Below are 71,885 nucleotides of genomic sequence, written 5' to 3'. Positions count from 1 at the left end.
AAGTTGAATTGAGGTGAATAAACTAACAACTTACCAGTCTTATGTAGTGGTTGCATGAGCTGCCTCTCCCATCGATCCCTGCTAATTCAAATGAATCTTATGTTAACCAGTCTGTACACTACCTCTACCTGCACCTTCATCGTGCCAATGCTCACAAGTGTGGTAAGGTGGGCTTCTTCTGTGATTCCACCATTCTCAACATGGTGATGACGGGTCTAAGATCTTTACGACCTTCTTGAGGTCATCCCAAAACTTTTCACTTGTAATGGTGGCCTGGGCTGCCCAACCTCCACAAGAACTAGACCCCTCCCAGTCAAACCAATCCTTTGAAGCAAACATGGACCTAAGTCCAAACTTCTTTGTCTCGAAGCTGTTCAGAGTAATCCAATTTGTTGCAAATTGTATCAGCCCTGGCCTCACCAAGTCACCACCACACTTGCTCCTCAGACAATTGCAAGGCAAATCCGTGATTGTAGACAAAGTTGGTCACTTGTCTTGCCCTCTCTACCACCTCTTTCACAATCTTTAAATTCCCCATGTCCTTCAACATGAGATTAATGCAGTGGGCTGCACATGGAGTCCAGAAGAGTCGGTACATTAATCAATTTTCCCCTGCCTTCTTAAAATTACTCCCATTATCAGCTTGTAAATGTACTGTGCATCCTTCTTTTCCTTGGATGCATCAACTGACTTGAGGAACATGGTCCTCTCATCACCGATGCCATGAAGTTGATGATGGATTGTCTAGTGGGTCCAGTCCAACCATCACACATCACGGTCACTCCATAATGCTCCCACATCGGCTTTACCCCGTTAATATACTCCACCTCTGTCCTGTGGTGGGGCAAGTAAACGTTATACATCTGATATGCCGTGGTCCCCTTCACTCTTGGATCAGCCCTACCTATCTCATCTAACATGTTTTGATAGTATGACTTTGTAGTGGCATTGGCTGGAATGTTGTGGTAGAAAGCCCACTTGGAGAAAGCAATCCCCATTTTTTCCTTCACACTAGTCCACATCTGTTTCAATTTCTTTTGTTTCCGGTCCTGTCTTGGAAAGAGGGTAATATCCGACTAAAGGACCTCAACAACTTGGTCACGGGATAGGGGTGGGGGTGGGGGCTGTGGTTGGGGCCCTCACACTCTAGCTCCTCCTGAATGGAATCTCTTGGTCTCTATGTCTCAACCTCCTCCTCCTCCTCCTCCAATGTATTTGTGCCTTCTGTGGCTCTAGCTCTTCTCTAGCTTGTCTAGATGAACCAACTCCCCTGGCCATCTGTATCAATCTCTCCCGGTTCATCCTAAAGGTCTCTCTGCTCTCTAACCTTGCCCCCCCTCAGTTGTGCAGCCTCTGCCAGTGTTTCTACATCAGCCCAATCTGGCTCCTCACTATCATAATCCTCCTCCCATAACTCAGGGATTTCTCTAGACTGCCCTCTTCCCCCTACTAGCTTCTACCCCGTCCCTTAGATGCGTTGCCATAGCCTTCTTTATCTCACTTGGTACACTAGGTCAGCCTGTGACATTCCTGCCACCATCAGCAAGATGCCACTTCAGTCTTGTGGCTCCACCTCCCCCAATTCTCTATTTACAATAATTGCACTCAGATTTCTTCCTGTCAGCTGAAAGGGGTCTCCCATGCAGCCGTGCAATGTCCCCTCCGTCTTGGCTAGCCATTATGGAGCACTAGTTGGTACACTGTTGCAGTGTTGCAACAAGAACACAAAGAATATTAGCATGTACACTTCAAATATGGTTCCTAAACAACAACAAAGCATATTCTAAATTGTCCCCTTAGTGTGATTTTTTTGCCTTTTTTAAAATATATTTTTAAATTATTTTAATAATTACTAATTCTTTAATCACCATCAATTAATTAAAGAGCATGACATCACTAATCAACTTTGCCTGAAAACATACTTCCTATACTGTCATTAATTTTCTTCATTTTTAAAACTAAAATAGAATATTCTTATTTATTTTTAAAATTTTTTTTGCAGTTTCTTCAATTATTTTTGAAAAATCTGAAAAAAAATAATAACATTAAAATAATTCCGACACCGTCACATATTTCCATCCATCATATATAATCCTTATTTTTTTTCAAAAATTTGTTGTGGGAAAATGCATTTTTTAAAATAGAAAATAAGAAAAATAATTCAATAACCCAAAAAATAATCCAACTCTATGGAGTCGTAGATCGGGCCATTCTATCCAACAGATAAGAACTTGAAACAGTTCTACCATGTTTACTAGTATATTAAAAAAGAAAATTTGAGTTTAGGGAAAAATTGGTATTCTTCAAGCTTCAAGCACCAAATCCACTGTCTAGTATGGTTGATTATGAAGTAGAATGCAAGAAAGCGGTGTTAGATGAATTATTGTGGCAAAAAACTACAAATTTTTGGCAGAACAAACTCCTTGAAGCATAGTTGTCAAGGCGGTGGAAGGGTGTTGAAGCACTTAGGTGACAAGGCGCCCGCCTAGGCGACCAAGGCTCGCAAGTGTTATTTTTTAGTTCTCCTTTTTTCTAACATTATTTAGTATGCTATAATATGTACCTTATATCATAAAAAAAAAAATCAACATTAAGCCACATAAAGTCATAAAAAATCAACATTATGTCACATCAAGTCATCAAAAATCAATATTAAGCTACATCAAGTCATCAAAAAACAACATAGAAATAGAAGACAACAGAATTGAAGAAGCAAGCTATTGGAAGTTTGAAACAATTAAAACATACATTTGGTTTATATCTTCTTGGTATTGGTCATTTTCAGGCATACCTAGTCTCACATTTGGTTTATACTGTTCTTAGAAGATATGATCTTATCAATAAGTAATTATCCTGCTCTTGATTTAGAGAAATGTTTTTGTTCTCTAACAAATTTGATTTGATCAAATGATTTTATTTTTACATGAGACTTTTTGTATTAGGTCGAGCACAAAACCAGCTTTCTTACAAATCCAAGATTGCTTAAATCTGAGTTATATTGAAGGAGTTATGTTCCGGTCAAACCTTATTTGGTCTGTGCGAATGTTGGGTCAAAATCGCTTTGAATGAAAATATTTTTTAAAATATCAAAACAAATGAATATTCTACCGCACTTTTGATTTTTAGCAATGTTTTACCATATTAAGATTTATGAAGTTTTTAGATTTGAGAAAAATCCCGGCATTAGAAAGTTGAAAATTTCACCTACCGCCAAAAATCGAGTTTTTTTTTCTTAAACTGGGGGATTGACTTTTTATCCTTTTGAAATTTGATTTTTTAAATATTTTTATTGGATTCAAATCGGGGGCATTTGCTTATTTATGAATAATTTCTTAAGTAGCATTTACTTAAATGATATTTGGCAATAAGGCAACAGCCGCCTAGGCACCTAGAAATCCGCTTGGACGCCTAGGCGGCACCTTGACAACTATTGCTTGAAGTCGAAACCTACGAAAGCAATGGCCTCTCTATCGAAACTTGTTGAAATATGTAAGTTATAATCGAGTTAGTTGAATATAAAGGTGTAGTCCAAGTGTCCAACCAGGTTTCGGTTGAAACCTGGTTGAAACATGTTGAAACCGATCGAAACCATGTACATTTTGGTATCGACCCATGGTTTCGTATCGGAAAGCTGCAAAACTGAGTATATCTCGGTCGAAACTTCTAGTTTGAGATTTATAACCATGGTTGAGGAGAGCCAATCAGCAAAAACTTCCTGGAAAATTCCAATTAGCTGAAACATGCAAGGAGAGTTGAAAGAGTTTGATAGGAAAAGGTTCTAGAATGCAACTGAAGACCAGACCAACAGATCCATGCGAGGGCTGGGGGTGGGGGGGACAGAGGATGATCGTCTGAACTCAAGACAAAGGCATCATAAATTGAGGGATCTATAATGGATCTGCCAGATCGGTCAAATTAACTCAGGAGTCTAGTAGCATCTATGGCCCAAACCATGGCCCACACAAGAGATAAGCACTAATCCTTATACCAGAACCTGGTACAAAGCAGAACCGAGACCCGGGTCGAAAATCAGTTATCCTGGTTCTTTCTCTTCCTACGGTAGCCTTGTATCACATCAAAGTATCCTAAGGGTGCTTCAGGGTAAGGATTTATTTAGAAATGCCATGGTTATACAGATATTTGCAGTTACTCTGACACCGATTGGGCTGGTGTTGATGGTGGTTGGAGGTCGACTACTTGGTATTGTACGCTTGTTGGAGGTAATCTTGTTACATGAAGGAGTAAGAAACAAATTACAGTGGCTCAGTCTAGTGTTGAAGCTATGTATAGGGCCATGACTCACACTGCAGCTGAGTTAATGTGGTTGAAATCTCTTCTTCGAGAACTTGGTTTTCCTGTTGACAAGTCTATGGATATGTATTGTGAAAATCAAACTGCTGTCTACATTGATAGTAATCCAGTCTTTCATGATAGCTACACCATTGGTTAGATCTACTATTCTACTTAGTGATATGTTTATCAAGGCTTTGTTTCAGTTGGTTTTTTTTCAAGGGTGTTCCAAACTGGGGATGGGTGTGTGCTCCAGCTTGAGGGGGGGGTGTTAATAAGGTCTACCGCAAGCTAAGGGGTGTTTTATTCCCCTATTTATTGATTATGGGCTTGTGTGTAATTATACCTACTTAAGTCTGTCCTTGATTGTGATTGCATGCTTAATAACTTATAAATTATAAATAAGACTTGGAAGCCCCGGTATTGTTATTCTGATTCCTACCACGAACTCCTTTGTGCTCTCCCTTCTTTTGTTTCCTTCTCATCTTTTTCTCCTTCTTCTTCATGCTTGCACAGGTACTTAATACTTGTTCTTGATATTGTTATACAAAAGGATGGATCGGTTCATGTACTTGGAACTGATTTTATTGTGTTTGTAGTAGATGAATTAGTTTAAAAAAAAGGGTGCGTCTGTTTGTCACCAAGCAGGTTACAAACAGATTTTGTAACCGTACTTTTTTGCCCTTAATATAAGGATGTAGCAATACAATAAAAGAGCCAATGATGCTATTTCGGCCATCCTCAATCCCTTGTCATCTCTTCCATATTCTCCCCTCTCCTCTGCAACGGTTCTGCGATCCCTCCTCCCTTGCAACTCGTGGCTCTGCTTGCCATCTACTAAAGAATTGCTAAATCATGGCGGCAACGTTGGTTGCAGAGCAAGCCTAGATCAAGTTCATAACGATCAATTTCATAGAGGAAAACTTTAAAGCCCCAAGAAGAAATCCAAGCCTCTGTTTACCAATAAGAAAATCCATGGTCACTCCTTATTCGACCGAAATCTGTCATGATTCGGATAAAATCGCCAATTCTTCTCGTCACTCCTTTGGTAGAGCAGATTCACTCTCCAATGATGATGGCAGGACTCTAACGCATTGTTAGAACAGTTTCATCATTCGGGTTGGGGAAACTTGAGCTGCAGGGAGTTGACAGAATAAGTTGCAGTGGCATGGGCGGCTCGGAGGTTTCAAAGGGACGATCACAGGGGTGTACAGTAATTGCTTCTTCAAACGATCCCTGATTTGCCCAGGCGGGGTGTGGAACCAAAGAGAAAGAGAAGGAGAAGAAATGTTGGAATTTATAAGAACTTGTATTTTCCTCTTCGAGACGAGATGGCCTTGGAAACAAAGCTGCTCTCAAGCAATAAAAGCCTAGACATTGATCTCAGAGAATCCAACCCAGGTTTGGGAAATGTTCGTTCCCAAACCCAGGTTTCATTGATTTTAAGAGAAATACAACTAGGGTGAAGGAAGAAGAGGTAGTTGTGACATGGGATATCCTGGTGGCATTGGATATCCATGACTTGAAGCTACCGATGGAGGTGGTGATGGAGGTGAAGGTGGAAGACAGTGGCGGTGGTGGTGTCGATGTGGTAGCAGTGTAGAGTGAATTCTGAAAATAAGCTGACAAAGAGAAGGGGTGGAGGAGGACATTGAAATTACTAAAATATCCTCATTTATAAAGGGATAAATGATGTGGCAAGGGACTAAAAAGAGAGATTACAAAACTCTGTTGTAACCGACTTGGTTACAAACACCTTTACCCTAATAGACTCATTAACTAGTTGTATGAGAAGTGCATAGTATCATGACTATCCCATTGAGATTGACCTCTATTTTACAGTCGAACCGGAGAGTCCAAACAGATCTAGTAATCTAGCTCTCTCATCCTGACATAGTCTGGCGGCCAACTTCATCAGGACAAGCAACCACTTTACGCTCATTTTTACTCATCAATCTTATGATAGGTTACATTTCTTTATCCTAATTGGCATTGGTTTTTTTATGCAATTTCTCATTGATTCCATCTTAACTGCAGTAACAAACTCTTCAGTTTTCAAAGTGAAGGAATCCATGATTGTGTTCTCCGTGAAGCCTCTTTTCAGCATTCTCCTGGTCACTCTATCCCTATTGATTGCAGTGATTGTTTTGTTTCCTTCAACTCCATTTTCTGAAAGATCACTTGCACGGAATCCTCTACTGTATGTTTACTGTTTTCTGTTTTCTTTTCTTTTCGAGAAAATTAAATTTTCGTGTTAACAATTTGATGTGTAATTGATGTCTTATTAAAACAGGTCTAATTCCAACAGTGAAAAGCAGGATATATGGAGTGTTCAAAGGTTACTAGACTGGAGACCCTGCAAATGGTGGATGGAAGGGGGTTCGACTGGTTAGTCCCATAGTTTCATGATTTCAAGCAGAATGGTTCATTTTTCGTTTTTTTTAACCTGAATTCTTCTTAACTGATTTCATTTCAGACAATTGCGTTGGTTTTTGTTGAAATGCTGCAGCGCTGCCGGCGGAGAGTAATGGATATATCAGAGTGGATTGTTATGGAGGCCTCAATCAAATGAGACGTGATGTGAGTTTTTTTGAGCTTTCCTTAGTTGAGATTTCTGGGCATATGTTGGTTATATTCCCCAGCTTATGTTTGTTATGTATTTTGTGTTATACATGTTTTATTGTGAATGGTATTCTGGTGACTGCAGTTCTGTGATGGTGTCGGTATTGCTCATTTGTTGAATGCTACTCTGATTTTGCCAAAATTTGAAGTGGCTGCATATTGGAATGAGTCAAGGTATTTAGTATTTTGTTTTTTAAAATAGCGCATTGGGCCGAATATTTTCAATTTGTACATTTATCTATGCTTATATCGCATAATTCAAAGAAGAGTATCAACTGTCAAACAAATTATGGTCAAATCTTTTAAATATTTGGTCTCAGTGAGGACCAAAATATTCTAAATCAGGGCAAAAATTGGAAACTAATTCCTGGCCACAGCTGCGGAACTCTATTTAGTGTTCAGGAAAATTCATAATCTCCCCTCAAGTATGCATGCAATTAATTACTCATACCTCTCTTTGAAACACTTCTGCACAACTGTACCCAAAAACGTAAATTTACACCAATTTCTCTTCTGCTTTTTCTTAAATTCTCACTTCCTGTCCTAATATGAAACTTCCAATCCGCCTGTCATGAACAAAGTTGTTAATAGAATTGGATATAAAGTCAACATTTGATAAGCTGACTCCTAGTCACATCATCCCATTCCAACAATTTTGACATTGCATAAGCCCCACTCAGTTCAATAGGCACATAGTTATGGCCATTAGAATTGTTTCCATATCCATTGCCTGAACCCATTTTTATTGTGAACCCTCCCTTCAAACCGACAATGAGAGGAAATGTTGAAAATTAAAGAAGAGTGGGGATAAATTATTGTGTTACTTCAGAGATTTGGGTACTACAACTGTGGAGAATTATTTTGTAGGGGAGTATCAGTAATTATAAGAATACTTTGGTGGACATATCAAAATTTTCCCTTGGTGTTATTATCCTAACCATGTATCTCAGATCCTTTTCATGCCTTTTGAAGGCGTTAGCAAGCAAGAGTAGTAAACCATCTTTAGCAGATGATCCTTTACCCTTGGATTGCGTAACCTGAGATTTTTCTGACCTAACCAGACCTATTGTTTGGATGTGGTTAGTGTGATCAGGCTTTAGGTTGTGCATGAGTTGAGAAAATGCAAGCCCCCTGAGGATCTATCCCAACGTGACTCAAACATGAAAATTACTTGGGATTTGGCAGTTAAGTGTGTGTTCAAATTCAAGTACAGTTTGGTTGAACTTGGTTTTGCTATAATTTGTGGGTTAGAGCTCTAATTCAGGTCTATATGTGTACTCCTCTGATTTTTTTAACTACTGTCGTTAAGATTTTTATAGAGCTATAAACTATTTGTGCCAACCTAGTGGTTTTGCAGATGTATTTGATGTCGACTACTTCATTCAGCAGATGAATGGTTTTGTAAAAGTTGTTAAAGAGTTGCCCGCAGAGATAGCATTGAGAGAACCATTTCGAGTGGACTGCAGCAAACGCAAAAGTCATTTTGATTATATTGAAAGTGTTCTTCCTTCACTCATGGAGCACCATTATATTTCAATCACACCTGCAATGAACCAAAGAAGTGACAGGTACAATATGTTTTTTTTTTTTGTTTTTGTTTAAAGCTCATTACATTTGAACCAGTTTATACTCTCCTGCTCAGGCAATAATGGTTTCATCACCAACACTATCATCAGGGCCTTAATCCAACTGTTCGTGATCTGCTATCTATGAACCTTCTCTCCTGAATTCCCTTTTCCCTTTATATCAGAACTGCTGAGGTTCTTTAAAATGTCCAAATAGTTAGTAGTTCATGAAGAAAAAGATGGAGGGGGGGAGGTTACCGTTCTTCCTGTCTCCTCCTTCCCCTTTTCCTTTCTGAAGGAAAAGGGAAAAAAAGAACTTGTAATTCACTAATTCTATTTGGGTTTGTAGCTGACTTTTAGTCCCTCTGTGTCATTTATATCTCAGTTTTTTCTTTTTACTACCAGTTGTGCTCTTTAATTTTTTCCTGCATATACTTTGTTGTCTGAAGAGCTCAAAGGCAAAGGCACATTTTCTTCGACATGCTCTTAGTAGTTTTTTCATTTTTTTTTTTTGGGGGGGGGGGGGGGTGTTGCGTCCAAACTTCCAGAGTGCTTTTGATGAAGGCTTCCTAATTTTGACATGCTCTTAGTAACTTATTTTTCACTTTTTTTTTTTTTTTTTTTGGGGTGAGGTGCTTGCAAACTTTCAAAGTGATTTTTGATGAGCGCTTTCCTACTCCTGTCTATTGTAGAAGTTGAACCTTCTGGTTGATACAAATCTTGTGTGATCACTGAATAACTTTTGTTGACTGTCCAATAGAAGCACCTAATTTTGTACGATCCAGATGCTATAAATGTTGTAGCTGTGGCCCATAAAAAAATGCCATCTTTGATCTTTCCATACCTGGTTTGAGTTTGTAGGAAGGCTAGTATGTTTCTATACATCCATTCAATTCACTGTTCTCGGTTGCATGGAATGTTGAGTTTTCTAAACTAGATGCAGTTATTGCTTTTCTTTCTTTTTTCCCACCCTTTTCTTTTAAGGTAACTGTCTTTAGATACTTCTTACTTTTTTTCTATCCTTTGAAAGCAATTGTTCACCATGGAAGAAGGGGAAACAAAAATAAAGGAAAGAATAAGATATGTTTGCACTTTGTGCAACTGCTAATGTTGCTCAGTCATTTCTGCTTCTTTTTTATAGGTATCCATTGTATGCAAAGGCTGGGCGCTGCCAAGCTTGTTACAAGGCTTTACGCCTTTCCAGAACCCTGGAGAAGAAAAGCTCTGAGCTTTTGGATACCATACCCAAGCCCTTTCTTTCCCTTCACTTGCGGTTCGAACCGGACATGGTTGCTTACAGCCAGTGTGAGTATGCAGGTCTTTCCCATGCCTCAGTAGAGGCCATTGAGGCTGCACGGGGTGATCGAAAACCATGGACAGGGGATGCGGCTCGTGTTTGGAGAAACCGAGGGAAGTGCCCACTTACCCCAAATGAGACAGCTCTTATTCTCCAAGCATTATCCATTCCAACAAACACAACTATTTATCTGGCTGCTGGGGATGGTCTGATGGAAATTGAAGGTTTAACAAATGTTTATACCAATGTGTACACGAAATCCACCCTCCTCAGAGGTGAGGATTTCACAAGCATGCATGGAAATACAAAAGCTGCATTGGATTATTACGTGTCAATCAACAGTGATTCGTACATGGCAACATATTTCGGTAACATGGATAAGATGGTTGCTGCTATGAGAGCATCTCAGGGATTGTTCAAAACTCTGTTCTTGAGCAGGAGGGCTTTTGCGGAGTTCACTTCAAAGGGGCTGAAAGGAGAAGAGTTATCACAAGCCCTTTGGAGAGTTCACAGAGATGACTTTATGGTGGGGAGAGGTTCTGCCTTGCCTGATTGTTTTTGCGAGTTCAAATTGTAACTGGCACCATAACGTTTCATTTGAAACTTTACCTGCCATCTAAAGTAAGATTTTTAGTTTAATTCACTTCTCTTCTTTTTTCTTTACTTGCAAGTTGAAGCTTGAAAGAGCTTTACAGTCCCAGGTTCTCTAACAAGAGTGGCCAAGCATACTGTAACTACAACAATTGGTATGCTGGAGAGTAGGTAATAGGAGTAATATTTCCATATCGCATAATCCCTGGATTCCCTTTACACAGAATCGAAGATTCCTTCTTCCTAGTTGGCTAATCTATTATATACACATTTGAATGACCTTATCTTCAATGGTGTTTGTACAATCTTTATTTCTAGGCGATGTTGTTACTGGCATTCTTTGTATCACTCTTTCCTCTTATAATCTAAATGATTAGTGCTGGCCATTTAGTAAGACATGGAGTTTCAACAACAACTACTCAATCTTATCCCAACTAAATGGGGTCGGTTACATGGATCTTTGTCCTACAATCAGTTTTACTCGAGATCATAGTTGCCTAAGCTATACATGTCTTTTCTCACAAATTCTCCTAAGGTCATTTTATGTATGCCTCTGATAAATCTCTTAACTGCCCAATATTTCGCACCATATATCATAATTGGTCATAAGATTGTCTTATAAAATTTTATTTTAAGTTTTAAAGGAATATGTTGATCACACAACACTCTGGACACACTTCTCCATTTCATCCATCCTATTGAATCAAGATGCCTAAAACAATCACTTTGTTGAATCGCTCTCTCATCTATTTTCATCACCTCATTATCCGTGTTAGTGCAACTAAAGTTACATACCATATACTCCATCTTCGTTTTATTTATCTGAAAATCTTTTGATTCCAATGTCGATCTTCATTAATTAATGCTTTTATCTCATACACCAAGTAACTTCATCTTGAATGTCTTTGATTAAATCATCCATGATAAGCACATATAATAAGAGCTTAAATTGATCTTCTTACACTTGACGTATACCCATATATGTATATATATATATATATAGAATTTACTACCTTGGCCCTGCACTCTTCTTACACTTTTGTCACCATCCCTCCCCTCCCTCTCCCTCTCCCTCTCCCTCTCCGGCCACCCTTTCTGCATCTCTCATCCCTTCCCCCTCCCTCTCCTCCGCCCCTCATCTCCAAAAGCCAATACTAAAGAACTGGTCCCGCATCTCCTTCTCCAACTTTAAAATCTCCATTTAGTGGAGATTTCCTTGTCCGATTTATCCAACATTCTCCGCCTCTGCGGCAAAAACCTATTCTACTTAAACCTCTTTCCTCTTCTTCAACGGTATTTGCTGTTTCTTCTCGTGTCTTTTTTCCTGCAAAATAATTTGGTTCTTAGACTTGTATTCAGTACGTTAATCTCTTGTTCCTTCTGGGTTGTTTTTCAATTTTAATCTCCTTGACCTTCGATTAAATTTTTTTTTTTTTTTGGGTGAATACCTTCGATTAATGTTATTTCAATCACAATACCTAATACTTCAGTCGAACACCTACCCTCCAATCTTTTGGCTTTACAAATAGCCCATGATTAAATGCCAAAAAATGACATTTTTGGATGATCCAAAACATTTCTGGGCTCCTGTATTCTGCTTCAAAACCATTTCCTCGATTTTGATTTCTTTGCAGCCCATCATGATATTGCAGAGGGTAACTTGCAACTCAGTGGGGATGCAAAGGTGGGACTTGAGGGTTTGGAGTTCGTATTTGGCAGAGTCTTGAGAATCTGGAGGGAGAACAGATGGAAGTGGTAGTGGCGGGGGAGGTTGTGGAAGTGAAAGCAGAATCGGTCGGCGACCATTCTGACCCGTTCTGTATACTTAACCTTGAGTGAAAGAGAGAGAGGTGGAGAGAAAATAGGAATTTACAAATTTACATATTTGACCCTTTTAAATAATTGACACATTGTTTTTTTTTGGTAAACAATTGATACATATATAATTATATGTTAACATATTCACTTGAAATACTTCTCTTCTCTAGTTCTTGATAAATTAACTCTCTAAGGACTGTATCATATGTTTTTTTCTAAGTCAATAAACATCATATGGATATCCTTCTAACAATTCCTAAATCTTTCCATAAGTCTCCTAATAAGCTAAATAGCTTCTGTCGTATATCTTCCTGGCATAGAACCAAATTGGTTTTTCGTTAGTAGTTTCTTGTCTCAAGTGAGATTCAATAACCCTCTCCCATAATTTTAGAGTATGACATTTTTTTTTTTTTTTGATGAAAAAGAAAATTTCGTTAAACTAAAGGTTGAAATTTGTATAGTCCATGAACAATGGGGTAGAGGAGGCCATAGCAACCCAAGATTTAAACCAAGAGACAACAGAGGGGTTAGCCAATTCTTTAAAAACAGCACCACACGTTCGATCCAAGATCTTCAAAAAATAGGGCAAGACTTCATAAGGCCAAGGAGAAAGGGATGGAGTTGGAAGAAGCCCAGGTAGCATTCTATTAGAGTTCCAAACTTCTTTCAGCTTCAAACCTCTCACAGCAGCAGAATCAAGACCATTAAGAATGGCAATCAACTTAGGTTCCAAAAAATGACAGTTTTTACAACGTCCAGCAGTGAGAAAACGAATTTTTCCTTGTATCAAAAAACCAAAAGCCCATCCAGGATTACCTAGATCTTTGGACTCGAACCCTGCGCATAACAAAACAAGGAAATCTAAAGTAGGTAAATCCAAACAAGGATCAGCAGAAAGACAGTATCAACTGAATCAGGAGAAGTAGAATTCATATTATAAAGGGGGGGGGATAACTGTTCATGTCCAGAGCCATTGGTTGATCTTTTGCAGAGTCAACCGAGGATTGGGACCACCAGATCGAAATACAGAACAGTTCCGAGCCTGCCAAATAAAATAACACGTAACAATAAAAACAGAAAAGAACCAATGGAGAGAGGCCTTATCAAGTTGCCTGCCAAGCAACAAAGAAGTACAGAAATGCTTAAGAGAGGGGGCGGTAATGAGTTCAGTCCTCAAACCCAAAGGACCAGCTACCCAGATGTGCTTAACCCAGTCACAAGAGAGGAGGATATGCCAGAGGGTCTCATGACAAGTGCCACAGAGAGCACAAGTGGGATCGATCTGAATCCAATTCGAAATATAATCCTTAACCGGAATCCCTGTATGTAATACATGCCAGTAAAAAAATTTAAACTTAGGATGAAGTTTAAGTCTCCAAAAAAATTTCCACCATGTGATAGAAGCAAAATCAGTTATAGAGTTACACAAAAAAGAAGCAGTAGCCTTAGTCTTAAATCGGCCATCTTGAGTTAAAGTGCACCACCAAGAATCAGCCGAGTCAGAGCAATTGATATGCAAGATATGACGGAAGAGTGAAGGAACAGTATTAACCAGAAGGGGCTCCTTCCATCTGAGGTTAGAGAGAAATAGTTCACATTTCTCAGGGTACATCCTCTGAGAAAACCCAGGCTTAATGGTAAAGGAAGGGATAGAAGGAATCCAAGGGTCAGTCCAAAAGTAGGTATCCTTACCATTCCCTATCCTTCTAAAACTAAAAGATTAGAGAGGCTTAATAATCTTAGCAATACTATTCCAGCACCAATATCCCCTCTTTCGCAGGGTAGAGGGATCAAAGAAAGACGTCTTGGGATAGTACTTAGCCTTCAAAACTTTAGCCCAGATTGACTGGGGTTCAGAAAGGAGTCTCCAACCCAATTTAAGCAGCAGAGACTGGTTGTGCATTCTAGCCGACTGGAAACCCAAACCCCCCATATGACACGGAGTGCACATATTTTTCTAGGAAATCATACTAGTTTTCCTGCAAGAGTCATTACCACCACACCAAAAGTTATAACTAACAGAGTCAATTTGCTTACAAACAGAAGAAGGAAAATAAAAGCAGCTCATAAGATAAGCAGGAAGGGAACCTAAAAAAGATTTAATTAACACAGATCGTCTTGCGAAAGACAAGAGACTAGATTTCCAAGAGCACAATCTAAGTTTAATGCATTGTACTAAAGGTCCCAGATGTTTGACCTTAGACCTCTGGGAAAAAAGTTTGGTTCCCAGATAAGAAGAACCCTGCTTCATTTCAGAGATCCCAAGGATCCTGCACAAACGGGTTCTATCAGCCATAGGGACATTAGCACTGAAATGCATACCACTCTTGGCTAAATTAATTTCTTAGCCAGAAAGATTAGAAAAAAGGTCAAGGATAGGCTTAATAGTAAGCAAGTCATCAGAAGTAGCTCTGCAAAATAGAAAGATGTCACCAGCAAACAATAAAGGAGTGATTTCAGGGGCTCCTCTAGCAACAGTTATTCCCTTAAAGAGATTAAGCTCCCGATAGGCAGCAATGAGCCGGGACAAAGCCCTCCATTCCAATAATAAACAAATAAGGACTTAAAGGGCACCCTTGTCGCATCCCCCTAGAACCTTTGAAAAGACCAAAAGGGTTACCCTCTAGTTTGATAGAAAAAGTCGGGGAAGAGAGCAGATGCCCAACAAAAAAGCACCAGTGTTGATCAAAACCCAAAAGTTAAATAGAGAAGGGGCTTTTGACATATCAATCTTAATCGCCACCCACCCCAGCTTACCTTTCTTGTGATTTAAATAGTGAAAAATCTCATGAGAGATAACAATATTATCAGAAATCTGGCGACCAGCAACAAAAGCACCTTGAAAAGGTGAAATAATAAAGGGAAGGTGGGGTTTCAGATGGTTAGCAATAAGCTTAGCAATAACCTTATACAGAATAGTACAAAGACTGATAGGCCTGAAATCAGTAACAGAAGAGGCAGAAGAGGACTTGGGTATAAGACATAAGAGGGTATGATTGATGGAAGCTGGGATAGAGAGAGATGAGAAGCAGTTTTGGACAAAGGAGAAAAGAGGTGCATGATGATCCCAAAATTTTTGATAAAAACAAGCCTGGAAACCATCAACTCCAGGCGCTTTGAGAGGACCAAGAGAGAAGACCACATTTTGTAACTCATTCAAAGTAGGGGAGCACAGAGAGAACCATCCGTCGGAATATCAACACAAGGGGAAAAAAGGCATTGAATGAAGCTAGAATCTAAGGGCGAGGAAGTAGTAAACACAGATTGGAAGTGGCCCACAAAAGCAAAGGCAATATCTTTTGGGTTAGAAAGTTTATCGCCATTATCCAAAATAAGGTAATCCACTTTCTATCTACGTAAGTTGGTCTTGGCCTTGCAATGAAAGAATTTGGTATTTCTGTCGCCAGAACAAATGTAATCATGTCTCGATTTCTGAAGCCAAAAACCCTCCTCAGCCTCCAAGACCCATTTTAACTTATTAGAGCTCAACATAAGATCCTCCTTACAAAATGGGAATTGGTCCTCCAAAAAACCACACTTAGAGACAAGTTTCTATTTAAGAAGGTCGATGTGCCCAAAAACATCGTGATTCCATCGTCTCAAGAGGTTGGAGAAAGTAGTCAAACAGCAATGGAATGGGTCAGGGGAGTGTGCCTTCCAAAACTCAGCCAAAAAGTGTTGAAACTCAGGGTGAAAGGTCCAAGCTAATTGAAAATGGAAAACTTTCTTAAAGGAAGAAAGAGTAGGGGAGGTATTGAAGGTGATGGGATTATGGTCAGAGCATAAGGAAGGACCCTTCCTCAAAGAAGATAAAGGAAAACAATGGAACCAAGATGGGGAGCAAAAGGCTTTATCCAAATATTCTTTGACTAGTTTGGGGGGTCTACAGCGATTGGACCAGGTAAAGGGTGAGCCACAGATTTTAATCTCTTCAAGATTATGTGAGCGAATCAAAGCAGCCAATAAGCGAGACGAAGGGGAAGGGTTAAAAGCATTCCCACCCAATTTCTCAAATTGATCAAGCACCTCATTAAAATTCCCAATCACATAAAAAAGGCCATCCAATTGAAGTAACCTATGTCCAAGTGTAGGCCAAAAGTCCAAGCGTAAGTGGGGGTGGGGAGGGGCATAAATAAAAACACACTAGATGGGTCCCACCTCTATAGTAAGTACTTTAACAGCACAAAAGAGCGGTTCCAAAACTGTATTCAAGATTACCAAAGATGATTTAGCAAATAAATAATAACCCCCTTGTCCTTTACTCAACGAAGGGCAATCAACATAAGCAATCAAAGCATAAAATTTTGACAGCCCAGAAATGCGAAGAGCAGCATGATCATGGCACTTGGTCTCACATAAAAAGAAAAGAACAGGATTAAAATCTTTAGCAAAAAAACCCACACAATTCTGGGAAAAGGAGTTATTAATCCCACGAATGTTCCAGGCAGAAAAAATCATGGTAGAGAAGAACAAAGCTCGGGCAAGAAAACAACGTAAAACCCTAAAAAACATGCAGAGAACAACAAAAGCAACAGCAGCAAACAAACAGGGCACCACTAGTGGCACCGACGAGGGGTAAAGGCCCGGGCCAAGTACCTCGAGTTCAGTAAGCAGAAAGTAACAGAAATACAAAAGCAGATAGTAATCAAAACTAAAAAATAATGAACAGATTGAGAGTGAAACAGAAAAAAACTGTACCGAGCTTGGGATTTGTGGTAGTTGCGACACTCTAGGGGCCGAACTTAGGGGTGTGCCAGAAAGAGAACGTGCATCCTCAGGGGAAGACGAAGACCCCTGTGGCAGATCATTCATCAATTCCTTCAGTAACAAGAGTAACCCATCAGGCTCAGAGACATTGGCAAGAGAGGCTTCAAAGAAATCCTTCACTGAGGTGAAGGCCGACAAAAGGTGAGGAGGGACCTCGACCGGCATAAACTTTTGCTTCTTACAAGAGGGAGAGACAACCGAAGAGCCAAAGAAAACAAGCTTCCCACCATCAGATCGCAAACTGGCAGGGGGGAAGGATCAGCCACCTTAGCATGGAGAGAACCACCAACAGCAACCCCAGGGAGAGGGCCAACAGAAGGGCCCATCAAAGCTTCAACAAACACCGTATCAACAAAGAAATCCCCAGACAACGAAATAGGCTAGAGATCAACGAACAGAGAAGAGATAAAGTTATCCTCACTAGAAGGACTTAAATCCTTCGAACCACATTCAACATCAAATACGCAGAAGAAGACATAACACCACATTCAAATCATCGTAAGCCACCTCCACGGGCATCCTCCACCCTAGCAGTAGGCCCAGCAGAAGGCCCAGTCAACTCCACAAAGTGTGCAATCATCGGCAATGACAATAACACAGGGTCATCAACATCCATTGAAACAGAAGCAACCGGACTAGGCGGCGCACCCAACTCATCCGACGACGTAATATCAGGTTCCATCCTCGCAACATCCATAACAGTTGTGGGGTGAGCCACCGTCGAATTGATAAAGAGAGGAATAGTAACAGCCATGTCAAAGCTGCCCCAGGGCAAACGGTGACCAACCGGAGGTTGAACAAAGGAGCAGAAGTCCGCAACATGAAAAAATCGCCCACACCGAAAACAAATCTTGAAAGCTTCAAAACGAAAAGACACCGGTAGAGACTCGCCAGAAGAACGACGTATAGTAGAATGCAGACACACTTGCTACTTAATCCTGAAGAGGACCTTTGCATGCACGGCCGTAGGGGATATTTCATCACGGACAAAGAGGTGCAGGTCCAAGAGTTTACCAATGCAGGATACAGCCTGCTCACCACATCAAAAGAACAGACATCAGCCAGTACATGAAGAAGCTGAACCCAAATAGGAAAAAACTTCCTCTCATAAGCAAACCGTTCATCATCCAACGCATGTTCAACCAGATTGATCAAAGATCGGCCACACCACCATGGCCCCAAAGCCCAAACATGATCACGTTCCTCAGTAGTATTAAACTCCACCATAAAACCACCCCGCTCGTAACAGCAAAGGTAAACCGCCCCCATAGACTGCCAGAGATCAACCAACTTAGAACACAAAGTGTCCTGAGAAGGTCTAGGATAACCCAAAGTAAACCCATAGAGAAGTTTAGAAGCAAAGACAAGCCGCGCCTGGCATCAATAGACAATCCCGCTGGAAGAGGAGATGAAGCACGCCACACCGTCGAGGGAGAGTGATGAGAGGAAGAAAACAAACCACTAGACACCCGTCGAGACAGGCCCCTGCCAGAAACACCAGACACCAGACCATGACGACGGGAAGAGGAAGCACCAGACATCGTGTAGAAACAGATCCACCAAAACACCAAAACAAGCCAGACAAATCAAAACAAAGAACCAAAAGACAAAGAAAGACAAGAAGAGAAAGAAAACACACAAGGAAAGCGAAAGAAAGGAAAGGACGCAGAGAGCGGAAAGAATGAGTGAAAAGGAAGGTTCAGCAAAGGAAAATGAATAAGACAATAATGTGAAAGGGTTACATAAAAGGAAGGAAGAACCATAAATGAGGCACGTCCCATCGCACAACCCCCAGAGCGTATTAACGCCACCACCCTAGCTTGGGGCCCGAAGAGAAAAAGGGGAGAAAAAAGACAGATGAACGAAGAGAGGGAGTAAAGGCGGTAGGTGAAGGGTCAGGCTAGACAAAAAGAAAAAGGAGAGAGAAGTAACAGGGTAGACCAAGCGCCATCGATTCAAAGATGATGTTGTTGTTGTCTATATTGTTCTGTAATTGGATCAAAACAAATTCGTTTGACTTGTTCAATCTAACATTGAGATTGTGTTAAAGTTACGATCCATACATAACCTTTATGACTCATTTGTTTTATGCTCTATAGTTATTACAACTCTGAATATCACCTTTTTGTAAATCGGAACCACAATGTTTCTCCTCCATTCACCTAACATTTTTCTTGTGCTCATAATCTTATTAAATAGCTTGGTTAGGAATTTTTATTCTCTCAAGTGCGATGCACTGCCCAGTGCACCTTTAAAGTGCATCCGACGGTGGCCAAGAACATATTCTTGGATTTTTATCCTCTCAAATGCAGTGGTCACCGTCGGACGCACTTTAAATGTGCATTGGGGAGTGCAGCACTTGAGAAGATGAAAATCCCTTGGTTAACCAAGATAAACAACTTCCACACTTCTATTGTGATCTCATTTGGGTCTTGTGCCTTGCCTACTTTCATCCTCCTTAAAGCTTCTTTTATTTCAAACACCCTAATTTTTCGTATATATCTACGACATGTGGGGTCTATATGGATAACGCAGTCTTTTGGAACACTAATACTTGAAGTGTCTTCATTTAGTAGGCTGAGGAGTCTTTTGGCTCCAAAAATCTAGGCACTTGTATTTAAAAGATGATGACTTTACACAAAATTTTATCATTTGGTGGTTAAAAATAATACTATGAGAAGGAAAATTGACCACATCTTTTTGGATAATGGGATTAAAATTTCTAATCCTAAAGATATTGCTCTTGCCTTTGCAGAACATATGAGTAAATTTTTTCTTCTTCCAACCCCCTTGATGTTGACTTTGTGGAATGTCTTTTCTCTCCTGTTATCTTGCCTAAGAATCATGGATTTTTGTTTGACCCCCCCCTCCTTGGAGGAAATCAAAAAGCTTTATTCTCTATGGGACCTTTGAAGGCCCCTAGAATTGATGGCTTTTAGGCCTGTTTTTTTCCAGAAATTTTGGGATTTAATTAATGTTGATTTGTTTAGACTTATAGTTGGCTGTTTCTCTTCCAAATCTCTTTCGGATGGTGTAAACCATACCCTTATTTGTTTGCTATAAGTCTGTGTAATGTTGTCTATACGATCATTGCTAAGATTGTTGCAAACAGACTTAAAAATTTTCTTCCCCAGTTTATTTCACCTTATCAAGGTGCTTTGGTTGCTGGAAGACAAATCTCGGACAACATAATTATAGCCCAGGAAATTTTTCATTATCTGAATCACAAGAAAGGTAAAGAAGATTTTGTTGCCATTGAAATTGACATATTTAAAGCCTATAATAGGTTGGAATGGTCCTTTATCTCTTCCATTTTTAAATTCCTGAGTTTTGGGGATAGTTGGTGTGCCTTAATAAATTCGTTAATAACTTCCCCCACCTGCTCCATTAAGTTTGAAGGGAGTCCTTTTGGTTACTTCAAAGGATTGAGGGGCATTAGACAAGGTTGTCCCCTTAGTCCATATCTTTTCATCACAGGTATGGAGGTGTTGTCGAGACTGATGATGACTTAGCGTGACTTAAACCTGTTCTGAAGTATTAAGGTGGCTAGATTTGCTCCTGAAATTTCCCATCTATTATTTGCAAACGACATCTTCATTTTTTGCAGGGCCAATTCTGATGACTTTTTAACCAACAAAGCTATCCTTGATTTATTTTCTGATCTCTCTGGTCAGGAGATTAACTTTGCAAAAAGTGGAATTCACTTTAGTAAAAACGTTTTTGTTGCTGATATAATTTGTCTTAGTTCCATTTTGGGTATCCCTAAAATGCATAAAGATTCTATGTACAACAACAAAAACCGTAACCTTATTCCAACTAAATGGGGTTGGCTACATGGATCCGAAGAGGCCATGACAGTAATAGAAATAAGAGCAGTAGAAGGAAGTAAAAAGGTGAAAAAAGGGTTTTATAAAAATACATAAATAAATAAATAAAATAAAATTACTACAGGGAAAAGTCTAAGCAATAGTTAAAGCAGCATCCCAGGAACATCCCCCTACAAGGGATCGGCTACACGGGTCCTTGTCCTCCAAACAATTCTATCGACGGTCATACTAGGATCTAGCCCTCCCATATGCATATCCTTTCTCACCATTTCTCCAATAGTCATTTTAGGCTTGCCCCTACCTCTTTTAGCTCCTTCAAATTGAATATGGTCACTCTTCCTTATTGGTGCATCCATGAGTTTTCTTTGGACATGACCAAATCACCTCAAGCAGCTCTCATGAAGCTTGTCCTGGATTAGTGCAACTCCCAATTCGGTTCTAATATAAACATTCCTTATTCTATCTCACATGGACTTGTCGCATATCGTCCTCAACATCCTCATCTCCGTACACTCATCTTATCTATATTACTCTTCTTAACTGCCCAACATTTTGCTCCATATGTCATCGCTGGTCTTATAATTGTCCTATAGAATTTTCCTTTAAGCTTAATAGGCATGTGTTTGTCAAATAAAACTCCTAATGCTCCTCTCCACTTATCCATCCTACTCTAATTCTGTGGAAAACATCATCCTCTATATCACCCTCTTTGTGAATGATTGATCCTAGGTATCTAAAGCATTCATTTTGTGGTAGCTTTCGCTCCTCAAGTTTCACCACTTCATCACCGCTCCTGGTTTGATTGAATTTACACATCATATATTCTGTCTTTGTTCTGCTTAACTTAAAATCTCTTGACTCCAAGTTTGATTTCCATAACTCCAGCTTCACATTAATCCCTTCCACTGTCTCATCTATCAAAACAATATTATCAGCGAATAGCATACACCAAGGGACCTCATCTTGAATATACCTGATTAAATCATCCATGATGAGTGCAAACAAAGAGGGGCTTAGAGCTGATCCTTGGTGTAACCCAATTGTAATTGTAATTGTAATCCAAATGCATAAAGATTCTATGTACTTACGAACAAATTTGTTCCATCATAGATCAAAGACTCCGGCTTTGGCTCCTCTGATTGATAGGATAAATAAGAGGCTTGCTAGTTGGAAATCTAATCTTCTCTCCTTTGCAGGTCGTTCTGTTTTAATAAAAGTTGTGCTGGGATCTTTACCATCTTATCTTATGAGTTGCTTTTCTTTTCCTTTGAGCATCTGTAGAAAAATTGATTCTATCTATTTGAATTTTTGGAATGGTGGCTCACCTAATAATAGGAAATATTCTTTAGTTTCTTGGAATAAAATCTGTGCTCCCTTGACCAAAGGTAGGATTGGCTTCAGGAAAGCCAAAATCCACAATGATGCCCTCCTCTTAAAGTTAGGATGGAGACTTCTTACTGAGGGTACTTTTCTTTGGGCCTAGGTTCTCAAGGCCCAATACTACCCCAATTCTACTCTTTTTGACCCTAGAACCTCCCTAAAGAAAGGATCTTGGACATGGAATAGTATAGCCCATATTATTCCCACCCTTAGATCTTTCAGCTTGCGAAGATTAGGAAATGGTCAGGATACTTTCTTCTGGACTGAACCTTGGATCCCTTCCATTCCTGGTTTTGTTATTCATCCTGATGGATCATCATATGAGTACCCTGAAAAGGTATGCTCTTTTATAGATGATTCTGGTTGGAAGGTAGACTTACTTACCAATTCTGTTCCTGCTTTTACGTCAATCATTAGGCTTGTCCCCATCTCTAGGGATACTGATAGTTGGTGGTGCACTTTAGGTAAAGGTGGAAAATTTAGCACTAAACGTGCGGCAAACTTTCTGCGCTCTTTTTCCACTAATTGTGATATTTCTATTTCCTCTTGGTGGAATTTTTTTTGGAAGCTTAAGTTTCATCCTAAATTTAAAATGTTCTTCTGGCGTGTATTACATGCAGAGATTCCAGTTAAGGATTTACTTTCGAAATGGATTCCGATCGATTCCGCTTTTGCTTTCTGTGGCACTTGTGATGAGACCCTCTGCCATATCTTTCTCTCCTGTGAATGGGTTAAACTTATCTGGGCAGCTGGTCCTCTGGGTCTAAGAACTGAGCATATTACCCACCCCTCTCTGGAACATTTTTGCATATCTACTTTCCTGAATTGCAAGTTTGACAAATCAACTCTCATCTGATTGTTTTCAGTATTTATTTTAACTTACGATTTTAATTTGGGATGCTAGAAAAAATTTCGTTTGTAAGTCTGCTAAACCCACCCTTTTATGATTTTAAAAAGGATAGAACAATGGATGAAGGACTTACACATTTCCCCTCCCTAATTTCAATCCCTGGATGTAACTAATTCTGATACGGAGGTTTTCCAATCTAATGTCTCATCTAGTTTACCAATTCTGCAATTTCCTGTTTTGTTATGCGCAAGGGTTACTTCCATAGTCTTAAGATCTTCTGGATGGACATCTTGCTTTTTGTTAGATGGCAATCTCATTTTGTTCACTGCAGGTCCTATAAGAAGCCAAAATGATATGGAGCCAGAGTTGGTTGCTATTACTACTGGTTTAAATTTGGCAAACAAGAGAGGGTTGAAGCTTAAAGAAGTCTGGTGCTCAAATACTCAGTTGTCTGGACTTCTTCCAACTCAATCCTGTTCTCCTTGGCCGATGGAGATGTTAACCTATTTTTTGCAGATCTCTGACAATTCTAAGGATATGGTCTTTCAACATATTCAGAACAATTTTTTGCTAACTATAATCACCTCAATGGCCTATCAAGCTTGTGAATTACAATATCCTTATATGCATGAATCTTGTAATAATAAAAAAATAAATAAATAACCTCCTCATCTCTTTTTAATCTCCTCATCCTTATTAGTACTCTACCATAGTTACTTTCAATATATCTAACATGGTCGAGATCTCTACTCTTCCTTTCCCTTGCTTTAGCTATTTAGTAAGACATGGTGTTTTGAGTACTAAAATTGCAGTCAAATAGCTTATTCATAATCAACTAGGTAATTTAGTGAATAGTAGGTCAAGGAAGATGTGGAACTTTGTTGACACAGATTAACACATTCTCCTATTTGTGATTTTACTAAAAGAATCTTTGTTGTGGACCGTTGGGCCTTAGGACTGAACATCTTAAATTAACATCTCTTTATGGCTTCCTTAAATCCTTTATTTTTAATCCTTCTCTACTCAAGTCTAAGAAACAAATGTTTGTTTCAATCCTTGTTGTTACATTCTACTCTATTTTTTTTTTAATGAAATGCATTCTCCTATAGAGTTACTCAAATTGGATCAGTGATCGATTTCTAGGTTTCATTGAACTGAATGCATTTCTAACTACTGAGAATTACCAAAGGCTTTCATATGGGGCCTCTTGTATTCTTATCTATGATGGTAGCTATAAGTCATGTGTAGGCAATTTTGGCTGGGTTTCTATCTCTATGATTAACTCTTAATTTGTTTCAGCCTGCATGAATCACAATTTTATAGAGACTCCACAAAAATCAGAGATATGGCGGTTGTTTCAGAGGCTACAAACAACAAAAGAGTAAGGGTGGACAAATCTAGTGTGGATGGATGCCTGTAAAGAAGTAATTAAGTGGCTAAATCAAGGAGCAAGTGAAGGGTGGCTATAGAAGGTTTAACTAATTATTAGATGTTTCTTGTAGCATCCACAAATCCGGGTTATAAAAGATATTGGTGTTGGCCCTCACAGGCCACCGTTAAATAATGGTTGATCTTTCATTTTGGTTTCTTTTGTAAATGTGAAAACTATAAATACATCAGAGACATCCGAATATCACAATGGTAAAACTATAAACATTTCTATAAACACTAGAATCAACCATCAAACTATCTCTCTATTACATCTTTTCACTATTGTAATGATTGCATAAAAAACACTATCTTTCAATATTTACATCTCAAAATGTATCAAACACCAAAATCTATGATCTCTCTCTTTCTCTCTCCTAATCCCACGGCCCAATAGAGTACAAGCTGCAAGGAATGCCAATGGGGGTAGAAAAGCCATTTCACATTATTTATAAAACAAATGAGTTTTCAAAATATAGGGAGAAAGTTTTGAAGATCATTCTTTAAAGGGGAAGGGGTAAAAAGGATATTTTCTTTTTTGTATCAAAAGAATAAAAAATAAAAATAATATAATAACAAAAAATGATAGAGAAAGAGGTACATGAGTCTCTTTTGTTTTCTTTAAATAAAATAACTAATAACAAATAAGAAGGGGAGAGCATGTGGCTTATTTTTTTCCGAGTATTAAGAGGGCATTTTGGTCCAAAAAGAAAAAGGTAATTTACACATACCACCCCTGAGGTTTGACGAAAGGATAATTTTACCCTCCAGTTTTGGAAAATTTTGCGTACACCTTGAGGTTTGCAAACGGTAACAAATAAGCCCATTCCGTCAGTTCATGACTAACAATATCAAAAATATAAAGTGAACTGAAAAAATTTAGGGCTTGTAAAAAGGGGAAGATGAGTTGCTGGTATGTATCGTGTTTTTCTTGAAAGATTAATTGAAAACCTCAATCGCCTTTTTCTCATCCATTTTCTTGGAAACCTCAATCGCATCCTTAAATCTACCCTGCGCACAGAAGCAGAGGATTAGTTGCACTTGTAAGTGAAGAGTATGGGCAAAGGAGACTGCTTGATGAGAATTTCAAGATCTTGGCGAGGGTTGAAATTGTTGAGATAGTCCAACAGATTGCCCCATCTCACTCAACATCTGGTCGATAGATTGCCCCATTACAGGCGAACAAATCAGAGTTTAGGGTTAGGGTTTGATTGTGAGGATCTTGAGGGAGATGGTGATGAGGGTGGAGCAGAGATTGATGGTGAAGATGGTGATGATTCGGTTCAGGTGAAGAGGTTGAAGAGGAGTGATTGAGTGGCAAACGTTTAAAAAAACCAAAATCAATAGGATTCTCTCTCCTCATACCATTTCCTTCCTTTACCTTCGCCTCTACAACTCTTTCTATCTTCTTTTACTGCCTTTCTGTTCTGGTCTTGAATTTGAATTCAAAATCTGTGTGCCAAAGTTGTTTCTATTTTTTGATTGAAGATTTGAAGGTCCATATCTCAGCTATCCTGCTGCCAATGGGATTGAGATTTGGAGGGTTATTCCTGCTCCATTCAAGCATCACTCGATCTGCTTTTGAAGGCCTGTTGAGCACAGATCTGTCCGATCTGGAATTTCCTCTTGGGAACCATATCGGCCCACTGGTTTAGGGTTTTCTCTTCTGAAATTTCAAGCTACAACTTCTCTGCATTTACTTCTCTGATCCAATTCATATTTGAAGGGTTGGTTCCATCGTTAAAGAGCTCCACTCGATCCAGGTTAAGCCCTAGTTTAAACCCTAATTTCTAACCTTCTAATTTCGATTCTACTCCCCTAATTTTGTGGTCTGTTAACTGCTATTTCACTGTTTGGTAGTTTGGATCTGTTTTGAGGATTTTCTTGAGGAGCTTTTTTGTCACAAATGTTTCTGGCAGCCTGGCATTGCTGGAGGAGACGGACAGGGAAGCTCAACTCTATCTTCCCATTTTTCAAACCCTAAAAGATTTGGGGAAGATGAGTTGCAAAGATTTTTTTTTTTGGCAGGGGTATTTTCATCACTGTATCCCTTGATTTTAAGACTGTTAGTCATGAACTGTTGGAATGGGCTTGATTGTTACAGTTTGCAAACCTCAGGGGGTATGCAAAATTTTTCAAAACTAATGGATAAAATTATCCTTTCGTCAAACCTCAAGGATGGTATGTGTAAATTATCCAAAAGAAAAAAATAAGAAGAAAAAAAGAAGAAAAGAAGAAGAACGAGATGGATGAAGACCCTAGAGGGTTTGAGCATGGTTAGCCATTGCATCTTTGGCATACTTTGAGTAATCATAGACCACGATATTGGCAATTTTTGCGTTTTATGTGTGTAATTGAATGTAAAACAAAAAAGGTTAAAAAAAAAGCAATTATCATGTTGAGAAGTTATGTAGTGTAGCGTATATCATTAAGGTACAGATCCTTATATCCTTTTGGTCCTAGCTCAATTGTTCCAAGGGATTTCGTGGACATGACAAGAAGTTGAATATGAATCCAGAACTGTACAAAGTGAATATCACTACAAATTGGTGACCATTGAGAGATCTAGGAATAATTAAAACACTACCCTTTTCCAAAATTGCTTGCAAAATTTACAGATGTTGAATCATTATGAAGTTCTCAATAAGCTTGTAATGTCTTGGTATTATTTCCATTCCATGGACTACATAAGTGAACACATCAGAGTTCTTGAGAAAATTGAGAAGCGTTCCACCAAAATCTCTTTCCAAGTAATGGGCACCACAACATAAAAAAATGAAGGAATTAAAAATAATAAAGAAGTAGATTATTAAACAATGATTTTAGTATTTTTCAATCTAATTGCTCCATTCAAGAGCAAAATGAGTGAACTTTGGTGCAACTACTAAGATAAATGGTTTAATAACAAAGAGCTTGGACTGTTGCTAATCTCAGGATAGATGGACCAAATGGTGAATTGATGGTGCACATTAAATGTGGTAAATGGACAAGTGGAAGGGCGAGATAAACAGTGATTACAAGGGTATTTTGGTAATTAATAAAGGTGAATGTGTAACATAAATAAATGGTTGCTTTGTGATCTGTATTCATGTTGTAATGGGTTAGATATATTCAAGACTTGCTAATAGCAAGTTACAATGTTTTCATTTACCGTTCTCCAATAACATTTGCATGTCATATACAAACTAAATACGCATATTATAGATGCCAATTGTTTTAATAATCTATCTTTACAGGCCGTCGGTTTGACCATCCTTGATGGAAGGTCTGTTAACCAAGTTAGTAGACTTGAGTGAAAGTACGGCATTAAGGTTGGTCATCCCTTCTTTTAGATGATATGAAGTTGAACAGTTTAAAAGTTATGATGCACACTAATTCATTAGTCTTTATTTCATCTCTCAATAATTTGTTTAATTGGTTCTAATGGTAAGGATCATTCTACCCAAAAAAAAATAGTACAGATCATTATTTAGGGTAACTAAAATTGGCTTTGATTCTAAATCCCAAGCATTGGCATTCGACATAAAATTATTTAAAGGAGACAAAAAAAAATGTATTACTATTTTTTATCTTGAAGTAAAACAGGCAATTCATCCGATCCTTCTATATCTCGAATATAGATGTCAAATGCTTCGCCATTAATTTGATCAATTCTCTATCCCTCAGTCTCTCTTCTTCTCAATACGACCTTCACTTTCTGATCTAGGGTTTATTTTTGCAAGCCTGATGAAAACCCTAATAGACAAAATCAAGAGTGAAAAGAGTAGTGTAATAAAAAAAAATTAATCATAAAATCATTTGTAATGTCTTGCTAATAGAGGTAGGGGAAACATGGTTCCATATCTCATGTGTCAAAAAATAAAGTTGCACACTATTGACGAATTCACTTCACTTTAAAAAGATAAAAAAGAAAGATTCAATTTACTTTTACAAAGAAGATCAATCTTATTGAGAACTATTTTTGGTAGAATCTTACTAAGAATTGAAGGAAGCAAAGTCCAGAAAGAGAGCACCCATTTTTTGACCTCATGCTCTCGAACAGCTTTTGCTTATATCCTGCATCTCTCAAAGATGGCGGCATTTCAAGATGCCTCGCTAAATTAGGGTCTATAGAAAATTCAAAATCGTTTTGCATTGGGACAGTTGATAGATGCATTGGTTTGTTAAAGAGAGATAAGGATACAAGGTGTATGGATTGTAAGTGGAAGTTTCTTAGAGAAAGAAACGGAAATAGAAAGAGAGCAGGGAAATCAACCAGTTTATTTCCTAATTTAAGAGAATCATCACTAAATACTTTTTTTTTTCTGTTTCCATTCTTAACCAAAACCCTTTAATTGTTTCTCAAAGAAAATTCCATAGAGAAGACCATACCTTAACAAGTATACAGTTACGGTTGCGAATGTCTGCAACTGTTTTGGTTATCGAGAGAAGGGAAATAGCGTCCTGAGAGAGGAATCCTGAGCCTATGAATTGAATCTCTCACTCTTTATTTCTTCCACTCTCTCCTTCGAACCTTATGTACAACACAATTTGTAGACTTCCATTGCCACAGATCATATGAAGTAGAATATGCCCACCGATTGATTGAAGCAAAAACGAATGTTAAAAAAAAACAAAAGGGTATTATGGAATTATCAATCAATTCATATTCATATGAAGCATAAACGAATATAAGAAGAAATAGCACTCATCGGTAAGGTTTTTTAACCTCTTTTGCTAATGATTAAAGACCACGTAGTGTAGGCTAATTAGATCCATCTACAAGATGTAAGATTTCAAATAAAATCAGGGGGGGACGGGGTGGAAGGGTGGAAATTGAAAATAAATGAAAAACACTGGTTTGAGTCTTGTACGAGGGACTAAGGATGAGAGGGAGTAAGGAGGGAGAGAATAGGAAGGATTATTGAATTCAAATAAGTGGAGAGGAGAGAGAAAGAGAGAATAGTGAAGAGACGTCTAAGTGATAGATGGGGTTGGCGGTAGCTGTATTAGGTTGTGAAATGCTACGTTTATGAATGGGAGAGAGAGAGAGAAATCTTTTATGAATGGATACTAATAACCAATGCAACCTAGCTAAGGAGACATGTCTTCCAAGAGAAGTTGTATGAGTAAGGAAAGGGTATTATGGGAGCTAAATAAAAAAATGGAAGGATATAGCAATCTATTGAAAAAGTAAGGAAAGAAAAACCAGGAGATGTGTCTGTTGCGTGGAAAAAAAGTGCTCGTAAGAGGGGTCTCAGGGGTATTTTGGGAATCTAAAAAATTGGACAAAAAATGCTGAGAGAAAATAGGAAGAAGACATTGTTTGAAGAAGTGTTTATTTGATCGTTAGGTAGGAAAAGAGGTATTTATGTCCAACATAAAAAGTATACAAAACTTCATTGGAGAAAGAGAGAGAGACAGATCTGAGAGAAAATAGGAGAAGAAATAAGAAGGGGTGTGACTGTTTGAAGAAGTTTAGTGCATTCTTTGTTGGAGAGAGAGAGAGACCTGAAAGGAAATAAGACAGGAAATAGGAAGGGGCGTGAATGTTTGAAGAAGAGTTTAGGTGGTTGTTAGGTGGAGGAAGGGCTATTTTTGTCAGCCAAAAAAGTATACAAAAAAGAATTGTGTTTGCACTTTAAAAGAAGTAATGATAATGATAATGATTATAATGGAAGTGGAGCATTGGATTGAGCTCCGTTTTAGACCGTTGTGTCCGATTTTTTGAGATCTGTTTTAGGGTATCTTGTTTGGGTACTGTTGATACTCTAGAGACTTGTTTTGATCTTTTTGCCTGTTATGGTGTATACAACCTTGATTTTCTCAAAATTTTAATTACAATATGTTGTGGTGTCCCGGTTTTGGGGTTTACTGATTAAGTGAGGTACTTAAATGTATCAAAGTGATTTTAATGTTAAAGTTAATTTTGTGCATAGGATTTTGAATCCCGCAAAGGTTAGGATTGCAAAGTATCACAATGGAATTAGGCGGGACCCACTAAAGTAGCATACCTAGTTCCTATTGTGATATTTTTATAATTTAAGGATACATAATTACATTGGCAGCAAAGTAGACATTGTTCATCCAAAGATGACATTATCAAGGTGTAGAAAGTTTTGTGCACAAAAGATAGAAAAGTATGGCTTAGGGGTTTCTTATCACCCAAAGGTGGAGGAGATTTTCGAACGTCATTACCTTCTCGCAGTTGCACTGAGAGGACCAGTGCATTTTTTTGACCCAAAGGATGGAAAATGTAGTGCAATCGAAACTCTTGTTTGCTAGTTCTAATTGCTGGCGTGGTTCATTAGGTGTGGGTATATCACATCAAAGTATTGGTAACATTTGCCCAAAGGTGATGTCACCTAAATTAAGGAAACACATGTTAGAAAGGATAGTAATCAAGGGATTTCTTCTGCCCAAATGTGATAAAATTTTTGGGAGTTGTTCCTTTTGCGGTAAATGTAGATGAATAAGAGAACCAGTGCATTCCTAGCCCAAAGGATAGGGATGTTGTAATGGTTGTAACTCTTATTTGGCTTTATAATGGTAAATGCATTGATTATGTAATTGACTGGCCTGTTTACTCATGTCTAATATCTTATTGATTGCTTCTTATTTCTCCATGATGTCTAATTTTGAGAATATTTTCTACTGTTCTTACTTGCATTAGAATAACTATAATGAAATATAAATTGTGTGGACCTAGAAGAGAATTTAGGGTTATTGTCTAAACTTAATATGCTTAGAAACATTCTAGGAGATAAGATTATGATAGAAAAATGGAAACATGGGAGAAGATACTTGTGTTTAAAAGGCACTCGTGAAGAAATTAAAGGTTTGGTGGTACTGGGCCACACAGAAATTCAGGTAGCTGTTTTGAAAGTTTTGTACAATTTACTTGGTGGTTCATTGCTTATTTTAGTTAATCAGTGGGAGCTTATTGCTTGTTTTGAATTAATTAGTGGGAGCTTGTTAATTATGCTTAAATGTTATGTTGCATGCTTGGATTGTGGAGTATGAAAATTTGTGAATATACTTGTTTATGCTTGGTTTAGCATTTGTATGCATATGTTTATTGATATGTAAATGTTTCAAGGTGGTAATGCCAAAGTTTCATGACGGTAGTAGTCAAAGACGGTATTTAGACAAAGTTAAGCAGTAAGCCAAGGTTAGGTATTAACCGATTTTTTGGCGGTTTGCCTAAGAGGTGATGGTTAATATCAAATTAAAGAACCCATAAGGGCATGCCAACAAGGATTTTGTGATCACAGGATAGTTGTCATGGTTTAATTTCCCATTGCGATTTTGATTAGCAAGTAGGTTTGTGTTTATGACTGACAGAAAGTTGTATGCCGTATATTAATGTGTATCTTCTACTATTGTTCGACATGAGTCGATTTGTTAGTTGTATCAAGGTTTTAAAGTGGTAATTTGCAATGTGACTCACAGGCCAAGCTAGTAGAGAGATGTGTATAATTAATGTTGCCCAAGTGAGAGATTGTAAGATATTTTCAATATTATTTGGGCTTAATTAATTATACTCTATTCTATTGGTGTGGGCCCATGGGCATAAAATCCGGCTTGGGACTACTTTAAGGTTAATGGAGTATACTAGTCTTTTCCATTATGGTGGTGGATTGGATTAAGGTTTGTATTTATTATAAATATATGTTTAGGGTTCATGCAGTCACTTATTCTATTCTCTGTTCTTCCCACCAAAGATGTGAGAGGTTTAAGTAAGACAAAGAGATTGCAGAAGATCCTGACCTAAGATTTTATTCGAGAAGGATGGCGACACAAAGGGGATTATTCTATATTGTTCTTCTCCAACATACGTGGGTGTAAGGTACACATTGTTTTCCCATTCTTTTTATTCGATTGTGTTTTAATTCTCTGTATTGGAGATGGATTCGGGTTTCATAAAACTCAAGGAATTTTTAACAACCCAAGCCATGTTCCACAAGCCCTAGGTTGTATTAGCCCAGTTTGACATCATCAATACAGTACAAGAATCCATGTTTGTTACCACCATGACACCTGCATTCACAACTAAAAGAGTGTGTACATAAGGGGCGAGCTTCACTAAGCCCAATGAGGGATGAGGACATACAAGCATACATAATCATAATGATGAGGTATATGAATTTATTTACTTAAATTGCCTTAAAGAGTACATATAAGTCATGGGTTAGATCCTACTGCAACATAGTAGGTTGCATCACTGGTCCCCGAATGCGATCTGGGCCCCCTAACAGTACAACCCTAGTTGCAAATGAGAGTTTGCTGGTACCCGAATGCGAGCTTGGGTCACCTAGCAAACCCTGATAAACCCCTGCCGGTCTTGGAACATCTTCGGTTACCTGGCTTGTAACTGCCTTTGACAATAATCACATCATACCGCGGATGTGGCATTCAAGAAAATCACATTTGACATACCACGAAGGGCCACTAAAATGTAACCCCCTGTTGGCTAGGGTTGTAGGAACCGGGTTAGTTATCTTAACCAATATACATCTAATATGACAAGTGTCGCATACATAGATGTATATTAGAGAACAAGATGCTAGTGCTGGAATTTCCTTCGGCCGCACTATACGCCTTGTCTCCACTAACATACATATACACATACTATATTGTATGGCAGTATGGCGAATACGATACAAGAATTTTTCCCTTCGACCACACTGCAACCCATATCAAATTCTAACATATAAATTTTAGTGTAGTAGTTCGTATGGCAATTACGGTACCGGTACAACCTCGGCCATACCACAACCCATTTCCAATCTTATAACTAATGCACATTATGTGATATGAATGCAACATAGTATAGCAATCCCGGTACTGAAATCCACCTCGGCCACACCTGATCCCATTTCTAATTCTCAACATACATCTCATTCATGGCACATAATCAAACATAGTTATATAGATCAATTCATAATTGAAATGAATAAAATGATCATGCATTAATAAAATAAAGAAACACTCCGCAAAAGAAATTAACCACACCCACTCACCTCATCAACGATGAGGTGATTCAACCCCAAAATCAAAGCTCGTTAGATTCCCAAATACGCCTCACCATCATGTTTAGGTTGACTTATTTATGTTTACAAAGTATTAAACAAATCATTAAACAAGTAAACGGTTTTTCCCAAATGGACAGGGTACATCATCACACTAGGAACCAACCGGTTGATGAGACCATCAACTGGTGGTAAGACCAATGATCGACTGGCGACCTTGGCAGAAGTTTGAGTTCCCAGGTTTCACCATCGGTTGATGTGATCGGTTAATGGAGTCATCAACCGATCAATGCTCCAAGAGCTGTTCTTCAACTTAAATGTAATCCAATACTTTTTTAGGGTTATTTCCACTCCATAGAGATTGTAGGGAATCACTTTGCCTTCACATAGAGTCTATTTGCACTCCATTTCACCGAGTGAAATCGGAGATATGGCCAAATCTCCGGCCAAAACCGAAAAGCTAGGGTTTGGGCAGTTTTCATCCAAATTACCCTGGAGTTGTTCGGGAACATAAATGGGAGTGTGCAAGAAGGTGTAAACTTTCACACAATAGCACTCCAACTGGCCTCCTTGCCAAGCACTAGGCTTCAACTGAAACCCAACGAAAAATCCTAAACCTAGGTATAGAACAATAGAGTAGGAAAGGAAAGAAGTAAAGAACCAAGGCCTACCTAATTAGGGATGCAATCGGTAATAGGAAGCAAACCAAGGTTGACTCCTCCCTTCTTCTTCTTCTTCTTTCCTCTCATTTCTTCCTTTTCTTCTCTCTCTCTCTCTCTCTCTCTCTCTCTCTCTCTCTCTCTCTCGGTTAAGTCTTGAAGTAATGAGCTTTAAGAGCTCACCCTTATCTATATAGGTACAAGACACTAGGGTCTATTTGCCTACACACCTATTCGGACCAAAACACATTAATTCCCAAATTGGACAATGCGGACCCTCCACCTTGACTCCAAAATGGCCATGAAGTTAGAGGTAGGTCATAACACAAATCCATGCACATGAGCGTCGATACAATGCGGGATTTGAGGGTCCCACACATGATAGTCCAAAACAGGACATCCAGGTCCACCGACTGATGTTGTTGGTTGATCTGGGTATTGCCCAGGTGATTGGCCGGTGGGCCAATTTTATTTCTGTTTACCCCGGGCTTTGGTCAAGGCTCTCATCTACTCACAGGGATTTAACAATAGGTAACCTATACACAGTAATATAGATGTGTTATATCATGTATGTGAAGGTTCCTTACAAGGTGGTCGTATTGCTTGTTATCATACTTTCAAAATTTATTTAAGGGAATTTGTCTAAGTTTATTCATATCTGTTGACAGCTAGGGCAGATGTTGGTACAACACCTATGCATCAAGTGCAATTAGATAAAGTTTTGGGCACGGATATAACATCTACCTTGGCGTCCCTTATATCCATGGTTGTTTTACAAACATCATTACAGAAACCTTCTAACTTGTGTGGTTCTTTCTAGGTTGAAGGGTTGGAAGACAAAGTTTCTAAGTTGTGCTGTCAAACATGTCCTTATTCAATCAACCCTTGCAACTATGCTTCAATAGTTCATGTCTTGGTTTTGACTCTCCTCATCAATTCTCAACAGTTTGGTTTCCCTTAGCAAGTAGTTCTTCTGGTCTAATTGGGAATAATCATTGATCCATATCATCGAATGGAAAAACCATTTCTAAATAAAAAAAGTCAGGGGCCTTAAGCTTAATGGCTTAAATCATTCTCTCACATGAATAATTTCTAATGAAAAAAGTTTGGGATTGGTTGTTCACCCTTATGGTTGTTATACTTAATTTGGAATTTATGGCTTAATTATCTTAATGTTTTCTTTCAGATGGACTCCACCAATGCAGCCTCTGTTCTCATCAAAAGCAAGTCCTTTGCTAGAGAGTACAACATTGTAAAGCAACAAAGTCCCATACCTTGAACCACTATTTGGATTTCCTAGACTCCCCCTCCACCAGATATTTTTAAAATCTATTTTGATGAATCATCTCTCGTTGTTCTTGGACATGCAAGGGTGGGGGGGGTGTCTTTCGTAATGGAGATGGCCATTTCATTTGCGGTTTTGCTGAATATGTTAAGAGTTACATTTGCTTTTGTGGTTAAGGTTCTTTCGGTTAAGTTGGCTCTTCAATTGGGTATATCAAGGAGCAAACAATTCATCATCATTGAGAGTGATAACATTATGGTGTGATAACATTCTCAATCAGGGCATCATCTCTTTCTCCTCTTTTCTCTTTGCCATGCCTATCAACTCTTATACTTGAGTGGTTTTCCTTCCCAATGTTATGCCATTTATTTCTTTTTTACTCCTGTTAGTGAAGTTTTCTCTGGCTTTCCTTGTTCTAAAGTCACCTCTTTGCTCTAGTTTTTTTTTTGTTTCCTTTCTGAGTCTTCTTGGGATTGGTTTCCGCTTGGCGTAGTAGGAGCTGTTCCGATGGTCCTTACTCACCAATGTTCTTCTTCTCTCCGCCTTTGATTACATTTATCATTTTGTTATTTTTTTTTATTTATTTCTAATTACATTAAGGATCAACTTTTAGCCCTTATTTGTTTGCGCTTATCATTGTTGATTTAACCAGAGACATTCAAGATGAGGTTCCTAGGTATATAGTCTTTGTTGATGATATCATTTTGGTGGATGAGACAATGGCAGGGGTGGAGCGTGAATGGTAGGGGTAGTGTTTGTAGCGGTGGCTGGTGCTTGCAACAATGGCAATTGCAGCAAGAAAGTATTGGTTGGTGGGATGATGAACATGGTGGGGTTTATGGAAGAAATTTTTTTTATCCTCTCCTGTTACAACACGGTGCTGTACTGTATTGTGCGGCGGCTGCAGAGGCCATGTGCACCATGTGGGATCGACTGTGCCACATGGCCTCTGTAGCGCCACACGATGCAGTACAGCACCGTGCTAAAACAGGAGAGGATAACGATTCAAGGAAGAAGAAGAATAACAAGACGAAGGAGGAGGAATAAAAAAATAAAAAAATGAAGAGGTTGAATAAAGGGAACAAAAAGGAGAGAAAAAATGAGGGGATTGAACAAAGAGATTGTCGGTGGTTGGGTTGCCACGTGTGGCTCAGCAACATACCTAAAAAGTTTTCCCACTTCACCTAAGTGATGATTCATCAAGCTCACCTTGAAATTCTAAACTGCGAGCTAGTCAAAATGCATAAGATCTTCCTTGGATCTCCCAAAAATAAAGTTTTGTGAAAAAGAATGGTAACTTGTTGTATGGTTGTTGTGCCTAGACAGACACGAGACTGCGTGAAATTACCATTAGAAAATCTCATTCAATTAGATTCTCCTATATATGCTCTTATTGACCCCACACTAATGCAAACACTAAACGACCAGGCAACGATATTTTGCCCTAAAGTAATCGTTTGTAAAACAACTTCAATCCTTGAGTTTGAGAGATTTTGTATTGAAATTGAGACACTACTACTGATCATTGTTTTAAGTTTTAAGTTGAAGGGTCCACCCATTCCACGTCTGATCCAACCGATCCTCTAGTCAGAGTGATTGACTTGCCCTTTATCTCGGATCAGTGAGGGCCAATTCTGATTCGGAACGGCCGGGTTGGAATCGCCCAATCCGATCCCGAATTTTAAAAACCTTCGAGAGTGGAGATAATTTTGCTGCAAAATCATACACCAACCGCCTTAGAAAGATACTTCTCAGGATGGACGGTCCAGATCAATTACATAAGGCCCACTCATGTAACTTCGTAACATGACTCATTGAGGGAAAGAAAGAAAAAAAACTTCTTACGATATCATACTCTGACTGAAATTCGTACATAGATTTGAAGAGTCGACGTGTCAGTTAACAACTGGTCAATATCCCTAAGAGGTTATGACTTGTATTCTTATTTTTCAGTTTCCTTATTTGTTATATACTGAATTTCCTTAATTACCCTTAAATTTAGCAGTAAATTTCTAAAATTCGCGTCACGTTTGAGGGGGAGTAGGAGTCCAAGTCGAAGAGAAAATGGACAACTACCGCCTCTCCGTTTGATAACGAAAGTGCAAAAATAAAAATCTTACGTTTCAAGAAGTCTCTGGTTATGAGGGTTTTATTAAGGAAACCAGATCGGAGTTGAAAACCCTAGATCGATGTAAAGCAATTTCATCTGTTCAAATTCATTTTCAATCTCCATTAGGTTGGAATCGAGAAATTTAGTGTGCTGTGTCTGCGTTTTTTTTTTTTAATATTGAAATTGTGATGAAGTTTTGAGGTTTTTGATAAAGTTCGAATTTTTAGGGGGTTTGGATTTGAGATTCAAGGTTAGGTTGGTTGAAGAGTTGATGGCGGCCGAAGGTGAGGAGGAAGTTGATTATGAGAGTGATCCAGAGGAGGCGTTGTTGCCCTTGACGATGCGGAGGAGGGAAGCGAGTGATGATGAAGAAGGAGATGAAGAGGAGATAGAGAAGTCTCCCAGGAATGATCCGAGGTCTGTGATCGGTTCGGATGGTGAATCGGAGGGTGAAGGTGGAGCACCTGGATATGATGATGAAGAATCTGAGATAGAAGAAGAGGAAGAGGAGGAGGAGGAAGAAGAAGTTGAAGAAGTGGACGAGGGAGAAAGGGAGTTTGAGGAGAGAGTAAGTGAGGGGAGAGCTGATGTTGATGCCGGTGAAGTCGAGGTTCAGGTTGCAGCGCCGGGTTCTGGTGGAGACGGCGGGCAATCAAGCGGAGAACCAAACGAATTTCAAAGTGAGAATCAAAATCAGGCGGAAGATGAGAGGAAGGAGAACGAGCCATTTGCTGTGCCGACTGCTGGTGCTTTTTACATGCATGATGACCGGTTCAGAGACAGTGGTAGTGGTCGACACAGGTACTGATTTTGATGCTTTGGTATTTCTTTTTGTTTACAAAGGTAATTCTTTATTAGTTTCAAGGATGACATGCCATAATTTCAAGGCAAACACTAATCTTTCACACTCATTTTCAGCAACACCATTCGTTTTAAAGAAAAGAACATGAAATAAAGAGGGATGGAAATTTCATATCCTATTTAGTGCTTAACATGCCACTCGCTTTGGCTTCCGTTTAGTTGCATACCGAACTTCAATTTCTTGGCGTTTTTTCACCTGAATTGAAAGATATTTCCAAAATCTAAGATGATGATGATGGTGAATAAATGTTTGTGATCATAGTAAGGCGGCTTCTTGATTCGATGCATGTGTTTGCCTGTATTATTGAGATTCTGTACACAGTTTTTTAGTTTTCAAGTTGCATGCTTTTAAAAGTTTAACTGGCCTTTGGCTCTTTTTAAACATCAACTGATTTTCTCACAGCTGAATCACTGTACTTCTCTAGCTTCTCAGGTATTTGGTAATCTGTTTTAATGAACTGAAAGCTATTATGCATTCTTCACATGGAAGCACTTAATTATCTTGATTGTTAAAGCGACTGGTGAGTGTAGTAATGACTACTACTACTACCTTTATCTTCCTTGAGACCCTGTTTTTTGGTTTAAATACAGCTTTCTGAGACCCTGAGAGGGAACCTTATACCTTAAGAAATGTAAGGGCGTGGCAAAATTTTTGCCTGGAAGAATGTGCCACTCTAACCTTCCTGCTCCTCTGTCTAGGATAAATCCACTTGGCAACTTTAGAAAATGCCGGCGCTACCTGATATGCAGAAATCCTGGAAAACTGAACACCGATAATTACGAATATGGAAAATATGAACACATGCAAGGCTAATATCATACGCCATAGTATCATTGTCATTAATATTTGTTACTATGCGGGGCATTTTCTACTCACATGGTTAAGAACTGAGTTTTCGGTGAGCAACCGATCCCTCTTGAAATAATATGCCCCTCAATGACCTTTTTACCTTGTTATTTTACTTCTAAAACTGGTTTAGTTTTTGTTCAATAACTGAAATTTGGAGGGGAGCCAACATGGTATATATGAGCCAAATTTTGAAGGGGTTAAGGTTATTATCTGTGTGTATGTTGTGCTTAGTTTTTAACATATATTAACACAAATGTAAATTTTGATATTGCTGCTTAATCCACAATTTATGTTACTTCTGCTGTTGGAAATTGGAATGAAGAAAATGGCCATAATTTTAATGTAATTTGTGTAATTAATGCAATTAACAAATGGTCATAATTTGCACCACTGGTATTAGGAAATGTTTTGCCACTTCTCTTCATGTAAGCAGTTTTAGTTGTATCCCACAAGTATTTGGCATTTAATGCATTTGAGAGCAAGGAATACGGAGCATCTAAAGCATTTGAAGGGGAGAGTGAAAGGGAAATTTAGTAGTTCCTCACTGTATATAGTAACCCCCACATTGGTGAGCATAAAAATTTCAATCAGTAAAATACTCTTTGTTGACTTTGTTTTGCTATTTTTGTATTATTATGTTATAAAGGGTAGCTGTAATGTAGTTCTAGAATGAATATAATCTAACTAGAAACCAAACCAGAAACTGTTCTTCAAAGGATGAATTACTCTAGGGTTTAAAACTAGGGAAAAAGCTAAAATTAGGTTTAGGGTTTAATGGGGATTAAGGTTTGAGGTTAGGGTTAAGGTTAGGTATTAAGTTTGATTATTCCAGTGATGATTTAACTGAAAAAAATACAAACCAGTGACTGTTTCACAGAATTGGCAGCAAGGTTTTAAGAATTGGAGAAAACTAGTGTTAGGGCATGTAATGGGGGAAGGTTGGTTGAAGGGGTTTGATTGATCAGAGTCTAACCAGATGTGGATCGAATGTCTGATCTGGTGAGAGGGAGACTCAATCAGAATATGGGCCTGTTTCTATGGCTAGTTAGGGCTGGGTGTAGTTAGGGTTTGGACATTAAAGAAAAGGGAAATTTCAGATTTGGGGTTAATGGCTGGACAGGATTACACTAGCCTTGGATCGAGTTCCCCAGAGGAGCAGTAGAGCACTCGGTCCAAGTATGGAGCAGTTCTCACGGCTGGGTTTGGCCGTTAGGGTTGTAGGTGGTCTAGAAGAGAAGGAGAGAATGCTTAGGGTTTGGGATCAGATTCAAACTTATATTTTTGATGAAGAACAACCTTGAACAGAATTTTGTTGATGTTGAATGATACTTGAACCAGAACTTGAATGTAGAACTGTAATGGAGAAGATAGAAGTAACCAAATGAACCACCCGGGCTTCCCACCACAAGGTGTCAATTGGTTCAAACACCGATTCCGTCAACCTTGTTCAAACACTAGACCAAATCTTTGGCAATGAAGAACAAGTTGCAGAGCAGCAGCTTTGAGAGATTATTTTTCAAATTGTGAGGTCAAGAGGAGCCCCACGATTCACTTTATTTAAAGGGCCAAAAGGCTAATATCCTATTCAGCCTAGAAGTGAGAAACCCCCCCTAACCGACTATTACATGATTATATCAACACCTCCTCTCTCCTAAACCGTGGAGAGGAGTTGGGACAATTAAGTTGTCACATGAATTCTAAAACAAAGAAACTAAAATCTATATTTATTTCATTTAAATTGAACCACTGGTTCAACCAGTTTTGGACCAATTCAATTTAAAACACAGATTACATCAAAATAAAACTTAGTATAGAATCTTCTAACTACTTACAACTCTAACAGCTACTTGGACTTCTTCTTCTTCTTATGAATGTAAGTCTTCAGAACTGCATCTGCTCTACCCGGTTTGAAAATGTTCGTCTCAGACGAATAGGTGAATGACATGTACCACTCATATAATTCATGGTCGAGCCTCTTGAAGTTGTTGGCATGAAACTTATTGGGATCAGGTTCAAACTTATTTTTTTGATGAAGAACAACCTTGAACAGAATTTTGTTGATGTTGAATGATGCTTGAACCAGAACTTGAATGTAGAACAGTAATGGAGAAGAATGAAGTAATCAAACGAACCACCCGGGCTTCCCACCGCAAGGTGTCAATCGGATCAAACACCGATTCTGTCAGCCTTGATCAAACACAAGACCAAATCTGCAGCAATGAAGAACAAGTTGCAGAGCAGCAGCTTTGAGAGATTATTTTTCAATTTGTGATGTCAAGAGGAGCTCCACGATTATTACGTATCCCCAAAAAATGCTAGTTATTCGTGGAACAATACCAGTAGTTTTATTTAATACACAAGTCCTAATCTGTGATCCAAACAACAAACAAACATTTTGGTTAGACAAAGGGGAAATAACTGATTATTTTACTAGGTTTGGGAAAACTGCTACTTGAACCAGGAGCGATGGGTTAGGAAGGAAGATGCGGGACAAACATTTTCTGTTTAGGCCAATGAGAAATAACTGACTATTTTACTAGGTTTGGGGCCATAGATGGAAGATCTTGTGAATAATCTAGTGATGTAAGCATCCAAATCAATCTTATATCCTTTGGAGAACTCTGTGATGCAGAATTTTAGCCATGCTGGCAGAAAAAAAGATGAAAACTGTGTTTGTAACATTACAGCTGTCACAGCCACTATGACAGCTAATTTGGCAGTGTCACAGCCACCCTGACAGCCTGTGGTTACTGTTTACATTTACTATTCATGTCCTTTTCTTATTTTTATTGTTATTTCGTTTATTTTATGTTGCTTTTGGTGAGGCTGGAATAGTTACTATAAATTGCAGTCCTGATTTGTTTCTATTTTCCAGTCTCTTAATCAGTTCAGGAACCTCCAAACACAGCTTGTGCATGGGAGTCATTTTCCTTTTCTGTTTTGGTTTTTCTCTTTACTTTTCAGAGTCTGATACTGTCCAGCACAAGTCTATATAAGAATGTAAAGGGCTACAGCCCTATGGAATGATTTGGATGAATGAAAGAAGGCTTTATGCTGTTTAAGTCTATGGATTTCAGACTTACTCTTTTTGAGATTCAAGAGTGTTACTTCTGTGGATCCAGAAGTGGACTGCTGTGGATTCAGTAGTTGTTTCTGGTAGATTTCAGATTAGAATTTGGTGGGATTCCAGCCCTACAGGTCAGGTGGATTCCAGATCATATCTTTTCTTCTTCCCTATTGCACATCAGGTCAATTTCTGAACTTTCTTCATTCTGTGCATGTTAGTTTCTCTCTTCACTTTAATTCTGTTTTGCTCTTTTGAAATCTATATTACTATTTAGATTTTTGCCCTGATAATCTTCAGTTTCTATTTCTCAGTTTCTCCATCAGTCTATTAAATCTGGGTTTCTAAATCCCTATTCAACTATATTTTCTAAATTTCCAAGTTTCTAAATCTGAGTTACTAATCTGGTTCCTGGTTTTTATTTTATCTGGGTTTTGTTAATGCTAACAGTGGGATTCTTCCATTTCTCTAAGTCTAGTCATTAGATTACTATTCAACTTTGATGGTTTGTTCTCCTTTACAAATAGACTATTTTACCAAGGTTTTAGCCAGATCAGATCTGTCTTTAATGAATTATTATTGAGTTTGTCTCTTTCTGGTTTGGTTCCTACCTTTCTGCCATTCTAGTTTACATGAGGTTTTCTAAACCCTAGTCTTTAGATGGCTCAGAATTCCCCATTACTCAGATTCTATAAGAAAGTTGGCCTGCCAACTCCAGTATGAGTATCTGAGTATTGCTGTTGATGGAACACCCACAGAATGAGGGCAAAAGTAGTGTCGAATGTATTACTTGAAAGTGTGAAAGCTGAATGAATCAATGGAAATGAAGAAAACAACAACAACAACTCAGCCTTATCTCAACTAAATGGGGTCGGCTACATGGACCTTTGCTCTCCAATCGGCTCTATTCGAGGTCATACTTGATACAAGGCCTATGCTATGCATGTCTTTCCTCACCACTTCTCCTAAGGTCATTTTATGAATGCCCTTGGTTCTTTTAGTTCCTTCAATCTGAATCAAATCACTCCTCCATAGTGGAGCAGTCAAAGGCCTCCGTTGAACATGGTCATGCCACCTCAAATGACTTTTTTTTGTAGCTTATCATGTATCGAAGCTACTACCAAACCAGCTCTAATATGATCATTCCTTACTTTATCCTGCCTAGTTTTGCCACTCATCCATCTCAAAATCCCCATCTCTGCAACACTGAGTTTATCTATATGATGCTTCTTAACTGTCCAACATCTTACACTATACATCATAGTCGGTCGTTTGATTGTCTTATAAAACTTTCCTTCAAGTTATAGAGGAATACACCGATCACCACAATACTCTAGACTCACCTCTCCACTTCAACCCTCAATGGAAATGAAGAGGGAGAACTGCAAATAACCCTTAACGTTAATGTACCCTGCAACGACAAGCCTTGGTTGTCATAAAGGCTGAACAGAAGTAAAACTTTCTATAATTTTAAATGAATTCATTAACGTGAACGAACTCTTGTATGAACTGTATATCAATTACTCTATAAATAAATTATTAGAGCACTCTTGTATTTTATTAGAAGGATAATGATTAATTTTATTAGGGAAATTAGGAAAAAGTTAGAAATAGTGCATAATTCCATAGAGGCTATCAGATGCTAAAATGCGCAAACGATAGTAATTCTTTTGGGGGTGGGGGTTCCGGTGCATAGACCAAATGTTACCATGCGAGCAAAAGTTCCTAGATTCACGGAGATATAGAGTAACATATACGTTATCATGCTTGAATGCCATCATTTGAGTCTCCAATAATTATTCTAATAATTATTTGCCCGATCTGACCTATGGATGAATATGCAAGCATGGGGGGGGGGGGGGTTGGCTCTTGTCACTTCGATGGAGATTCAACCCAATGTAATTCCTTTAGCTACAAGCAAATATTACTAGAAGTGAAACCGAAGTAAAATTGAATAAAAATGATGGAAATTTTTATAATAATCACCTAGAATAATTTTGTGTAACTAACTCAGAAACATACTAAATACAGAAACAATTTTACTTCAATTTTCAACCAATATATTACTAAGTTTTTTTGTCTCCTCCTTTCTCTATTTGTGGGCACCACATGTTCTCTTACACTTTGGACCAATTCTACTTCCATCCGATCACCCAATTGAAATCTTTTATAATTTATTTTCATTTCATTTCACTTCAATTTATCACTGAAATTTTAATCTACTTTGCTTCACTTCTAACCAAACAGGTCCCTAACTGTTGGTTTTCTATGTAAAATGCTTCTTTAGCTAAGAGGAGGATATGCATAATCTTTCATCTTATTTTTTATACTGCATTCAGGCGCACTCCTGGTGGGCGGAAGTTGTGGGAATCAAAAGATGACCGGAAGTGGGGGCATGATAAGTTTGAAGAGATGAATTTACAGGAAATACACTATGAAGGGGTTAGTATTTTCATTTACTGTCTGTATGATGACTGGTGTCTATTTTCATTTATTCTTTTGCTTATCAGAAAGTTCAGCATCTGGACATAAATTAGCCAATTTTCTCAGGGTCTTGCACAAAGTTTCAACACTTTCGATTGACTTCTCTAATTTTTTTTGGTCACATTTTTTACCAGTATCAAATTGATTTTATTAATGTTTCCAAACCTTGAATTCAACTTATGGCTAGTTTCTTGGAGTTTGGTGGTTATTATTGATGGTAATTATTGTCATCTGTTTTGTATGTGTAGGAGAGGAGGAAATCTAAAAGTCATTATAGAGGTCCTGGGAAGAACCGAGGTACGGACCATGGGAATGCAAGAGGAACTAGGTCTAGAGGTTACAGCAACAGTAACAATCAAAACCATTCTTCTAAGTCGGTGAGAGGAAGAGGGCCCAGAAGGTATGAACCTCCTGCAAAGTACAACAGTGAGCCTCCAACAAATCAAAACAAACAGTGAGTTTAAAAGATCCTTAGCCTTTGTTAGTTCTCCCCCCCCCCTTCCGGGCGGCCCTCCCCTCTTTCTTCCCAAATTATGTTCCTCTATTTTTTAAATCAAGTTTTGACATTCTTTATTTGTTCAGATCTGGGAAGGTTATTGAGACAGCTTCAAATGCTAGTTCAGGGAGGGTACACACAAGCACTAAAAATTTACAATCAGATCGAGTTCCTCCCAGGAAAAATGCTTTCGCATCAAGTTTGAATTCTGCTTCTCCTCCATTTTATCCATCTGGCTCGTCCAATCAAGATATCCCTATGCCACAGAAGAGGGATGTACAATCTGGAAATGGCAATAGGAATCTTTCACCTTCTGGAATGGAGGATAACTATTCTAGACCCCATTCCAATTCATACCGAGGAAAAAACGTGGGCAATCCTATTGGCTTGGACAGGCTCTATGTTGGTGAGTCTATTCGTCCAGTTTCTGGGAAGCAATTAACTAATCTGCAGCTGCAGGCTTCTGGAACCTCACCCATTATTACAACTCAGTCGCCTCAGTCCAGGGCCCAGGGAAGGGGTTTAGCTATGCCAGGACAGCTTAGTTATCAGCCAACTTCACCTCTTAACCAAGTTAATAGAGTTACTGCAGAGGCACTACCCTCTTTTTTTAAGCCAAGGCCTGTTCAAATTCCATCGCAACCTTTGCGAGCTTCTACTCAGCATTTGGGTCAGCGTCCAGGTACTGGATCTCAAGCCTCTTCTCCACCTATAGCTCCATCAAGAAATTCTCCTGAACCTGGAGAATCAGAATCTCCTCCAAGCTCAAGTAAGTCCAAGACTGCTTTGGTTGGAAAAGGGAAAGGCAACATTCAAGGCAGCGGAAGGGGTTCTTTTCTGTACAATGGGACTCAGGTTATTGGAGCCACTGGGTCGATGGGCGTTGCTCATGGTGATCAAAACTTTCCTGCCACTCCAGCACTTTTGCCTGGTAAAGCTTCCATATTATTTAGTTTTCTGTATCCAACATTGGTATAGTGGGCGAGCCTTGGTGCAATGGTTAGGTTGCAGTATAGCAACCTGTTGGTTGCGGGTTCAAAACTTGGAAACAGCCTCTTTTGCGAGGCAGGGGCAAGGCTGTGTACATTTGCCCCTCCCAGACCCTGCTGTAGTGGAAGCCTTGTGCACTGGATGCTCTTTTTTTTTTTTAATCCAACATTGGTAATCGCTTTTACGCCCAGTGGGTGCACCTGTTCAACGGTCCTGCATAAATATAAGCAGCAAATACAATTTTGATCTTTTTATAGGTTTATTTCTAGTCTGCATCATAAGTTGACCAACTGTTGATTGGATCTACAGTTATGCAATTTGGAGGACAGCATCCTGGTGGTCTTGGAGTTCCTGCTGTCGGTATGGCACTTCCTGGATATGTTGCACAGCCACAACTTGGTTTTGGAAATTCTGAGATGACATGGTATGTTTCTCTCTCCCCCCCCCCCCCTGGTCCACCCCTCAGGTTTTCCTGTGATTGTTTGATGCTAGAAGAAGAAGATCAGCTTGGTTTAGGTTAATGTATTCTTGTTTCTAATCAGAAAGAAGAAAAAATTGGGTTAGAATAATATCTTTTTGTTGCTGATCTATTTTATGTCTACGGATCACTTATTATTTTTGCCCCTGTGGGCTAAGACTCTATTTTTTAGGGTTTAATTTGATAGCATGTTCATCTTTTGAAGTGATTGATTTCTATCTCCTTTTGTGTAGGGTACCAGTCTTGGCGGGTGCTGCAGCAGGGGCTTTGGGGGCTACATATTATGCTGTCGATGGTGGTTATTATGCTCGTCAATCAGGGCAGACATCTTCCATGGGTTCATCTGGGTTAGTAGCATAACACTTATACTTTCAACCAGCTTTCAAAATTCCGTTTTCTTGTATTTTTCAACTTTGCAGGATTTTGCCTATGAAAAATTGATGACAGATGTTGACATGGTCACATGGCCTTGTTTGTTTTCTATAAACCTGTATACTAATAGCTCTTGCAAATCCAATGATGGTCAAGTTTTGTATGGCGAAAAATAAAATGTGTTGGAGTTTGTTAAAACTCATTTTCTATTAGATTTGTGGTTTCAGTAGTTGTTAGTTGATTACATTGTGCATGTTTAAGAAAATTTATTGAAAAAGCTGTCAATATAAGTGTCAATGAATATAGAACTCTGCATGGTGTTTGTACTGGGTTCTTGAGAGAGCCTCCCTAGATTTATTCTTGGTTACATAATACTTTTCCAGATATGGTCCTAGTATTTAACCATCCCTCGTCTATATGGTATTATTTTCTTTTAGTTTTCTCCGTTTGAGTTTTTCTCTTCTTCTACCCCCTCCCTTTTCTTTGTTAACTTGGAATTATCAGTCTCAGTTTATTGTTCTATTTTTAAATTTTGAAGTATCCTTATTGTTTAATTCTTGTGCAGCAAAGAAACAAGTTCAAACAAACCTAATAATGTGTGGAAGTCTCCCCCAAAACCTGGTAAAGCATTTGAACATCGATTTACCTTGCTTTTGATGGATCCATAGGTTGTTTTGAAGCTGCCCTTTCTTTTTGGCATCTTTTTTTTTTTTAATAATTTAAACTAATTTGTCTTTCTTGCAGAGCTTGTAAATGATGAATTTGGGCAACGTCAAAACAAGCCTCGTAGGTAAGTTGAACTTCTTTACCTGTTAGGTGACCCAAGGTGTTGGATGGGCAAATAAAAGACCCTTGCAGTAAATGATTATATGTAATATAGCAATGATAATTTTATATAATATGCTTATATGCAATATTGAAGTCATATCAATGCAATGATCTTCCTTTTTCTGCTGTTCTTATTTCCATTTTTTAAACTTTATTCATTTTGGCTACTACATGTCTGCTTCTAAACGATATTATTGCACTCTGCAGATATTCAGAGATGAACTTTGGCCAGTGAAGTACATAGATAAGATTCGAGTGTATTTGAATAAGCACCTAAGGTCAGCTATTGGTGCTCTTTTTCAGTATCATTAGTTGCATTAACTTGGCAAATTTGAGTTGAATTCTAATATTTGGTGTTTCAGGCCTTCTCCTAGTCCTTTGTGATCTCCATCTTTTGTTTTGGAGCACTTTGGGGAGTAACATGTCCGAAGATATGCTAGGTAGGTAATGTGTTTTCAGCTTCTCTAGATTATATCCTACTTACGTCTCCGCTAAAATAATTTATTAATTGGATCCAAATGTTTTTTTGGAGGGGGGGGGGTGAAGAAGTATTATTGCTACTTTGTGACCTTGGCTAGGCGGGCTCATGCAGTAGTCCAGGATACTATAATGGAGATGCTCTCTATTTGAATAATTTTTAATAAATTGTCAACTGTCTGGAAACTATAGTTGTCTGAATTACATTTGTTTAGATGTTTGCAAAATTAAATTTTTTTTATTGGTTCAAAAATTTCTTGATGAAAGAAAAAGAAAAGGGAGTTTAGGCTTGGAATTGAGAGGTGAAAGTTGTTTCATCGTCTTGCTTCACATTGTGTACACCTTGGGGACTAGAGCATATTTGGTAGTCTTGACTTTTGTGACTGGATTTATAATTTTTGCGTATATGATAGAGTGATGCTTTGGCCTGATAGGTGGTTTCAGGACAGTGATGGTGGATATTGGTGGAAAAGTTTCAGTTTTTACAAAATTGCATCCGTGTTAATGAGCTTAAGAATTATTTTGGAGGTTACTTGTCTGTTAACCCGTTTTCTGGAAGTGTACTAGTGTCAGTCTGATGTTTGGATAATGTGGTTCACTCGAAAGAAGAGAGGAATGATGCGGTTGAATTTTTGATTGAGGGTTCTACATTAGAATTACTGGGATCGAGTCATTGTGGGTTTTATTTTGCTTCCTCCCAAGTACCCATGACCTACCATTTTTATTGCTTTTGATAAACCACGGATGAGTGGGCAAGGGGAAATGTATAACTGTTCAACCTCATACATCAGTCCTATGGCTACTTAGAAGGATAAGCTAACTATCAACATTTAATAGAGATTTGAAACACTATAAGACCGCATACGTTATGACCCTCCCCAGACCTCGCAGTGACATGAATCTCATGCACTGGGTACATCCTTTTTAGTGATTTGAAGCACTATCTCTAAACATCTGCTTTTAGCATCCCTTATAGTGCAAAAGACCTACTTCTCCATAATTCTCTCTTTATGCAGTTATTAACAAACGCCTGCTCATGCTGCGGTTGATTTCAGAAGAGCATTGCGGCTTGACAGGTGGCAGTTCCTTGTTCAAAGTGCGGTATGATATGTAACAAAAATCTCAAGTTTTTTCATGAGCATATTGTGTAGGGTTATCACATTCCTCAATGGTTCCGCTGATTTTGTCCAGGTTCTGTGGCTTGCTGGTTTTTTTTTTGTCTGTGAAGCTTGTGAGAAATAGTAGCGGGCTTCTTCAAAAATGATAATAGAAGGGAAAAACTGAAAGAAGATAATAAAAAGAAGAAGAAAAAAAAAGAATTGCAGTTATTGCTTAGTGAAGTAATTGTTAGATTGCTCCATCTATGTCTTGATGATATTTGTTGATCTATGCATATTAATTATGGTTGGCTATTTGGTTATATTTCTCTACTTTTTTTTTCTTCCCGTTTATTATAGTTGACCCTCTCCTCTTCCAAGGGACTGGTAAATTGCATATTTTTTATTTACTTGGCGTTAGAAAATGTTCTGTGATTTCTTTTTGGGGACTTGGAAAGCAGCTGATAGATTTCTGACTGAACTTGAGCACAATACCTGAACGTTCAAATTAATGGTTGCAGTTAATTTTTTTTCCTGTGGGAAGAAATTTTTTATAAAATTAAAGAGAACAAGAAAAATTACAAGTAGTAGCAGTGCTGTCTACAAAGTTAGCTGAGAGTTTTAGACATCGAGCAAACTTAGCAAAAACACGAGACATATAAACATGAACGCAAGGGACCTTCTTTACCACCACTGTTTTAAAAAAGTTAAGCAAAAGAGACCAAAGTCGCAGTGTTAAAGTTATGAAGTAAGCCGTGATGTCATTTGATCCAAGTCCGTCCAAACTTCTTGATACTAGACTTCCTTGGCAGCTGCATCTTTGACAGCTTTTTCGATTGTTTTTCCTTCTGCTTCAGTTGCTGAATCTGACAAACTATGATTATATATTGATCAGAAGATCCTTTCAATTGTTTAGAATCCCTTGAATGAATATAGATCTTGTTTTATCATATTGAATATTTCACAATACATTAACATTCTGTACTTTATTAAATAATCTATTCTTGTTTACCAACCACACATTGTCTAACTACCTTCAATTCTCTTTGGATACTTTTCTCAAAAAATCCGATTCATGTGGGTTCTTCGCCAACTAATGAAGAGATCTTGATGGAATTTTCACATGAAATTGAGCATAATTTTTCCAAGAAATACCCCACTTCTTTCTCGAGAAAAGAAAAGACAGAAATACAGTCGTTATCCCAAAAAACACAGAAGATAGGATGTACAACCTGATTCTTAAGTAATCTGTAAAAAACTGCCGTCGGAAATTCATGGTTGTAGTTATGTTTGTGATTTTTTGTGCTTTATACGATTTGATATACAAAGCTGATTGTATTTAATTTAATTGGCAAAAGTTTAAGTGGTCCAGTAGTTTATGCTTTTGGATGTTTGTTCGTGGTAGAGGATAACCAGTAATCTAAGGCGTCTCACTGTTTTCCAAGTTTATAATGAATGTAAAATTTTTATGGGCAACAGGTCGTTTTGTGCCTGCACCAGAGCGAGGGCTAATGAGAGCAAATGCACAGGGGGATTTGCCTGAATGGGATATTTTACTTTATTGGGGGGTTTGATTGGTAATTTCATGTGGTCCTGTCTCTTGGTGCTGGAACCACACGACCGGTTAATGTTGTTCTCACCATTTCATTCTATAGTTTAAATGATTGGCAGTAAAATAATGTTTGAATAAGTTATCAGGATTTGTACTCACTTTTTTTATGCTCAGAGAATGTAAAATCCAATGTACACATGTATGTATGCTAACAATTGCGTCTCTTAAGAATACACAATGTGACGACAAATAATTATCACCTCCAATTCGCTGCTTGCTCCAATTTCCTCCAATTCCTCACATAAGATCGAAAATGACCAACCTACTCCACATTGGGCTGTGTGTTCAGGTAGGGGTTAGGGTGATCATTTCCACTCGTTGTGAGGAATTGGAGGAATTGGAGCGGCAGCAAATTGGAGGGGATAACGATCACATCGACTATATAAATAGAATGTCAAATTCTGACTCTAATCGTAAATAACCTTTAAGTTAAAATCTAAGGACAATAGCCTCCCTCCTAAAGAATCATGGAAATTAAGGAGTATAAATCATATAAATATGGATCAGATGGACACACTTCCAACACCCAGGCAGCTTGAAATTGTTGAAGTCTCCTATAAGAAGTTTTAGACATATAGGTCTGAAAGAATCTGGTTGTGGTCAAACCCACAAGAAAGGAGAGTTCTCAGAGATTCACGCTTCCCAAAAGACAACTAAACAAAATTACCCATGCATCTGTGAAGGAGTTCCTTTGATAGTATTAGGTGGGAATTCTCTATGTGACCAAGTAAACAGAGGGCTAATCAATGGGTTATCCTCTAACTAAATGAGGTTATCAGATTACTGCAAAAATTGTGTTGCATGACCACAAAGGTTGGGTTCTTTCCTCCTAGTTTATAAGTAGTAAGGGTGTCAATCAGTTTGATTTTGGCTTCTGATTCGATTCAAGATACAGAATGCTGGGGAAAAAAAATTTGAACCGAACTGAAAATAAGAACACATTTTCAAAACCCAAATGAACTGACTCGGTTCCGTTCAGTTTCATATTCGGTTTAGGTCATCATCCACGAAGACATTTCATCAATAAATAATACAGAATATCGAGTCTCCAAGTACTAATACAAATCATGTTTTTGTTGAACATGTTAACTCAACAGTACTTGAATCAATTAGAAATTGTAAATAGAAAAGTAATAAGAAATACTAAGAAGATCAGGGTTTCTCATGGTTTCTCTACAGAGTACTGGCTAAGAAGTGAGTACGACTAAGAAATCAATTTTGTCCAGTTAGCGTTAGTTGATTTAAAGTGCTTTGTATATACCAAGGTTGCTGATGGCTAATAGTTAACTTGGTATTGATCATCAGCAGAGAAATGAGAGAGCCGAGAAATACTTAATGTGATCAAAACACTATCATGACACAATACAAAGAGGACAAAGTTTTCCTCCACCCATAGAGGACGGTTCATCCACTATCCTAGGGTTTTAGTATGTGCTAAAATATCCTCCCGATACCCATTCCCCCTCACTCCCTCCCCTCCGTGAATGGGATCCTATTCACCGTGGGTGGAGGGAAACACGATCCAACAGAACTGTCTTTTCTATCATATGAGTCAGGGAAGAAAAGAACAACATAAGCAGACCTCTGTTTGCAAAAAGAAAAAAGATTCTTTGAGTGCAAATTTTCCTTTAGTAAACTCTGAGGGTAGAAGTTCAGTTCAGTTTGGTTTTAACTGAACGGTTTCGCACTTGAAATGTAAAGTGAATTAAGAAAAGATTCTTTGTTTCAAAATCAAAATCGAACCGATTCTTCTTTGGTTTGGCTTGATCCAGTTCTAAATGGTTAGTTATTCGATTCCAAATTGACACCCTTAATCAAAAAGGTGCAAAATTTAGTTGAAATCCTCAATTAACAAGAAAGGAATAGAAAGCGAAGAGGTGAACCATATAAAGTCTTCCCAGAAAGTGCCTAGCGCACTTGGTAGCTAGTGGTGCATAAAGGCCCATTGCTATCAGGAGGTCTTGAGTTCAAGTCTCCTGGTTCACATCCTACATCCCTCCCTCCCTATCCGAAAAAAAAAAAAGTCTTCGCAGAAAGTAATTCTATCAGCTATAGAGGGTAGTGTATATATAAATTGTCCATTGATCGGTCACCTAAGAACACAATTTTTTAAGTCTCAATATGTGTTCAAATAGGTGGATTATATTTAAGCTCCCAAGGCATCACCAGTCATCTCCTCATATTTTCTTAGTGATCCAGGAATAGAACCTTAGGATTGAAGTTGCCGCAAAGGGATCAAGGAAGAAGTAGGCTGGGAATGAAGCTTTTTGACATTCCAACTTTAACACAATCATAGTAAGAAACCACAGAAAATTACCAAAGTGATGGGAGCAAAAGGATAGAGGCACTTTAACCTTAGGAAAGAAGGAAGCCCAAACATACAAATAGATAATGGGGCGCATGTTCTCTGTCCGGGAGCATTTCTGGGTGCAGGTTGAACCCAGACACATGGGGCGGGACATGGACAGGTTTGGGTCATCCTGGGGGTGGGCTCATTTCGTCCACCCCCATGTGTCTGGGCGCACCTTACACCCCAGTGGAGAGAATTTTATCCCTAGATAAAGTGACAAAATCAAATAAACACAAATATTTTTTTTTTTTCCGTAGAAAAACTGATGAAAACCAACAAGAAATTATGAATTGTAAAAACGGGAAAAAGAGTTGCCATTGGAACCTCTACAATTTAAGTAAAGTGGAAAGCCATATGAGCTTTATTTTATTTATGAAGTTATAAGTTATTGGTGAATAGGCTTCGTCTTTCCTTCACAAGCTGATTGGTCTCCATCAAAATGCTTTTATTAAAGTTCGCCATATTCAAGATAATGTTTTAAGGGAGAATGTTCTCTCTGCCGCTGTGCTGCGCTCAGGCACATGGGCAGCCTGTGCAGGGGGTAGGGTGGTCATTGCGCCCACCCCCATGTGTTTGAGCGCAGCACAGACAGAGAACAGCACCCCATGTTTTAATCATGTAATTCTTTCTTCTACCATAAAAAAAAAAATAAAAAAATAAAAAACAAATTTGATTATATGGCGATCAAACTTGATATGAGTAAGACCTATGATGGTTTCAAATGGACTTTCCTTCGTCAAGCCTTGTCGACTTATGGTTTCCATTAGGGTTGGATTCAATGAGTGATGTTTTGTGTGATACCCCTGAGATGGCAATCTTATTAAATGGCTCTTATTTACCATATTTTTCTCATCTCGAGGTCTCCGCCAAGATGATCTATTATCATCTTATCTTTATATTCTTTGTGCATTAGCTCTTCTCTTGTCATGTGGATATTACCCTCCATCAAAAGAGAATAATACATGGTATTTACCCTACTCGTGGTTGTGGAGCTCTTACCCACATGGCCTTTGTAGAAGATATTATATTATTTGGCCGGCCGCGGGTCACTTCACAGCATGGTTTTAGTACACGGTATTAGAACGGGTATCGGTAACTCATAAAACCGATACGATATCGATATGGTATCAACCTAGATCGGTTGTATTAGGCAAAATTATCATTAAAATTCTTTAAAAAATGAGTTTTCTGACCATTTTACCCTTTGTCCGTTTCATGCTTATCGATATGATATCAACACGGTATCAGTATTGAACAATACGATACCGATACTTAGAACCATGCTTCACAAGAATGCTGTGAGTTTTAAGTAGTCTTAATTCTTATTACCATCATTCAAGTCAAGCTATTTAGTCTCCAAAACTAGAGCACAATTTAGTCGAAATATTCTTTCTTCAACCAAGAGACTATTATTTGAAAGATTTCATAGCTCCCCCTCTCTTCACCTTGATCGATATTTAGGGATTTCTTTTCTTGGTTGGTGATTGAATTGTTCCCAATGTCAACATCTAATTTCTCCGCACTTGGAAATCCTCTTTTCTTGGTATCATTGGAAAACACACTCATCCAATCAACACTTTCATTTTCTTGGTTCTTTCTATATATGGAAGCTTTTATTACTTGATCCTATTCCTAGCGCTCCAGGGACCTGCAGGTATTAGAGGAAGTCTTCATAAATATTGATCATAAGTCAATTCATATATGATTTTCTGGAATCTGTTGGAATCATATACGCCTATGTCGCTGAAGCTTTGGTTATACCACAAGCTCAGAATAAAAGGAGGCGGAGTGATGGGTGCTCGGGCAGGGGTAAGGCGGTCATTTATCGCCTTATTGTGTCTTGGTAGTAAGGTTCTACCGGACAGCTGGACAGTAGAGAATCCAAAACATGAGCTAAGAATAATCAAGAAGCTCGAAAGGCTAGCCTATCAGTCTTACTATTTATTATCTCACTATTTAACCGACGGGGAATATAACGAAAATTTATAACATCACCAATCAAGATTGCCCTATGTTCCAAGTCGCTTACCACCTATTTATTTTGGACAAAGTTTTCCTCCACTCATTGCGGTCGGTTCACCTACCATCCTAAGGTTCACCATGCCCACCCTCTCCCGGTGAATGCGGGATCCATGGATGGAGGGAAACTCTGTCCATACATTTTTCATTCTCTTCTTTTGTCCATATATATATATATAAGAGAGAGAGAGAGACAGAGAGAGAGGACCCATTAATAATTCGGGGTTCTTCTTGCGATAAGGATTTACAAATACGAATTGGACTGGTTCATTGGCAGACCAGCCTCTTCTACGGTCATCATATTGCGTATAACTCCCAGATCGCCACCTCAGCACATATGCCCATCCAATGGTTGGGCATCGAGCTCCTTTCAAATTTGAACTTTGAGCAGCATTTTGAGGAGTTCGATGCCCAACCGTTAGATGAGTATCTATGCTAAAATGGTGACCTCGGAATTACGCGCAGCACGATGGCCATACAACCCCAGCCGCATGAGATCCAAGTCCCTCACTGGCTGGGACCAAGTCCTTAAATGATTGACTTGGTACCTGTCCTACGTATGCATTGAGATGAGTTTCCCTTGTCGTTAAACCTTGTTGAGTGATGGTCGATCAGGTGAGCTTAGGTAGGCCTTGTTTAGTTATTAAAGTCAAATGAAACTTTCATTGATAAAGTAGAATGAAATCCCAAACTCTGAAAGTCCAATCAAATCAAGTTTTAATATCCCAAGTAGAATGGGTTCGGCCACTTATCTTATTTTACTCTTCAAAATATCTATGCAGAAACAAGTATAACGAATATAGATCATAGATATAATATAGGGGCAAATTAAAAAATTGAGGAAGTGTTTTCTATTCGGGAGCATGGCTCCTGTGAGTGCATAGGGTCAATGGGAGAGCGTGCATGGATATCAAGTAAGGTGTCATTTGCACATTTCATAGAAATGAGGTTGTTATTTTGTTCTCCATGTGTCTGGGCATAAGGTGTACACTCTTGGACATAGTTCTTTTTTCCATTACCAAAAAAAAAAAATTAAAAAACTGTTCAATGTGAAGAGGACTCCTGACACTCCCTCTTATGGGCACCATTAATGGATTGTATTAAAGAGGGATAGTTTTGATTTCATTTGATAGAGGGATAAGAGTGTAATGATCAATGACACAAAGAGTTCAATCACATGTTCAGAAGAATGGAGACTCTATTGGGGTTAAGATGTTTTGTATTTTGTTACATAAGTTTGTGGGCTGACTCGGAAGGACTGTTATATGGTTATTTTGGCGAATTGTACATATACTTATAGCAAGAGAAGACGTGAGACGATAGAGTGTAACCCTCTTCTCCATTATTAGTGAAACAATTTCATCTCATCATGGACGTATGCAATCTTGTTGAACCAAGTAAATCTAATGTTGTGACTATATGATTGTCTTTTTTCTATTGTGTATTTGCTTTCTTGCGTTGTGATTAGGTTTTTAAGTTCCTACAAATCAAAAAATTGTTAAGACAACACTTTGATCACTTTGGTGTTGTCCCACCACCCCCAAGGCCTCCTTGGGAAACAATTGTGGGTAGTGTGAAAACAGTTATATAGGTCGCATGGTCTCTACACAAGCGCCTGAGACAATGGATGAGCATGCCTGATTATCTACCTGGGGGTAAATGCGTCATCGATCTCACGGTGCCCTATGAGAGGGCATAGAAAACCCCACCAACTAGAGATCTTTTTCCTATCATTTTAATCTAGTGATGTTTTGATTCTCCTTAGTTAAAATATAAAAATTAAAATTAAAAAAGCAAACGTTTTTAAGTTTAAAGAAATTAAGTTATCTATAATAATACTTATACTTGCTTACCATGTGTCTCGATTTAACCAATGCATAAATAGTGTTTGTTTGAAGCCATGATACAAGTAAAATGGTGATTAGTTTTTCAATTAACTTCAACAAATGTTGTCATTATTATATTAATTTCATTAAATGTTTTGATTATTATTATTATATTATTCAAACTAAATCATTAAAAAACCAACAAATTCATTGAATGCTTCAGTATCCTCCATCATCAGTGACATTATATATCAATCCGGCTTAGTTTTTTGTTTTTTTGGTCAAATGGTGGCCTCCCTTCTTCATGAAAGGATACCATCGATCATATCAACATCACATCACTTGGACCAAAGAAGTAGAAAATCAACCCTCCAACTCTCTCTCTCTCTCTCTCTCTCTCTCTCTCTCCAAATCCTAAAAATTTCAGTCTCTCTTTCCAAAACCCTAAAAATTTCAAGCTCTCAGTGATAATTCAGATCCCTTAATAGCCCATACCTCATGAGCTCAATAATGTAGGAACCGACAAGGTCTGTGGGAGCATTGCTTCTAGTCTCATTGTCTTCCAATGACTTGGTTTACTTTTCTTAGACACTGTCTAAGTGTCTATCCACCAACAGACTACCGAAGCCCCTCTTCTAAGGCTTTTTTGTTGGGGTAAAATCCCCTCTTCTATGGCACCTTCAAAAGCAAAAAGTCTGAATCTCACAAGGTGACTTGGCTTAAGATGCATCCTCAATTCTTCCATTTTACTTCATTCTTATTTTTGGGGGAGGGTTTCCTGCAATCCAATGTGCAGTTTCATGTCTTAGAGTAGGGGTGTTGTAAAAAAACACTAAAAATAAGGGGTATATGAGACATTTTACAAGGAGTGATGTTACAGTAATCTGAGTCTTATGAGAAGTGAATTACATGCAATTTCAAAATTAAGACGACGGTGTGCAAATCTTTTTCTTATTATTTTTTTAATCAATTATGAGATCTTCATTTTTTATAATTTTTTTTAATCAATGAATAACAGAAAAACAATAAAATTTACCTTTTATGATAACATCTTAAAGAATTTTTAAATAATTTTTTTTATAAAGATTAAAGATTATGGAAATCTTTGCTTCTTCTTATTCTTGATTCTATTTTCTAAGGCTTTTAATAAAATTTTGGGATTTCGACCAACATTAATCTTATTCGAAGCGAAATTGATGGAGGTCAATACTTTTCAATTCCATGTTTTAAAACCTAGATCCCTACGTAAAATTTTGAAAGGGAATGAGGAACCCCAAATCAAAATTCGATCGTAAGAAATGCATTTCTGCATGTGTTAGGGTAATAGCAATAATCAAAGACAGGTTTCGAATTATCTCTTTAGTGTCACAAGCGCAACACCTCCGAAGGAATTCAACACTTGTGCAAGTGTCTCCACTCAGTTGTAGGAACTCTTTTATTCAAGTCATAAGAGACGAAGACAAAAGAGAGAATTTGAAATTCTAAATTGAGTTTTCGTAGGAATGAATCCTCTCCTTTCCCTTAGTCTCATTATAAAGTGGAGGGAAACCCTAATTGAAGTGAGGCCCACAAAACAAGTGGTAGGATCTTATTAGGTGATCCTATTAAACTTGTTATTATAGTCTGTGAGGACAAAAGACATGGCGGGGGATCGTTACGTGTCCTCCACCGCTTCCCTCCTTTAAGGTTTTGAGGAGAAGAGAGGTGTACTGAATGTTGGAGTTGCTACCTAGACTAACGGTCTAGGACCTGTAAAATAAAGTTAACCCCTGGAATGCCTATTGAAGACTAATTGATCCATCATTTTGGGTACATGTAATGTTACGGTCCGAGGAAGGTTTAGGCATCCCAGTCCTGTTCAGTCAAGCCGGTCTTTCTATTAATTTGCTATGTTAAGGTATAACATGCTTGAAGAAAAGAAAAAGGAAAGAAAAGGTTTAAAAAAAAAAGTACAAAGGAGAGTGACGGAGACATACCGGGCATTCGACTACAAGGAAAAAAATAGTATACAAGGAAGGAAAGAAATAAGTATGGGAGCACCAAAATTGTATGTGAAGAAGACCTTTGACTCTCATATCATCGTGTATGAGTAGGATGGTGCTGAAAAAAATGTCAAACTAATATAGCAAGAATGCAATAATGATGATGACATGAAAAATAAGGTGAAAAAAACCTAGCCTATGTGCATGCATGGGAGAAAATCAAGATATATATATGCATGAAGAGATGAACCTATTATGCATGATTGATTATGGGGCTTGGAAATCATAAATGATGAATGAACATACTAGTCATTCCAAGAAAGATAAGACATCCAAATAGAAACATGCAACTACCAAATCACGTAAACAAATCTTAAGAGTGACATGATGAGAGGGGGAGGAGACATGCATGAAAGAGATCTACCCTAAGGGAAGGGGGAAGGGGACATGCATGATGCATTACAGATAAACATCCTAAATGCTACAACAAGGGGATTGTGTGTGTGTGATCGCCATCTAAAGAGATGGGATCACACACCTCCCTTTGAGATGCAAAATAAAAGCAGGAGAGAGAAAGATAAAACAATGAAAAGTAGGAAAGGGGAAACTTTACCTAGTGGGAAGAAGCTTGAGATCCATAGATTGAAGGCTTCCCTTTGTGACTCAAGAGAGAGATGTTTGAGGATGGCATCACCCCTTGTAAAGTCTGAGTCGGCTCTTCTATGGACAGCACTTCGTCATAGCACTTAGAACTCACTAATTTATGGTGATTCTAGGCTTTTAATTTAGATTCTAAGAACCAAGGACCCTTCTCAACTTGAGAGAGGGGGTTTTTACAATTATAGGGGGTGTATGCACTCTCAAATTCATCCATGGACCGAAGTTTTGATCTAATTTGTTGGTGGGGGCATCTTGTGAGATGTTTTTACATCAATGGTGGGGTTTTGCCAACAAACTTGGCCAATGGGGGTGTAAGCAAGTATTTTGTTGCCAAAGTTAGGGTTTTTTTGGGCCTAAGGAAGCCAAAATTCGGATCCAAGTTTCCAAAATAAGGCTTGATCGCAAAAGGAATCAATATCTCAACCAAACATGGCAAATTTTGGGTGTCTCAAATTACACGGGAACCAACATCGAAATGGGATTCATCAACATCGATATGATGCCACTGAACAAACCTCGATGTCTGCTCAAGGGTTGTTCACTGTTGGTTAACAAATTATGAGTATGGATTGTACATAGACATTCAAAAGGTGTTGTTCGACATTATCAAGAGGGAGGTCATTGTTGACTTTGGGTTGGCTCATTGTCGGCTTGGGTCTCTTGAATGTTTGGCCTCATGTTTGAGTGTCAACAGTGTATTTTGGGCAATTTGGATTGGTTTTTTGTTGGACAAGGCTGGTTCCAAATTGAACTAGGTCGGGTCTAGGCCTTCCAGAGGTGGTTTGGAATGTCCAGACACTCATGTTTTAATTCCGATGAAGTGTTCTGTGGGGGATTTGTAGGGTTTTCTTTCTTAGGGGTATTTTGGGTAAATGATTTGTGGACAAATTTAAGGAAGTATACACTTACCCTACATCTACAGGTACCTAGACTCTACACCTTAAAGGATGCTCATCATTGTCACAGGAAATCTCTGGGGGGGTGACAAAAACATAGTCTTTCTTCTATTTAGCAAACGTTATTGCTACTTAAGTGATAGGTAAATTATTTACCAATCATACTATCTGATCCTTAGCAGGTGGTAATTTAAAACCCATAGATTGCCTAAAATTTTTTCCTCTTACTTTTTCCACTAAACAATATCATGTGGCAGATCAATGAGCATAGAATACTAGCACCGTCTAAAACCTTAACCTGTCTTAAACATTCAATCAAAGAATCTCAACCAGGGATTGGACATAAAAACTTTTATAAAACAATTAGAAATATAATTATTTAAATAATAGCAATATTTAAAGTCATTTGTATACACTTACAAAATTGCCCCTAAGCTTGGTATTTTGTCCAATCATAGTAAATGAATTCTCATTTGATATTCTCCACGTTTTGAGTGGATTCCTTATTACATTCACAAATGAACCATGTGAATCCAGTGCATCAATAATTAACTAGTATTGACATTAGCCTTTGGTATAGGAAAACGTACAATGTCAATTGCAATGATGAAGACCTCTAAGATTTGGAGGCTAGAGTACCAATGATTAGAGTCTTGTGGCTAAGATATAACAAATAATATTTCATGCAATAATAATCTAGTCCGATACACATAATATACAAGTATTCACTTTTTTATTTCCCAAATTCCATTCACAAGAAAATATACAATGTAAAAATTAGGGCTCCAATAGGGTCGGGTTGGGCTAGACTCTTTGTTGTCTATGATTGATTGTTCTTGCCACTTGCGAAAAGGATCACTAGATATCAACCTGGCATCATTCACTTGCAACGTGCAGGTGTTGGCTTTTATGGTTTTACCATTAGCAATATGTACACTTGCCATGATAGAGAGAAAAAGGAAAAGAATTGCAGAGGAATATCATCTAACAGACTCCATTAATGCTCATTTGCCCATGTCAATAATTTGGCTTGGGCCACAATATTTCATAGTGGTAATCGTTGATGTGTTCACATATATTGGATTGCTGGAGTTCTTCAACAGTGAGACTTCAAGAGGAATGAAGTCAATGGGGTCTGCCATGTTCTCCTATGTGATTGGGTTGGCTTCCTTGCTGAGTTTTGTTCTAGTGAATGTAGTGGAGAATGCAAGCAGAGATGGAGATGATGGAAGAAATGGATGGATGGAAGGAAACAACTTGAACAAGAGTTATCTAGATCGATTCTATTGGCTGCTTTCCATCTTTAGCATGGTGGGGTTCTTGAACCATCTGTATTGGGCTAACAAGTATGTGTATAAGAGAAACATGCTTACTATATTTCAAAATGGTTGAAGCCCTTGTCTAGGAAAATAGAATAAACATTTCTTGCTATAGGTTCACTTAAGAAAAGCCTTTAAAGGTCAAGTTGATTAAATATTTTTCAGCAGTTAGGTTCTCCTCTTAGTTGGTTTTGCATAAAAGTTGCATAGTTTTTTTCAATTTGGCTCTCCTCCAGCCGTGGCGAGAGCTGGAGGGTCCAGCCTAGCAAATCAGGGGGGGGGGATTTGGTCATTTCACAGGTGGGACCCAAGTGCCCCCCCTCCCCCTGTTTTTGCTGGGTTGGATCCTCTAGCTCCCACCACGGCTGGAGGAGAGCCAGATCCAGTTTTTTTAGGGAGTTAAAAAAGCTAAACAGTAAAGATTTGTTTAATTACATACACAATGAAAATAGAAACTGAATGGAAGAAGGTTTAGATAGGAGAGTGATTTTAAAGATGAGTGGTAAGGTGTACTTAATGCATGTCTCATAATAAAATATCGAGTTTAACATGAAACAGGACCTGATTAAAGAGTTGTAATGGTATTCTCGTAGCTCAGACTGGTTAAATCTGGTGCAGATTGCCTGATGATTGTGGACTGTAGGGTTGATACTTCCCAGCAAGCATGGTCTCCTAGTTTCCTCGAGAAGTCCTCCCTCTTTCTGTGTCAACTTCTCTTCCTTATAAACCACAGCTTCTCCTTATAAAGTGACACCCGGAATAAATTGTAGCTAGTACATGAGACCCGATGAAAGGATTAGCCTTCAATGTCCTCAAAGAAGAAACTAGCGTGGGACAACGGGACCAAGGTCCAAGGTAATGTTAACTTTGGCAAAACCCTGACGCTCAAAACAACTCACCTCCTGAGAGCAGTTTTCCTTCAACAGGTTAGTTCATGATGTACAAGCAAGTGGAGTTCTCATGGAGTTGGTCTAGGCAGCCCATGCCCATGGACTGGCATCCCAAAAGAACCAAGAAGCCAATAGGTGTTGAGAAGTGGAACAGAAAGATAAACCACAGCTGACCATGTAAGTTTCTTCATGATGATAGACCCAAATGCTGCAACAAATTTATCCAACTAATAGAACAAGATGACTCAAGAGTTCAAAATTTAAACTAAAGTAGAGACTCATAAAAAAACTGTGGAATAGGAAAGTACCACCAACCAATGCCTTGCTCCAATTCAATACAATAAGCTTCAGTTAAGATTGCCAGTCCAAAAGCCTCTGCAGACTTTATGATGCCGAGAGACTTCCCCCCCCCTCTTCATTTGGTAAGCATACAGAGCGGGGGCTTGGCATGCCCTCACGCAGAAGTAGACCAGCATGCACTCCAATAACTGCCATGTGGCAATTCAGGTACGGCTGAAATTGTGTGGACTCTAAGATTCACCTGTCAAGTTTCAGCCCAATCCGAGTTTGCCAAGTGGCAAAACAAGGTATTGAAAAATCAGGGACCACAATAGGGTAAATGGACACAGGAGGGTATGCCAACAAATGGGAGTATTACAATCCTATTTCGGATTTGCATAATACTACGATAAAAATTTCCATAACCATTTCCCTACAGGTAGCATCTCACTACAAAAGGCTTGAGGCTCCATACCTGATTGTCACCTTTGATCTTGCAAAGGAGGTTGAGATGAAGAAACTGAAAACAGAAAAAATATGTGCACAACACAGTAGCCTGGGAAAATAGAAGCGTAGTAACCTTCCTCTTTCTCCAATTCAGCAATGGCCCACATAAACCCTAGCTATGGTTGGTCGAAAAAATGAAGGACTCTTCACTGCTGTATCATTGTGTCACGCCCCTATTCCAGACAAGGAATATAATATCATATAAAGGGTGACTAGGACGACGCGTGTCATCCTACTAAACCGCCCGGATCACTGACACAGTGTCCCAACGCACAGTCATATCCAATATTAACACAATATAATATTAGAATGCAGAAAAGAGGAATATTACATTCCAATGATCAGTAGTATTGCGGAAGCGTATAAATCGAATAGTTACAAGATGTTCAAAGCTAGATGATAAATACAGTAATTAGTTACATTTCCAATGATCATCTAATAACTATCAAAAATGGTATTACAGTAAGTATTTCACCATAGGCCTTAGCCTCAAAAGTAATCAAAAAGGGATCGAGTCCCGAATATCCTCACGCCCGTAGGCACAATCATCGCAAGGACACCCGTCGCCATGTTCCTCAAACACGGCCTCCGGTTCCTCCTCACCGATCTCATCGTATCCCGAGGGCTGAACTCCAAGTCCCGCGAGATATCCGTCACCTGCACCATAATCTAAAAAATGTGCGCACGAGGGGGTTAGCTCCACTGAGCCAGTGAGGGGATGGGAATGCACAAACACGCAATTCACATAGTCCAATGATGCATGCACATGTTAAGTTCATTTTTCCACCTAACAAACAACTAAGTCAATGGCATATGCTACTGTGACAACTCGGGAGACACTGTGGGTCACTTAACTTATCGCCACAATGAAACCTCAATTGTCACGTGGGACCTACGCCATCGAAGCCTCCAAGACCACTCAGTGGCGGACCCCGATAACCAATACTACCATGATCGGCCTCTCCCACCTCCACGAGTAATCCGTGTACTGATTACCCAACACCTAAACCCCTTTGGTAAGGGTCGTAGCATAAAGGTGTGAAATCCTAGCCACAATATACTACATGCAAGTCCTATCGTCCCGAGAGGTAATCCGGGCGCATCAACTTTTCATCTGGTTTAGTGCCCAAGCCAAGACGGCACGGCACTACAGCTTCAACATGACATTCAACATAATTTCTTCATAAATGTTTATAGAGTTCGGGGTTAAAGACCGGTACCCACCGGCACCGAGACCCATCAAGATACAACATTACCAATCAACATTATAACAAATAGATATAAAATTATGCAATATGCGCAAACATGCTTATTAATTATAATGAGTACATAATATATAGTGCAATAATAATAACAAGCCCATACAACCAAACCCACTCACAACGTATACGCCAAGCACCCAGTTTATCAGTTGTCGCCTCGATCAAGCAATAAGCCACAAAAGTGAATATTTTAACCTATACAAAGAGTGGAATAAGGTTAAACGAGCGAAAGGAACGGATCCCCAAAAGATCTCCCATAAACACTTAAGTATAAGGTTTCAGAGACGAAGTGGTTGCAGGAGTGGTTTCATGCCCAAATTCTGCAACCACATGTAAATCCTAGGAAACCGGGACAGTTTTAGTCAAGGTCGGATGCAGATGTGGTTTCAGAAAAACTGAATCCGAGTGTAAATCCGACCTTCACAGAATCCTTCTCGGGAAGGTAGTTTCAGGGGGGTTTCTTGCAGGTCTGAAATCACATGTAACCCTCACACCTTCAGGTCCAAAATCCGAAGGATTCCCCTCCAAGGACCCCATTTCAAGTGGTTTTTAAAGCACAAGGACTTCTAGAAAACTCTATCCTAAGCTCCTTAGGGTCCAACCTTAAATCCCCCAAATGGCAATGAGAACCCTCACATTAGAGCTCATAATGGAGTGAACTAACTCCACCATAGCTTGGCTTTAAAGCTCCATCTACTCCCTAGGTTCCAAGAGAGATCTAGGTCAATCTCTCCCATTACCCAACCCCTTTTTGAAATCCAAAATAGAAGAAGGAAGAAGCTTACCTACCCCCAAGATGAGAGCTCCACGATTTCTGCCCAAGAGATGGGGTCTCCACCTTCCTCCAAGCCTCTCTCTCCTTCCTCTTTCTCTTTCTCTCCTCTTTCTCTCCTCCACGATTTAGGGTAGAAGAGGATGTTGAAGAAGAAGTAATGTTCTCTCCCCCTCCTCCTCTTCTTTTATAATAAATGGGTATTTGGGGTACCTCAAGTCAAATGGGTCATGAGGCCTAATGGGTCAACCCATTAGTCCTATGTGGGTAAGTGGATGGAATAACCCACCATTGGGCCAATAGGTTAAGTGGGCCTGCCCACAACCTTAATTAGGGAAAAGCCCATTCTTAGATGGGCTCATATGAGATGGGTATAAGTCCCCAATGTACTTCCTAAAGGTACGCGGGACCCGAACTTAAATTATTCCCTTCTCTCATGAAATAGCTCGAGCGGTTCAAGCCCGGACCCGCACTTCGAGGTTACCAAGGGAAAAATAATTAATAAGACTTGAGGCTAGAACTTACTTTTCCCCCTGTCATGGTTTATTACCCATGACCCCGAACAGCTTCGCCACGGCAATGCTAAGCTCATCACCGAACGAAATATCCAAATGGGTGACGGTCCAGGATGCTCTCTCCTGAACTCCTCGCTTCCGGGCTGGTACTTGGAGGGTAGTCGACGAAGTCGCCGTCAACGAACTTTCCCCACTGGCGGTTGAGGAATCTTTCCTCCACAGGCAATCCCGTGTTGTGGTCAACGATTTTGTAGCTAGGTTTGACCATCATGGAGAACAGGTCACCGGCATACATGGCGATGGGTATCTACACGTCACGAGAAGAAATGATATTTAATTATATCCCGGTACGGTATAACATCCCCCCACCTTATAAGAAATTTCGTCCTCGAAATTTGACGTACCTTGTAAATAGGCAAGAAAAGGGTATTTCGCCCGCATTTCTACCTCTGCCTCCCAAGAAGCTTCCTCTTCCTGGATGGTTGCACCATTTTATCTTCACATAATGAATGGGCCGTTGCGAAGATGAACAACCTTGCTGTCCAAAATCTTTTCAAGTGCTCTTTATAGGACATGTCGGCCGCAAGTTCCGTGGTTCATGCGTCAATACATGGCTTGGATCATGGACATACTTCCTCAACATAGACACGTGGAAGACGTCGTGCACACCTTCTAAAGATGGAGGGAGTGCTAACCGATATGCCACCGGTCCAATCCGTGCAAGGATCTCAAAAGGTCCTATAAATCTCGGACTCACTTGCCCTTCTTGTTTGAAACGCATCACCCCTTTGGAGGGTGATACCTTAAGGAACACTTTATCGCCAACGGTGAACTCAAGGTCCTTCCGTCTCAAGTCCGCATAACCCTTCGCTGCTGGGTCGAGCCGCCTTGATCCGCTCACGAATCAAGTCCACCTTCTCGCATGTTGCCCAATCAACTCGGGTCCAAGAATACGCCGTTCACCTACTTCGTCCCAATATAACGGTGTCCGACACTTCTTCCCATACTCGAGCCTCAAACGGTGCCATGCCTATAGTAGCACGGTAATCGTTATTGTAAGCAAACTCAATAAGTGAGATGCTCGTCCCACCGCCTTGCATATCAATGGCACAAGCTCGGAGCATATCTTCTAATGTCTCGAATAGTCCTCTCCGATTGTCCGTCGGTTTGAGGGTGGAAGGCTGTACTAAAACTCAACAAGATGTACCCATTGCCTTCGAAAACCTCCCGAACTTAGATGTAAATCCGGGATCCCGATCGGAGATGATGCTTGACAGAACTCCGTGTAGACGAACTACATTATCAATGTACAAGCGAGCCGCTTGTCCATCGAATAGGTAATCTTCATGGGGATGAAGTGAGCCGTCTTTGTCAATCATCAACGACAACCCATATGGTATCGACACCTCTAGGCGTGCGGGGCAACCCTGACAAAATCCATGGTAACATGCTCCCACTTCCACTCTGAAGCAGCAATGACCGTAAGAGGCCATGAGGTCGCTGTCTGTCCGCCTTCACTGTGACAAGTAAGACATTTTGCCACATACTCACCACATCCCTCTTCATTCCACTCCACCAAAATATTCCTTCGATCTCTATACATCTTCGTACTACCTGGATGAATAGAATAGGGAGAGTCATGGGCCTCGACTAACACTTCCTTCCTCAACGAGGGTTACTAGGAACACATAGCCGTTCCGAACATGAGAACACCACTCTCGTTAAAGTAAAATCCAGCTCCCGCTGCGTGTCCCCCTTGATAGCCTCAATAACCTTTTGAATCTCCTCATCGAAGCCTGGGCTGATTGAATTCGCCCTACCAAGTGTGGATTGTATTGATAAAGCCGATAGAGATAAGGTAACACCATCAACCAGAATTCCGGTCCATCCTTCTAGCTTCCTCGATGAGTTTCTCACTGTTGCTAGTGATGCCAGTGACAAGGACCGAGATTTCCGGCTCAGCGCATCCGCTACTACATTTGCCTTGCCTGGGTGGTAATGGATAGTACAATCATAATCTTTCAACAACTCCAACCACCGTCGCTGCCTCATATTGAGCTCCTTTTGTGTAAAGAAGTATTTGAGGCTCTTGTGATCACTGTATATTTCGCTCTTCTCACCATATAAATAATGTCTCCAGATCTTCAGAGCGAAAACCACAGCGGCAAGCTCCAAATCATGGGTCGGGTAGTTCTTCTCATAGTCCTTCAATTGCCGAGAAGCATAGGCCACTACCTTCCCATCTTGCATTAGAACACAACCCAAACCCATTTTAGATGCATCATCAGAGACTACCATCCCTCCGATGCATCATTAGGAATGGTAAGTACTGGAGCGGAAACCAGCCTCTGCTTGAGCTCTTGGAAGCTCTTTTCACAGCTATCAGACCACTCGAACTTCACTCCCTTTCGGGTCAGTCGTGTCATAGGAGCGGAGAGCCTTGAGAAGTTCTCAATAAATCTCCTGTAATAGCCAGCTAGTCCCAGGAAACTACGAATGTCTGCCACATTCTTGGGTATCGCCCACCAACTATCGACTTCACCTTGCCAGGGTCAACCTCTATACCCTTACCGAGAAACAAGGTGTCCCGAATGCCACCTGTTGTAGCCAAAACTCACACTTACGAATTTGGCGTACAACTCGTTTCTCCTTAGGCGTTGTAATACTAGGCGAAGATGGTCCGTGCTCCTCCTCGCTCTTGGAATAGACCAAGATGTCATCAATGAAGACAATGACATACTTGTCTAGAACATCGTGGAACACCCGGTTCATCAACTCCATAAAGGCGGCCGGGGCATTGGTCAGCCCGAAGGACATGACCAAGAACTCATAATGACCATAGCGAGATCTCGAATCTTTGTCTTGCCGATATCACTATTTCGATCTTCAATCGATGGTACCCTGACCGGAGATCAATTTTCGAGAACACCTTCGCACTCCGTAGTTGATCGAATAGGTCATCGATCCTAGGCAAAGGATACCGGTTCTTGATTGTCAATTTGTTGAGCTCACGGTAGTCAATGCACAGACGCATACTACCGTCCTTCTTTTTCACAAACAACACAGGTGCTCCCCAAGGAGATACACTGGGTCTAATGAAACCCTTCTTCAACAGGTCATTCAACTGCTCTTGTAGCTCCTTTAACTCAGTTGGGGCCATCCTGTAAGGTGCCTTGATATCTTGGGCTGCACCAGGAATCGATCTATCATGAACTCGTCTCGCGATCCGGGTGGCAACCGCGTTAGATCTTCGGAAAGACATCCGGAAAGTCTTTCACCACGTGCAACTCTTCCAAAGGCCTCGCTTTGGCTTCAGTGTCTATCACAGATGCTAGATAACACTGACATCCCTCTGCCAACAACTTCTGTACTTGGAGGGCAGAGATGATAACTTTCTTGGGTCTCTCCCGCTTAGTACCCATAAACACAAACTCTTCACCTTCACTGGTTTGAATAGAACCTTCCTCTCTGAAGCATTAGACGGCTTTGTGAGTTGATAGCCAATCCATTCCCAAAATCACATCAAAGTCTTTCATATCCAGCATACTAAGCTTGCTTCGAGTCCATGACCACCCACACATACCGGGCAAGGATCACAAACCGAGTTAAGTTCAACCTTGCTACCCGTTGGTGTACTGACTATCAGTTTCTGGGCCATTAGCTTTGGTTCAATGGACATCTTCTTAGCAAAACTAGGGGACACAAAAGAGTGTGATGCCCCCGAATCAAATAAAGCATAAGCAGGCTGAGAGCAAACAAGAACGACACCTGACAAGCAACAGACAACCAATCATAGAAACAAAAGCTATTATATGCACATCTTAAGAGTAGAGTGCATTACCTGTAATAACACTGGGATCGGCCTGGGCCTCTTCATTTGTCACAGAATACACCCGACCTTGAGATCTATGGGCCGGAGCAGGAAGAAGAGAACGCACAACTGCCTTGGCTTGGGGTGCCTTTTGTGTAGCTGCACCTGGAGGACCTATCATCCGCGGATGAGGACAGTCTCGAACCATATGCCCGGACTCCTTGCAATTGTAACATATGAGAGTCTGGGAACCATAGTGAGGAGTTGATGTAGGCCTGGGTGCTTGCACTGCATCTGACCTCCGGGACTGGACCGGAAAAGTAGTAGTGTAAGATCCTCTCTTTTGGAATTTTGTGGATCCCCTAGGTTCGTGAGAGGTCATGGGCCTTTTACCAGCCTGAATGGCCCTGTAATTCTCTCTCTGCTGGTCCTCAATCACCTTAGCGGCTTGGACCGTCTCAGCATAAGTAGGGTACTTGTGTAGCACCACAGAAGTACTAATGCTAGGTCTAAGCCCCTTCTCAAACTTCCTAGCCTTCACATTCTCGGCCTTCATGTGTACCGGGGCGAAGTAAAACAGCTCCTCAAAAGCTTGCTGGTACTCAAGGACCGATTTGGATCCTTGAAAGAAGCTCATAAACTCAGACTCCTTCCTATCACGGAAGTTTTGAGGGAAGAAATTTTTGAAGAAGACTTCCTTGAATTGAGCCCAAGTTGCCTCTCCGGGTGAGTTGCCCAAAAATGGTCTTTAGAGGAGAGCCACCACGCATCGAAATCACCCCGAGTCGGTAGGTAGCACACCGGATCTTGTCCGTGTCATTGCACCGTATCACTTCAAAGATTCTCTCAAGATCCCTTATAAATGTTGCCGGGAAAAAGGAATCATGGGCCATCTTGTAGAAGGTTGGAGGACGATGTTTCTGAAATCTCTCCGATAACCTAGCAGCATCCACCCAAGCCGGAGTCACCGCTTGGACCGAAGGAGCCACAGAAGTGGAAGGTAGAATAGGTCTTGGCACCTCTTGTGTCAAAGGAATTCCCGGTGGCTTGAGCCGAGAGGAACACTAGGTACAATGCAGAACCCACGGGGGGGTGGGGGAGGATTGACTTGCACGGGAGGAGGCACTGGCTGCCTTTCCCTAACAAAGGCTTGGAACATAGCCGTCATGTTTTGCATAAATTGGCGCTGCTCTTGTTGCGCCTCCCTATGCTCTCGTTCCATGGATTGCAACCTATTGCTCAACAACGCGGCGACATCCGCATTATTACTAATTGGCGGTGCTACCGGTAGAACCGTATTCGAAGCCTCACCGGCCTCTTCCCTAGCAGGAGAACGGTTGGCATTTGACCGTGTATTAACCATGGTTCACACCTGGTTACAGTCAACACCCACAGTTATAGGCACAATTGCAATATTAAGCAAACCAATCAAAAAATCGATTTGCAAAGGTAAACATAGGTTACACGAGGGGTAAGGGAAGCAATTATGAGGGTAATAAACATTAGAAACAAGTTGGTTAAGCAAAACAGGGCCAAAAAAACCTTTTCTGGCAGGGTCGGATTTACATGCGGTTTCACTAGGCTGCATCCGAGTGTAAATCCGACCTTCACAGGACCAAAGGCTGGTCTCGGGAATCCGCGGATTCACAGTCGGATTCAAAATCTTGCATCCGAGTGTAAAACCGCAT

The 71,885-nt window shown here is 39.3% G+C and overlaps 3 protein-coding genes and 1 long non-coding RNA gene across 8 annotated transcripts in view; 3 read left to right on the top strand and 1 right to left on the bottom strand.

Moving 5' to 3' along the window:
- The window catches only part of LOC122672794, a 14,303-nt gene extending 13,804 nt beyond the window's left edge, over positions 1-499 (top strand). Inside the window, exon 3 of the long non-coding RNA XR_006334480.1 lies at positions 409-499. This is a non-coding gene — a long non-coding RNA (uncharacterized LOC122672794). The remainder of the gene's footprint in view (positions 1-408) is intronic.
- Positions 500-6,302: 5,803 nt separating this feature from the next.
- LOC122670519 (O-fucosyltransferase 13-like) lies at positions 6,303-10,384 on the top strand. Of its 3 annotated transcripts, none has more exons than XM_043867427.1 (6): positions 6,303-6,490; positions 6,599-6,678; positions 6,800-6,870; positions 6,998-7,086; positions 8,259-8,480; positions 9,619-10,384. In XM_043867427.1, exons 1-6 carry the CDS (start codon positions 6,363-6,365, stop codon positions 10,349-10,351), a joined length of 1,323 nt encoding a protein of 440 aa, XP_043723362.1. In that variant the 5' UTR covers positions 6,303-6,362; the 3' UTR covers positions 10,352-10,384. The 3 variants fall into 3 exon arrangements, with proteins under 3 accessions (XP_043723362.1, XP_043723361.1, XP_043723363.1); XM_043867426.1 differs by having other exon boundaries at positions 6,584-6,678; XM_043867428.1 differs by lacking the exon at positions 6,303-6,490 and having other exon boundaries at positions 6,595-6,678; positions 6,767-6,870.
- Positions 10,385-37,662: 27,278 nt separating this feature from the next.
- Positions 37,663-49,820, top strand: LOC122671379 (protein MLN51 homolog). Of its 3 annotated transcripts, none has more exons than XM_043868555.1 (12): positions 37,663-38,301; positions 44,615-44,717; positions 45,008-45,213; positions 45,342-46,186; positions 46,555-46,669; positions 46,957-47,070; positions 47,661-47,716; positions 47,840-47,885; positions 48,131-48,201; positions 48,286-48,363; positions 49,417-49,501; positions 49,629-49,820. In XM_043868555.1, the coding sequence occupies exons 1-9, from the start codon at positions 37,772-37,774 to the stop codon at positions 48,156-48,158; spliced, it is 2,043 nt and encodes a 680-aa protein (XP_043724490.1). In that variant the 5' UTR covers positions 37,663-37,771; the 3' UTR covers positions 48,159-48,201; positions 48,286-48,363; positions 49,417-49,501; positions 49,629-49,820. The 3 variants fall into 3 exon arrangements, with proteins under 3 accessions (XP_043724490.1, XP_043724489.1, XP_043724488.1); XM_043868554.1 differs by having other exon boundaries at positions 49,592-49,820; XM_043868553.1 differs by having other exon boundaries at positions 49,417-49,820.
- A 13,334-nt stretch (positions 49,821-63,154) lies between these two features.
- LOC122638320 overlaps positions 63,155-71,885 on the bottom strand; it is a 21,000-nt gene continuing 12,269 nt past the window's right edge. The window contains exon 2 of the mRNA XM_043831227.1: positions 63,155-63,259. The gene's annotated coding sequence lies outside the window, so the exon portion shown is untranslated. The remainder of the gene's footprint in view (positions 63,260-71,885) is intronic.

The sequence above is a fragment of the Telopea speciosissima genome, chromosome 8 (assembly GCF_018873765.1).
Source record: "Telopea speciosissima isolate NSW1024214 ecotype Mountain lineage chromosome 8, Tspe_v1, whole genome shotgun sequence".
Taxonomy (NCBI): domain Eukaryota; kingdom Viridiplantae; phylum Streptophyta; class Magnoliopsida; order Proteales; family Proteaceae; genus Telopea; species Telopea speciosissima.
Note: the sequence above shows the minus strand (reverse complement) of the source record. Positions and strands in the feature narration are given on the sequence as shown.

Excerpts from the sequence above, each read along its gene's own strand:
- LOC122670519 (XM_043867426.1), top strand. The coding sequence starts at position 6,363 with ATGATTGTGTTCTCCGTGAAGCCTCTTTTCAGCATTCTCCTGGTCACT. Across the intron at positions 6,491-6,583 it reads CTTGCACGGAATCCTCTACT|GTCTAATTCCAACAGTGAAA; the intron begins GTATGTTTACTG and ends TTATTAAAACAG. Across the intron at positions 7,087-8,258 it reads GCATATTGGAATGAGTCAAG|TGGTTTTGCAGATGTATTTG; the intron begins GTATTTAGTATT and ends GTGCCAACCTAG.
- LOC122671379 (XM_043868555.1), top strand. The coding sequence starts at position 37,772 with ATGGCGGCCGAAGGTGAGGAGGAAGTTGATTATGAGAGTGATCCAGAG. Across the intron at positions 47,717-47,839 it reads GAAGTCTCCCCCAAAACCTG|AGCTTGTAAATGATGAATTT; the intron begins GTAAAGCATTTG and ends TCTTTCTTGCAG. Across the intron at positions 47,886-48,130 it reads CGTCAAAACAAGCCTCGTAG|ATATTCAGAGATGAACTTTG; the intron begins GTAAGTTGAACT and ends TGCACTCTGCAG.